General features: G+C 38.3%; 2 protein-coding genes across 4 annotated transcripts; both read right to left on the reverse strand.

Moving 5' to 3' along the window:
* Window positions 1–1,280: 1,280 nt before the first annotated feature.
* On the reverse strand, window positions 1,281–52,035 carry LOC134503705 (cytochrome b5 reductase 4). Of its 3 annotated transcripts, none has more exons than XR_010068574.1 (16): window positions 51,849–52,035; window positions 49,397–49,550; window positions 41,628–41,728; window positions 40,525–40,609; window positions 30,200–30,241; window positions 21,653–21,707; window positions 19,621–19,678; window positions 19,068–19,161; window positions 18,008–18,040; window positions 14,604–14,726; window positions 13,166–13,306; window positions 11,531–11,683; window positions 11,111–11,261; window positions 9,529–9,615; window positions 2,664–2,802; window positions 1,281–1,494 (listed from the first exon to the last, which is right to left on the reverse strand). XR_010068574.1 is itself a non-coding variant. In XM_063312618.1 (16 exons), exons 1-16 carry the CDS (start codon window positions 51,921–51,923, stop codon window positions 1,440–1,442), a joined length of 1,488 nt encoding a protein of 495 aa, XP_063168688.1. In that variant the 5' UTR covers window positions 51,924–52,035; the 3' UTR covers window positions 1,281–1,439. The 3 variants fall into 3 exon arrangements, 2 of the variants coding, with proteins under 2 accessions (XP_063168688.1, XP_063168680.1); XM_063312618.1 differs by having other exon boundaries at window positions 2,664–2,828; window positions 11,111–11,177; XM_063312610.1 differs by having other exon boundaries at window positions 2,664–2,828.
* A 4,312-nt stretch (window positions 52,036–56,347) lies between these two features.
* RIPPLY2 (ripply transcriptional repressor 2) lies at window positions 56,348–61,431 on the reverse strand. The gene is made up of 4 exons (XM_063312551.1): window positions 61,270–61,431; window positions 61,022–61,097; window positions 60,046–60,110; window positions 56,348–56,617 (listed from the first exon to the last, which is right to left on the reverse strand). Exons 1-4 carry the CDS (start codon window positions 61,350–61,352, stop codon window positions 56,452–56,454), a joined length of 390 nt encoding a protein of 129 aa, XP_063168621.1. The 5' UTR covers window positions 61,353–61,431; the 3' UTR covers window positions 56,348–56,451.
* Window positions 61,432–72,089: the final 10,658 nt, after the last annotated feature.

Raw genomic sequence — 72,089 nt, forward strand, 5'->3', positions numbered from 1 at the left:
GTACCCACCCTCTGAAAGAACAAGCTTAATTTTTTAGGTTCCTTTTCATATTAAAAATAATAGATTTTCTCTAAGAATGGAAAAGAAGAGAAAGAACAAATGTTTTAGTATAATCTGAAAGAACTCTGAATTTTCCTCCTGCTTTCAGTCAAGGAAGCTGTAGCAACTTGAAACACATACCAGGTTTCTTCTTATGGACAGGAGGGGAACAATTTGGAGGAAGCGGGACCTCAAGGGGAAGGGAGAACCCTGATATAGAATCCAGTAGGGCCGGTTCCCTGTGAGAAATACAGCCATTGATTCATCTTGTGGTGCAACCATACATTTGCTGATCTTACTGTTCCTAAATTTTATTATTAGCTATTTTCAATATTTTAACTATAGTGTTAAAATTGATATTTTATTGATCCTGTTACACAGTTTTTTTCAATACCTGGATGCAAAATGATCTTAAACATATTTCAGACTATATGGTAATGTAGTCAGGATGCTAAATTAGAACCAAGGGGATCTAGGCTCATGTCCCTGTTCAGTCACGAAGTCATTGGATAACTTTGGCCAACCTAATTTTTGCAGGATTGTTGTGGTTGTGAAAAAGTAGATGAGGAAATATTGCACACATCGCCTTAAGCTCCTAGAGGAAAAGGACGATATAAATCTAACACATAAACAGCAACAGAGTTTCCTGATCAAGATTTTCAAAGCAAGGACTATTTGTGAACTTCAGTATTTTAAAATAAGACTTTCAATTTTTCTCTGGAAGACTGTGCTTAAAGACTACGTATCTTCACAAAGCCTTCCTTCGGGAATATAGGATGTCAAGCAATTCTTAATCTCCTAGAGTCAATACAGAAGACTATGAAATAATACAAATTTTTGCTTTTAACATTTCCTTGTTTTATTAGTCTTATACAAAAATTCATTATATAAAATTGGTAATTCATATATTGTAAATAAGAGCACACACTTAACATTTATAATACTAGAGATTTGTATTAGTATGATTATACTGTAACCAATTTTTTTCCTGAGTTAACCACATTATATGTACCTTTCTAATATATTGCTAATAAGGTATTTTACAGTAATAAATTATAACTTAAGAGAAGGCATCTGCTGCTTATCCAGGCAAAATAATCAGTGCAAAGAAATGCTACTAAACCTTACTCGATAGAGGTTGGAGTTTGTATCTGCTCAGTGCATATAAAATGAGCTAATTTATCTAAAATATTTTAGTTAAGTTTCACATTGTAGCAAAGATAAATATAATTACAAATAAGCAGAATACAAAATTATTTATTCACCAATAATACAGAGTTCAAGTACTTAAATTAAAAAGAAGATATTATTCATGCATAACATTTTCCTGTTGGAATTCAAATGAAAATAATAAATATGATGGTGAAATGCATGAACAGGAGTTCCAATGATCTCTTTTTTTATGCAGTAAAACAATGTATTTCATTATCCGAGAGTCCAAGAGCTTGCAAAAACCTGAAATAAAAGTAATGAATTGAGAATTAACTCCAAACTAGTCTATGTTAAAAAAAAAAAAAGTAACATAAGTTTCTGTTTTTATTTCCTCACAATCCAACTGTAAAACAGAATAGCTTGTTAAAATCTTTTTGAGCTAACCCTACTATTTAATATAAATTTAATTCCAAACTGAAAGATTATTAAAAGTATACTCTGGCAGGCATGTCAATTCTTAAGGTGCAGAATGAAGAACGGAAAATTCATTTGTCATATTTCCTATATTAATTTTGTTTATTTTAAAGTTTTTATTTGACTTTTTCACAATTAAAAAGTCAAAGTTCAATAAGTACTATGAATATTAAAAACACAGTGTAGAACTCTATTCTGATTCATACACTAACTTACTGGTGCAACAGTTATTAAAACTGCTTCCAACTGACTGTTAGCCTTAATTACTGGTTCATACTGATAAAAGAACATATAAATCACAGTTTGGCCAGTCAATCTAAGGGTTTTAACTGGCAAAAGATGGCTTGTGCAATAAGCCATGCCCTAAGCAACAGCAGTAACAAAAATCATGTTAATATGTTTTCTACTACAAATTAAGGTTACTATGGTAACTAATGATTTTGGAAGGGTGAAGAGGTTGAATTTAATTGTCTCCTTTTCACCTGTTAATGGTTGCATTGCCTAAGAGAGAAGAACTTGCCTGGACTTGTTTTAGTTTCAGTTTCCCTTCTGTGTAGGCTTGCAGAGAGTATGCAGCTGAGAGAAATCTCTCCTCTCAGCAAACAGCCTTTAAATATGTTTGTTTTCTGTAAATAAAATTATTTTTATAGAAATGCCTGGTGTGTGACTTTTCTGATCTCTCCTGGGCCAAAGGCTTTCCTAGCAATCTGCTAACAAATCATACACTCATGTGTGCCCTAGTATGGAGGCTACATGCTCAGTGTAATCTGAGTTAAAATACCCACAAAATGCTTACAGTGATTCAAACAGGAGCTTAAGCAAATTGTGGTACTGTAAATTTGTCCAAAATCTAAGTCATGTATTTAATCTATTCTTCCCTACTTATGCTCAAAACAATTCACATGAAGTGTAAAAGTGAATGTTTAAAGGGTTTAACATAAGCAAAGTACAGAATATGCAGGTTACCAGTATTTATCTCCTGCTCCCATTTCACTTACTGTATTCCTTGTTCCATAAATGGTAATGGACCACAGATGCATATGAGCATTTTAGAATCATGTTTACTTCTTTTCACAAATTCAGAAAGCAGAGAAGAAGAGATTTTTCCTTGTTTGCCTGTCCATCCTTTCTTTGGCTCTGAGAGAACAAACTGAATGTCAAACCTGAGAAACAGTAATTAAAGACATCAATGTTTAAAATGCACATTTCAAATGCTTAGAAATCCATATGCATTCCATCATCCTCATGCAAATACTAATTCATGCATAACATACAGATAGTCCTCGTTTAGCAACGGCCTTGTTTAGCCACCATTCGCAGTTATGATGGTGATGAAAAAGTAACTTTATGACCAATCTTCACATTTATGACCTTTGCAGGTCTGTAAAGCAAAGGAAAAGCTGAAGTAAGATCATAAACACTTAGCGACTGCTTCGCTTAATGACCAAGTTGCCAGTCCCAATTGTGGTCACTAAATGAGGCTACCTGTACTTCCTATAAAAAACTGAACCAGAATCCTGATCCTGGATAATTCTGCGTTATAATAATCCAGAGTTGACCTTCTGTCAGCCTAAGGGACTGAGATCCAATAGAGGCAAGTGCTAGAAGACAAATCTTTTTTCCCCCTCACATTGTGACATTGTTCTAGAGAGTCTGTCATCTGAAGTAGATTTTCAGGGACATCAAAAAGACCAATAAACAGGAGAAAATTACATCCTACTTTCTTCCTTGAGCCAATCACAGTAAGTGACTGCTCATGGAAACTCTGAATCCCCAGTGAAAAGTTGATTATCATAATGTGCTAAAACAGCTAGCCATTTATTTGGACTATTAATCATTTTCAGATATTGTGCTTGTTTACTTTTGGAACATACTACAACAGTAATTAACTTTGCTCTCAAGTCTTCCTAGCCTTATGCTCCTAAGAACAGAATTCCTATACAAAATTTAAGAGCGCAACCTTTTATCTTTGCATACAGGAGAGGGTATCATCTGCTCTTATCAGCCTTACCTTCACCCCACAGCTGGCAATTCACCTACATAGCTCAGTATATATATACAATCCCAGAATACCATAGCTATCAGCATACATATTGTATTGTATGTATGCTAATATATATGTGTATCAGCATACATACATACATACATATATTGTATGTTGGAGATTCTCTCCTAATGATTAAATACCATGACCTGGACAATGGAAAGCTAATTTATGTGATGAGGCACATACTCCCTGAGGGTTGTTGCAGAGGATAAAGGATTCTAAAATTTCCTGTCAAAAATCAGTGAATTTTTTTTTCCTATGAAATGTTTCTGTATTTTATAATAAAATTTTGTAGAAAGTTACTTTTCTTTCTACATTTTAAAATGCATATGAAACTATGGAGGTCCCCTCCATAATTAAAACTTTGAATTATTTTGATATCAGCCCAACTCACCTGACAGAGTTGTTGTGGGGAAAATAGGAGGAAGGAGTATGAGGTATGTTCGCCGCCTTGAGTTATTTATAAAAATAATAAAGGCGGGATAGAAAATAAAATAAATAAATATCAAGAAAACAGGATTGTGGTCACAGAGTTCAGAAACAATAAGAAATTATTATTATTATTATGTCTCCATTATTCTAGAGGGCAGGACATGGAATAATGGATTTTGATAATGGAACCAAATACTGAGAGAGGCAGAGTCCTCTCTTCACTGGCTGTATTCAAGGTGGATGGCTGGTGCAGAATGCAGCTGCACAGATAGTAAATAGTGTTGGCTCCTCGGCACATGTAACACCACTGCTACGTGAGCTGCATTGGTTGCCGGTGTGCTTCCGGGTGCAATTCAAGGTGCTGGTTGTCACCTTTAAAGCCCTTCATGGCTTGGGGCCGGGTTACCTAAGGGACTGCCTTCTCCCAGTTGTTTCTGCCTGTCCAATTCAATCTAGTAGGTTGGGTATGCTGCTGGTCCCGTCAGCCAGGGAGTGTCGGCTGGCGGGAACTAGAAGGCGTGCCTTCTCCTCCGTAGCACCTGCCCTCTGGAACATCCTCCCTCCAGAAATTAGGATGTCCCTGACCCTGCTGGCCTTTCGTAAGGCCGTAAAGACCTGGCTTTGTGCCCGGGATTGGGGCCTCGAGTGTGTGGATGGTCCCGTCTCTTGGCTGTATTAATATTTATGCACTGCTTGCTTGGCAGCCATGTATATTTATTTTGTATTTATTTTATATTTTAACTGTTTTAATTATAATTGTTTTAATTGTTTTATGGTTTTATTGTTGTAAGCCACTGTCATGTTCACATTCTAATGTCTCGTTAACATTGTAACATTTCACATGTCATTCTCTGTTCCGTATCCCTTCACCCGGGGTTTTTCCATTCTGTTGCCCTCCCTTGTTTTGAGGGCTTGGAATGCATGTTTGGGTTTGCGCTCCTGTTCAAGGTTACTTTCCCAGGCGCATCTAACGGCGTTCAGCACCTGGGAGGGGGAGCGTCCTGACGGGCGACCGGGCGGGACCTGCCCACAAGCAAGGCTTTTAAGTTTGTATTTGGCGCGCTTTTGCTCATTCTCAGCTTTCTCTGTATTTGCATACTATTCCTTTAATAAATCAGTTATCTTTAAGCCCGAGCTTGTGAGACTGAGTATTTGGGTTTAGGCAATCATTACATAAAGCTGAGAATCATTTTTTCCATTTTCCGCTGGCCCCATCCAATCCTTGGATAAGAGGGAACGCTAGCGATGACAGAACCTCAACTTCGCGTAAGTGAGGGAGGCGAAGAAGAGCGGGAGGTGGTCAAAAGCCGGCCAGCGCTAACCTCGAGAGCGCAAAGAGCAGCACGTCGGGAGTTGCGAGATACCCAATTGGACGAGCTGTTGACATCCATACAGGAGAGTCTCAGGAGTGAACAGAGATCTGTTATGGAAAGAACCACGGGGAGGGGGTCTCCCCAATTGGCCTGGGAGCACGAAGTCCCTCTGTCACCGAAGGTGGTGATAACCAACCAACCCCCGGAGGAGCCGGTCACTCCGGCCCGTATGAGGGCATTGGAAGATAAAATGGATTTAATAGTGACGATCCTCAAGGATCTACCCAGAGAGGATCAGCCCAGAGAGGCAGAGCCCACCCCGGAGGATTGGGAGGAAGAGCCGTCACAGTACCCCAGGCACAGCACCCTGTCCACCCGGGGGAGAAGTAAGACTCGATCAGCCCATCAAAGGGGAGAGCGAGAGGCAAGACCTCCTAGGGATCGGCCACTTGTGGGGGCTCGGCGCACGCTGTCATTCGCGGCACCGCCACAGCCAGCTGAGCCGGCAAGAACCTTCCCACCATTTGGAGTGAAGTTTGATGGGGATCCCGCAACGCTCTCCTTCTTTATTACGAATGCTAAGCATTATATGGAAGATTGGGGTCGGAACTTTCGGTCTGAACACGGCAAGGTCAATTTCATTGCCAACAAGCTGAGAGGAAGGGCAGCGGATTGGTATGTGCAACTATGCCAAGCTGAGGCAACCGAGTTAGAGGACTTCGATGAATTTTTGTGGGCACTTAAAGAGCATTTCGAAGACCCCCTAGCTCAAGAAACGGCTAAAAATGACCTGCGGAAACTTTACCAAGGGTCCCTCTCAGTTGCCAAATATGCGTTGGAGTTTAAAGCTTTGGCAGGAAAAGTGGAAGACTGGTCTGAGCCAACAATCATCGAATTGTTCAAGCAGGGGCTTGAACCCGAAATCCTTCGATGGGCTCTGGGCAGAGATGATCCCAAAACGCTATATGGGTGGATCCAGTTGGCGGGAAGCGCAGAAAATGCCCTACGAACCTATGCCCATACCAAAGAGCTTAGACAAACACGTCTCGCTAGAGGAGCGCGCGCATCTGGACTTGCCAGCCGCCCCAAACCGAAAACCTGGGAAGAAGAGAGGGAGCAACGGTTCTCCAAGGGTCAGTGCCTCCGATGTGGGAAAGAAGGGCATCGAGCCACGTCGTGCCCGAGACGCCGTCCAGAGGAACGACAGACGAAACCCGCGATAAAGACGCCTGCTCCGGCTCCACCGCGAAAACTGAAGGCAGCCCTCGCGGAACTGGACCCCCCCCGACCTACCCTTCGGAGAAGAGGAGGAAGAGTTGCAATTCGAGCAGCCGGCGGGAAAAGCCTACCACCTGCCCTGAAGGGCGCCCTAGGGCAGGTGGAAGAAACCGGGCGTAACCATGATTCGGTGAGTGGAAACTTTCCCACACTGACTGTTAAACTTAAGCTGGGCTCACAAACCAAAACCGTGGAAGTGTGGGCCATGCTAGACTCGGGTTGCTCCCGTTCTCTAATGCACCCTGATGTCGTAGCGGCTCTAGAACTGCCCACGTTCCCTTTGCCAAGACCCATGATTTTCACCCAGTTGGATGGAACTATGGCGGGAGGGAAAGCAGTTAATCTTTCCACGGGACTGGTCGCCTTGCAGATGGGCTCCCATCAGGAAAAGCTGCCATTTGTGGTAGCTCCAGTGGGGGGTCCTCTGGTGATTTTGGGGATGCCTTGGTTTGTGCAACAAAACCCTTTCATCAACTGGCTGCATAGAACTGTGACGTTTGCGGACGGATTTTACAAAGTACCCGAAAAGGACCTATTGGAGGACATGGAGGGGGGAGGGGTAGCGTATACCACTGTACAAACGCTTCAACCTCTTGAGGGGCTACCCAATCAGTACCAAGATTTTGCTGAAGTATTTGGGGAAAAGGAAGCAGATCGCTTGCCACCCCACCGAAAAACGGACTGTGCCATTGAGTTTTTACCAAATGTAAAATTGCCTCACCCAAAAATATACCCCATGTCTCCCAAAGAGCTTACCACGCTAAGGGAGTTCATTGACAAAAATCTGGCTAGGGGTTTCATTGAGCCTGCTAATTCCCCGGTAGGAGCGCCTGTCCTATTCAGGCCAAAAAAGGATGGGTCATTAAGGCTTTGTACCGATTTCCGCGGGCTCAATGCGGTCTCAATATTAAATAAATATCCTTTGCCCCTGATCAAAGATATGTTATCACATCTGGCCAGAGGTAAAATCTTCTCAAAACTGGATTTGAGAGAAGCTTACTTTCGCATTCGCATAAGAGAGGGGGATGAGTGGAAAACAGCGTTCAACTGTCCTCTTGGGGCTTTCCAATATAAAGTTTTACCATTCGGTTTATCTGGGGCACCCGGGGTTTTTATGCAGTTAATCAATGAGGTCTTGCATGACCACCTATTTAAGGGGGTATTAGTCTATTTGGATGATGTATTGATTTATACAGAAACCATGTCGGAACATATCCACTTGGTGCGTCAGGTACTGGCTAAATTGGAAAAAGCAGAGTTGTACGCAAAACTGTCAAAATGTGCGTTTCATCAGTCGCAAATTGATTACCTAGGCTACCGAATTTCAGCTCAGGGCATTGAAATGGACCCTGCAAAAGTAGAAGCTATACCTCAGAGCTTTTGTTAACTACCAGCAAGACAACTGGGTCGATCTACTCCCATTTGCTGAGGTCGCTTACAACAATTCCATTCATCAAACCACTGGTCAAGTTCCTTTTAAAACAGTTTTTGGACGCGAATTTGTTCCCATTCCTGAACTTCCTCATCCTCAACCGCTCCCAGCCACCCTCGCTGGCTGGGCGGACTCTCTCAAAGACTCATGGTCTCATATTCTACTTGCCCTCCAACATGCCCAAGCTGCCTATAAACGCCATGCTGATGCAAAGCGTTCCCCAGAACCATCCTTTGCAGTCGGGGACAAAGTCTACTTATCAACTAAGTTTATCAAGTCCCCACAACCCTCTAAGAAACTTGGTCCTAAATTTGTCGGTCCTTTTCCAATTGTTGCTCAGCTCAACCCTGTTACGTTTAAACTCGATTTACCTCACAACCTTAAACGTTTACATCCTGTTTTCCATTGCAGCTTACTCAAACCCTGCCTGTCATCGGACCGTTGGCACCCACAACCCACTCCTCCACCTCCCCTCATGATCGACAACCAGCAACACTTCGAGGTGGCATCTATTCTCGATTCCAGACGCCAGCGCTCTACTCTACAATACCTCGTCCGCTGGAAACATTTCCCTCATCCTGAATGGGTTGCTGCTCCAGACGTGCATTCTCCTCGTCTCGTCGCCCAATTTCACTCTGCCTATCCTGACAAACCGGCTCCCTAATTTCTTTTGGGGGGGCAATATGTCATGTTCACATTCTAATGTCTCGTTAACATTGTAACATTTCACATGTCATTCTCTGTTCCGTATCCCTTCACCCGGGGTTTTTCCATTCTGTTGCCCTCCCTTGTTTTGAGGGCTTGGAATGCATGTTTGGGTTTGCGCTCCTGTTCAAGGTTACTTTCCCAGGCGCATCTAACGGCGTTCAGCACCTGGGAGGGGGAGCGTCCTGACGGGCGACCGGGCGGGACCTGCCCACAAGCAAGGCTTTTAAGTTTGTATTTGGCGCGCTTTTGCTCATTCTCAGCTTTCTCTGTATTTGCATACTATTCCTTTAATAAATCAGTTATCTTTAAGCCCGAGCTTGTGAGACTGAGTATTTGGGTTTAGGCAATCATTACAGCCACCCAGAGTCACTTGCTGAGATGGGCGGCTACAGAAATCAAATCAAATCAAATCAAATAAATAAATATTTATCATGAATGCTTTAATTTTGATTCCTGCATGGAGCAGGAGCCTGGATTTGGCAGCCTAAATGGTTCCTCTCCAACTCCATTGGTTCTTCCCCAAAAGAAGTCACCGCTTAAATTATAGAACCTTATATCACATCCTTATATTGTGAAGAGCAGACAGTGCTTCAGTGTATCAGGATAAAAGAAATACAAATTCACTGTAGACTAGAATTTCTGGAAAACAGTACCTCATGTCATTAAGGGCTAACTGTTCCAGCTGACTTTTCCAAAGTATATCATCTTCTGTTTTGTTGAAGAACATCATTTTTACTGCCCTTAAAAGGATATTTCAATATTTAATTTTCAGCTTTTAAAAATACTGTGAACAAACAATATTCTTTGAAAAACACAACACTCAACATCTCAGTAAGAATTCCCAGACTGCTTTTAGCTATTCCACAGTTATTCAACACTAGTGACAGATCTAAAAGAAATCACTGAAACACAAAAGAGAATAGTAAGATGTGATGTTTTCAGCTTCCCATTTGCCCCTTCTCTTTGCTCATATCCCTTCTGTGCATTTGAGCAATGCAGCACCCTATACAGATGGTAGTTTGGGGAAACAACTGTGTACCTTATAAGCTTACTGAGAAAAGGAGTGCCCCCACCTGTCTGTGTTGTTTCGAACAATCCTTCCCATCCCACTTTGTTCTCCTTCTTGAATGGAAAGAGGACAAATTAATTGTTCTCAACTGTTTTCTCATTTCATGGGGTCTGTGCCTACATACAGTAGACTTTTAAAAACAGAAATTGACTACCATCTTCCAGTATACCTCCGGTACTCCTGAGTATGGAAAAAGCCCATATTTGGCAGAGTGCCCAGTTACAAGGAGTCAACAAAGGCAACGAAATTAATTAGACTTAAATCATTTCATGTTTTCAGTTCAGCAACTTGATTGCCATAAAGATCATGAAACTCGCTGCATCTGAGCCAAAGGGTAACATGCTTGTATGAAGTTTATGATGTGGTTTTCAGCTATGCCAGGGAAGCTACTATTCTAGCCAAACAACATTAGAGATGGTTTAAATAAGAGAATAATTTCTCTAGACTACAACCACTGTATCACTAGGAGGGAGGGAGGGAGGGAGGGAGGGTTTTCCCCAGACACCCTCAAGAGGGCACTGTTGGGAAAACAAAATTGCTATATCCATTAGTGATTCCCAAGAAAGGGGGGGTGAAAGTCAGTGCGATCAGCACAAACAAGCAATGCTCCCTGTGACAGATAACAGGTATATATGCTGTGTTCTGCCATGGCACGTCTGTGCCAAGGGGCTGGTTTGTAAAATTTTATAATCATAAAACAAGCTGTGTGAGAAACTAAGCTATCAGTAATGCCTTTCCTGCTAACTCCTCAGTACTTCTGCACCTGGCATTACCCCCATGTGCATTCCCAGGTACAGTCTGTGCCGTGCTGTGCATCTTACTGTTTTTTAATACCAAAGTTCATAGAGCAGTTAAGCATGGAGTTAGCTTGGTTCAGGTATACAAATAGTAAAATAAAACAGAACAGGATGTAAGAGGGTAAAGTTAGACACATCTACCTAACTAATAGCCACTGACAGCTATACAAGAGTTGTCCTCTATAAATTTATCAAATTTACTTTATAATAATAATTGCCAGTTTGAATATATTTAAAGAAGTTGGTTACTCATCAGTTAGCTGAGTGGTTTGAACTAACAAAGTATAGTTTATTTGAAGCAATACAAAGAAAAGGCACTGAATGAACCAAATGAGCAGGAAACATCTAGGTATAAGAACAGAAAGGCACCTCAGAGTAGCGCCATTCGTCAAAGCATAGCTGAGCAGTTTAACCATTGGTGTGAATCCGGTGCCGCCTGCCAATAAAAACAAATCTTGTACGTCTTCGATTTGTGATTTTCTAAAATTACCTTCAGGGTTACTCAAAGAAATACCGTCTCCTGTTAAAAAAACAAAGTAGTACAGAAATAGTACAATAAATGTTAAAAGATCTATTCCGCATGATAGATACTAGTTAGGATTGATCTCATAAAACTCTAAGCATTCTGCAGGAAATAATGGAACAAATGAAATTACGGGCAATTTGCAGCCTATACGATACTATTTCAAAAAACAATGTACAATATATTTTGAAAATATTTTAAACATTCAAAAGAGGAAGTACACATTTTAAGATGCTCTGAGAGAAGAAGAAAAATGTCCTTCTTACCTATTTGTAAAGTGTCAAGCACTGGTGTAAAAAGTCCTCCAGGATAAATTTTAATCATAAAAAATATTTGTGCCTTATCATTGGAAGCGGGGATTTTGAATGGTGACACCAGGCAAGACGATACTGGTGTGTAAGGCTTGACTATTTCAGTACCTAAAGAAAGGAAGAGCCCAGAAAGCCTAACAATAAGTATTAAATACTAGAAATAGCTTTAGTGCAGAAAGATATAAAATACTAAGAATAAAAATACTGTATTAACATCTGGGTGAATAATTAAAAACTTGTACTACGTATGGCATTTATGAGCAATTTATTCCTAGGTAAACCAAAGACCTCAATGCATGATCATATTAGACAGGAACTAGCTTTTAAATATTATTTTGTTAAAAAAAACCTAGGGGATTTGAATATATTTTAAAATATTTGGTTTAATTAGAATATTTTATCACATTTACTGCACAACCTGTCTTTTATATATTCTCTTTCACTTTTCAAGACTGGAGAACTATGTGCCCAAGTTTCTCCACTATCCTTCAAGAGCAGTTAATTTAAATAACTACAAAAGATGAGTTAGAAATTAAAAGACATTGGAAAATGCCAGTTTGACCCATTTTGAAAATGCCAGTTTGACATTAAATAAATGTCTTATTTAATAGAATTATAAATGGTAAACAATTCATGGAAAGAGTCCTGATTAATTGCCTTAACTAAATCTAATAAAGACATAGATCTTATGGAGTCATATGGATCAACAGCATTAATTAACCAAGACTTTTACAAGCATATTATATATTACATAGTTATGACAGTGCTGAACAAAGGGACTTACAACCAGTCCCCAAAGTTACGGCTGTTGCAGTGCCCCTGTGGTCACATGATCGTGATCTGGGTGCTTGGCAACCTGTTTGCACTTACGACCGGTTGCCAAGAGCCCTTCAATCACATGATCACCATTTGCAATCTTCCCTGCTGGCCGGGAAGGTCGCAAGTCACTGGGGTAAGTCTCCCCCACCGGGGCGCCCTCCCCAGCCCCTCTGCACTTATGCCATGCCGGCCACTTGCACACCCCTGTGCATCCTTCCCAACCCGTGCCACATTCCCATGCACCCTTCACAACCCATGCTGCACCCCCATGTGCCCTTCCCAACCCTCACGGCACCTCGTGTACCCCTGCACATCCTTCCTGACCTGTGCTCCACCCCTGCACGCCCTTCCTAACCTGTGCAACGCCTCTCATGCACTCCCTTGCACTGTCCCCTCACCCCCTCACTCCCTCCCACACCTGGCTTGAGCCACTTACCTGCCTGCCAGCCTGGAACTTGCAAGTTCCTGCTGGCTTCCCCACTGACTTTGGTTGTGGGAAGCCAACAGGAAGTTGCTTACCTAACTATAGTGAGATTCACTTAACGATGGCAACCAGGACCGCAGGGATTGCCATCGCCAAGTGATGTAGTCGCGCTCTATGACCGCATCACTTAGCAATGGAAATTCCAGTCCCAATTGCCGTCTTAAGTTGAAGACCACCTGTAATGTGTTTTTCCCTCAGTAAAAGAATCAACTCCTTTGTACATGCCTTGAAAATCAGAATTAGGACCAACAAATTCTAGAAGCAGGGTAAAATTTTTACCACATTACCTGTAATTGTTTGTTTGAGGTAAAGATGGTGTCCCACCGGTACCCGGAGATGTGTTCCTGGTGGTAACCCTACACAGAACAGTCTAGTATCATGACTGACATTTGTCTTTGACAGCAGCTTGCATTTCCTATAATACAAACCTTAGAAATACAGAAACGGAAGAATTAATTGAAGTCACATTGCTCAGGTATTAACACTGATAAACATTTAGCTTTTAAATATATTAAAAATCTTCATTCTGCTCATGGAAGAAATTTTTCAGTGACCTGAACTCTCTTTAGAGAAACAGAACAAAACTTCTGAATCCAAATCATTGAAACTTTGTGCCTCTTGCAAGTTATGTCAGACGAGTGTATTATTCTCTTGCACCACTGTTTTTAAAATATTAAATTAATATTTTAATATCAAAATATTAACATTTATATTTATTGGTGTATTAATGATATTAATATATTTAATTCCTGAGATATAGATTCAGAGACGAACATGTCTAGCCAAAAGTCTGGTCCACACATTCAAGCCCTACAGTATGAAACAAATCAATTACAGACACAGTAATGCAAAGGTGCATCATTACAAACTGCTCCTATGCCAATATAGCAGATAAAAGCCACCTTTTCTCACAGAGTGGCAAACAAAACTGTCACAGTGAGCCATACAATCTTCTAGTCATCATTTATGCTGCTTTTTCATCCAGACTCTCCAGAAAACTTATTTGGAAATAAGTGTGTCAAGCCACTGATGATCAACCAATGCGTCAGCAGAAGCAAAGGTAGCCAGAAATTCAAGAGCAATCAGGAGACTATTCGTATCCATCTTGTTTTGGAGGCAGTTCTTTACATTCTCAGAGGTTAGCAGCTATCATAAGCCTAAACCTCATCAATATAAAAGACACACTCTCTTCCATAACTCTATCACTCTGGCCAAAGCAAAATCCCAAGTTAGAAGGACATCCTGCTGTATTAATGGGATCTGTTATCATCTGAAGCAGTCCAAAGCTGCTTGGAGGCACTGAAGTTCTGAACTACAAAGCCAACACATTTATGCATAATTCCACAGAGGAGCTTCTCCTAAAACTGGTATATCTTTGTAGGTATTCACTCAGATGCTAACAGCCTGTCAAGATAGGCTAGGTCAAAACCCAAGCATAGCAGGAGTTCAAGGGATGCTCTTTACCATAGTAAGGAAGAATAACAGAATCTGAAAAGCCTATCCAAATTTCTTTCTGTCCCATCTTACACTAAACACAATTAAGGTGAGGTTATTTTGAGTTTCTTTCTCAGAACTTCTGCAAGTCCCCCCTTAATGGCTTGCTCAAGGTCAGCTCTATATTCCTTTACAGATGAATAGAATGGGAACAGGAATTTCATGTTATCTCCTAAAATTAGGAGGAGGTGTGCAGAAATCAACTTTGAGTAAAACAGTAAAATTTATTACCTCTATCTGAACATTTGACAAAAGAATTATGACTCTCTAGAGGCTGCCCAAGTTTTTTCCAGGATAAATTTTCTTTCTTCTTCAAGACAAATTCCACCTTTCCTACTTTTTCAGAAACCTGTACTAAAAATATACATAGTATTGTTCTATAGCAATACATGCACAACATTTTGCACAGGTAATGTAATTTTAGAAATAACAATCCATCAGTGTTGCTGGAGGGCAATTTCATTCAATTTCTTAAAATGTGACATGTAGTATTACTGAAGGAAACTCTTTTTTTATACATACCCACAAAAACTTCCAAAATATGTGTATGCCATAGTCTGAAAGCACATTTTTTATAGTTAAGCAGGGTTTAGATCTGATCCCCTTGCATGGGTAACAGAATACAAATGTATACAATAAAAAAAATTAAAATATAAAGCAAGAATCTGATGTGTGTGTGTGTGTGCACGCACATGCGTGCCTTTGAGTCAGTGTTGACTCCTGGTGACTGCCTGGACTAGTCCCTGCAGTTTTCTTGGCAAGGGTTTTCAAAAGTTCACCTGTGCTAACTTAGGGCTTCCTGCTTCCTAGGGCTGAGAGAGAGTGACTGGCCCGAGGTCACCCAGCTGGCTTTGTACCTCAGGTGGGACTAGAACTCACGGTCTCCCGGTTTCTATCTGGTGCCTTAACCACTACACCAAACTGGCTCATCTGATTAATACGATGCTTAAATTTTTCCATTTTTATTTTTTTTAAAATAGATGGATTTGCTGCCAAACAAGACATCTGTGACTTTAGATCTGTTTTTCTTGAAAAGCAGCTCTTATGTAGCATGCCAAAAATATCTTCTTAAAAGACACAAAAATCTATAGTTTATGTAATTCAATTAATTGTTTACTGGTACTGAAGCAAGCCTTTGAAACTATAGAAGGTAGCCTGGTTTATCCAACATGCTAAGCCAGAATATGGCCTGTTTAGTTTTGGCTTAGCATGGCTGTGAACATAGGCATTACGGTTTCTAAACCATAATTTATGGCATAAAACTTACATTTTTGGGAGCTAATGGATTATAATCTGATCTCCAAACCTGCATCTGTGAATGACTTGCTTGACATCTGTAAGATCCCCTGTACTATTCAGAGATTTTTCGTTTCTGTTTGTTTTAACTGGAAGTGGCTGGACACATTGCAAAGTAACATACAAGCTGCCAGCCATTTTATTTCGGCAGGCTGTAGAAACCCTTTAAGGTGTCTGAAGACCATCTTGACTACAACATGCTAACATGAGAAGCCCTCTGGAAATGTTCAATTTATTATCAAAAGAGCTAAAAAAAAATGACATAATGCACTCATTCCAGAATTTCAGCAGATACCAATGCATTACAAGGAATCAAATATTAAGGAATAAAAGTTTAAGTTTGGAAATGAAAGCTTTTTTTTTTTTTGCCAAAGTTTAACTTGATGCTGCAGTAATAATTTTTACTCCATAACTGTATCTTTCACATTACACATACCTGTTTTCATCTAGGACTGAATAAAAGTATAGTGTGCTGTGCAGAATATACCAAGATAGCAGTGTGATTTTAAAAAGTGACCCAAATAAATGCTTAGGCTTGGACATAGCAATTACTTGATCAGCACAACAAAGCAAATGATTTTATCTCAATAGATATTCCAGAAAAAACATTTAATATTTCAGACAATCCATTGTAGGAAATCTGGTAACTGACAATCTGAATATCTAGCAGGTCAACATAAAAAATACCAGGTTTCTTTCAACATACAGTTTTAAAACACTAGATTTTATCTGCCTGAAATTCTTGTTAATTTGTCTGATAAAAATTCTTAATAATTGGCTGTTTTTGTCAAAATTACCTCATTCTAAAGTCACTTTAGAACTGTAAATCAATTATTATGTCATGATAATTTTAAGGATTTTTTTCAACTTCAAACCAAATTTGCTTTTCCTAGTTTAGAACAGCAGCAGTATCTTCAACTTAAATATGTTTTAATGGCGCAATATGGGCCAGATGCTTTGGCTACTTCAAAGGTACCAGAAATGTTTTTTTATTTGATGGAATCTATGGCAGAAATTAAATCCACAACATATCTTAACAAAAGTTCAAGAACATTCTTAAAGTGGATATTCTGGGATATATTAAACATGGACTAAGGAACTGGAATTTCTGATGCTACATTAATGGCTGCAGGTCCTTAAATTTTTTTAAATGGTATTAATGGACTTGAAATTAAAATTCACTCATCAAAAAATGTACAGGTAGTCCTCCCTTAGTGACCACTCATTTAGTGACCATTCAACCATGGTCACGTGATCATGATTTGGGTGCTTGGCAACCAGTACGCAATTACAACAGTTGCAGCGCCCCACAGTTACATGATTGCCATTTGCAACCTTCTCTGCCAGCTTCTAACAAGCAAAATCAATGGAGAAGCCAGCAGGAAGTCACAAGCCGCAGTCACGTGACGTTGTGCTTAATGACCATGCGCAATTCACTTCACAACCACAACTGGAACTGCCATTGTAAGTCAGCAAGGTGATGTGAGTTTTCACTTTATGGACGCGTTGTTTAGCAACAGAGTTGCCAGTCCCAATTACGGTCATTAACTGAGGACTCCCCAAAGTCTGTATTTAGAGTGTATTGGACTCCCCAGAGAAGGTACTTGAAAGGTTGGACATCATATTTTCTTTGTTGGAAATACAAAAAAAATGAGAGTTTATTGACCTATATGATATGGTCCTGTGACCTTTTGATACTCTTTCGGAATAGTATTTCAATGCACATGAGTAGTTTCATAGGGAAAATCCTAAATGGGAATTTTAATGTGATGTGGCATAGATTTTAGGATATTTTACAGTAATACAATGGTATAATTAGGTATTTTTTATTTTGTATTTGCTTGTAATAGTGTATTGTCAGGTATTTTTTAAGAGGTTTAAAGGGGACGGGTCTTTTTTCTTGGTCTAACTTAATTTTAATATTGGTATTCTTGTGTATTCTCGTACTGTTTATTTTTGTGATCTTTTAAAGTAAGGAAGAAAGATTGAAAAAAAACCCCCTCTGATCTGATTCTAATATTAGTTCTTGAAGTGCTGAACTGTTGTACAATTATATCTGCTCCACTCTAATATAACTTGTAAGAATAATAGTGATTTTTTTTATTTAATGTTTTATAAATTCCTTAGTTTTATATTCTGAAAACTTTCAGTGTATTTTCTTTGTTCCTGCTTTCCTTCTATTATTTTTTTCTCTTTCCACTAAGTATCTTAAAATATTTTTTTTAAATACCAGAAAAAAAATTGAAACAGAATATTCATGATACATCAGCTCCTAAGTATACTAATAAAATGAAGCAAAAAAAATTATGTTTAAACCACAAAACAGTATACTTACTTACCTATCATATCTTCATAAACTGCATAACTCAGTTCTAAAACAGAGGGATGTAATTTGGTTAAATAAAGTCTTTAATTTACTTAAGATTATTAGCAATAAAGTCTGTTAAGCACTAAGGTAAGAAAAAAATGTGAAATGGTTTAAGCATGGATCATGGTGTAATTCAGTTTATGAAAGTCTGTACAATGAAAACTTACACAATGAGCTATTTGGCACAATTCCATTACTACATGAATGAGCCTTAGATTTGTGGACTTTTCCTCTCTTCTCATGGAATGTAATAGTTCCAAAACTGTTTTTTGCATGTAAAACAGGCTTGCACTAACCTGGAAGAAACAAATTTGGAGCAGCCACTCATGTGTAATAAAGAGCTTTGATAAAATATATGCAAACCAAAGGTTTTCATGTGGCATCAAATCACTGAACCTGAGCAAGATGTGAGCATATTTTGGAACTCTAATTTCACTGGGGAAAGGAGTGGATAGCCCAGTGGTAGATCATATACACTGTATCTCTAGTTAAATCCACAGCTTCTTTAAGTTGGACTTGGAAACACTCCAACATAAAACTTAGAAGAATTGCTGCTTCTTGTAGAAGGCAATTCTGACCTACTCCAAACAATGACTTTGTGTTTTGATGCTTCCTGTATTTCTACACATTATATGTGCCTAATACAAAAAACACAGACATGCATTTTTCATTTGTTCCCAGTTACTGAAATTCAGTATTGAAGAATCTGAAACTTGGTAATAGTAGCTGAAATCTCACACTTTTCACTTGGTTTTGCTGCTTTTCAAACATCTTGTCCAAGAACAGGAACAAGTGAAAAGAAAAAAAAGCTCCAAGAATAAACACTTTTTCTTCTACCACACACAGCATAGCACATTTTACATAATTGGATTCTTGCTTTATGATATAAATGCAGCCTTCACAAATATACAAAAGCTAACAAATGCACATTAGATTAGCATCAGCTGAACTTGTTTGATGTTAAGGCAGTCATAATACATTTATTTATTTATTTAATATGAACTAAATTAATATGCCAATAAAGAGCTTACCAACATGTACAAGGTACGAGTACTCTTTCACAATTATTTCTCCTCTTAGTTTACATTCTTGAACATCTGCTATCACCAATTCAGAATTCATATCCTTTTAGAGGGAAGGAAAATGGAGATGGGGGGTACAGACAGCTGTTACAACTGATTATTCCATATAATAATTATAGAATTATAATTATTCTATAATAATTACTAGCACAATCAATGCAGATGGCATCGTACAAAATAACATGAAGCATTAAGAAGAAAATGATGAGGAAAATAGGTGAAGAATGTACATCTGGTTCAATTGCGGTTTAGTTTCAGTAGGAGATTTAAAAATTAGGGCAGAGTAAAGGCTTCATAGTAGAGGTGAATTTAAGTGGGAAAGGCATCATACTAGTATTCTAAGAAGTAAACTTTAGACATGTGGGCAGTAAAAAGATGTTCTCTAGAAAGGAAGATACATTTAAACATCTGATAATAATGGAGCTGGAAAAGAAGCGAAGGCGAAGACTATACTGAAAAAAGACAAGACTGGAAATCTTTACTAGCAAATGAAGTTATTTACCTTTTGTTTGGTGTATACTACCACAGTGACTGAATCTTGTGTCTGGAACCAGTCATAACTGAAATAAATTGAGAAAACTGTAAATTTTAGTTTTAAAAAATACATGCCTCCACAGGGATTTTTCTTCATGTGTAATTTATTAAATATTATTTAATTATGAAGCTGTGAAAACATTCTCACAGGAGAATGTCATAGGAATAATCTTAGGTTTCCTTAAACCGAAGGAAATCATCACAAGAATTCTGATAAACAAATGGGATATTGTGACTGCTATTACATCTTACCATCCATTTAGGGAATTTAACATACAATCCTTCCATCCATTTAGGGAACTAAATGTAAATAAACTGATACTAAAAATCATTTAAACTTAAAACTTCTAGTCTCATACACTATTTTGAATTGCACTAGATAATACACTGTAACATTAGTTATCACATATGAATTGTTTATGGAAATTTTTCAAGTCAGCTATTTAAGTACTGCCAACTCTTACTGAAGTTGTGAAAACAATTCTGTTTGATTTTCTGGAGATCTAGGATAAACAAAAGGTAGATCAAAATGAAAAAAATATAAAAAACATGTTAGCTGATTTGCTGAAGTAACTTATTTTTAAAAGAACAAGGGAAAAAAGCATAATGGCTTTATTCCTTTAATTGTTTCATTGTTCCTCAGCTGTAAAACAGGAGTATTAATTGGTTTGTTTTAGTAAGTTGTTACTTTGCTGGCCAGTCTGAGGTGGTATGCTAAAATCTCCAATTACTGGTATTCTAAGGTTACATGCATGTGGATGTATAAAACACATGCTTTGCATGCTGAACTTTTCAAGTTCAATCCTGGTATCTCCAGATACAACTCCAGTTAGGTTGAAACCATGGAGAGCTTTCTAAAGTGTTGACAATACTAACAGTGTACGAATCGTCTGAGGTTACGTATCAAGTTAAGCTATAATGCATTTATTTTTCACCTTAACTATAAACCAGTTTGATACTTAGGCAATTATGGCTTATCAAACCACTATTTATATAAACAATGCTTAATTCAAGGTATGAACCCTGACCATATGAAGTAGCTTTCCAGGTTCCTGTATCCCACTATGTTCCATGGATACAGTGGATAATACATTCTGCCCCAAATCAACATTACGTGACTTGTTCTGATAGGTAGACCTGTCTTGGTGACTCTGAAAAGTCCTCAGAGAGCAAGCCAGTAGAATTCATTAACACTTTTTGTCAGTGAACCAAACTCAAGAATGTCACTTGCATCAGAGCCAACCTACAACTCTGAGATCTTCAACCCCAGGTCTGGACAATGGCTTGAAACTATTCATATAAAGTTCATTGTCTGAAAACAGCTAAGTGCTGGAAGTAGTATCTGTAGTCACTTAGGATCTATGACCAACAAACCTTGAACATGCAACCATATTATAATTTTTTTGCAGCACCTGAAACAATGGACATTGCTCAACTTTCATCTTAGACTCTTTGCTGATTAACTTTTTGTCTGACACATTGGCTGTGGCCAGAACTCTAGTTAAAAACCCTGGGCAGAAGGACCAAGTTTTTATCTATTCATTTTTCTGAGGCCTACCCAAGGACAGGAGAACACTTCTGTATTCTAGCAAAGAATAACAGATTTTTGCCATCCTGTGCTACTTACTCCAGCATGAGAGTCCACAAATCTATTTAAAAAAAATTAATGATCCTAGAGACTTCATGGAGATATACATGTAGCTTTCTTGACAACAGTGCAAAGTGGTTTGCTGTTGCCTTGTTTTCTTCTGACCTCCCAATCTATTCCATAGCCCTGACAGTCTCCCATCCATGCACTAGCAGACCAGACCCAACTCAGCTTCTGAGCCAAAGTTGGCCATCTACTGATTACAAAGCTATGTTAAAATGGGGAAAAATTAATCTCTACAATGATTTGTTCCAATCAGTAAATAAAGCATATAATATACTACTAATACATTTACATTCAGTCCTTCCTTAAACTAAATAGAATCCCACTTAATGCTGAAATATGACAGTACCTTGGAATTATTTCTTTGAAACAGTCATCCAAAGCTTTATTTTTCAGATATATACCTATAAAAAATAAGAAGTACAGTAACATACAGTGGTTAATATTATTCTCGCATTAAGGATTTATCAACCTAATCTACTCCTCAGGACAGCTGGAAAGATAATGGGGAGAAAATTTATCAACTACTATAGGTATTTTTTTTCAGCATAGCATGACCTGCTTTAATCTTCATAGAAACTGAGGAATTCAGTGTTCTTTTATTTCTGAAAGACCCATTTTCCCCGCTGCCATTGGTGGAACGCTGCCACAGCAGTATCTTGTCGGATTCTTCCTCAGCAGATGTCCACTCAAGTGAAGGCAATCACACTTCACCACAATACAAAGGAAAGTGTCATCAATAACTTCAAATAATGAAGTTCTGACAAGAAACAATCAAGTTTTTCTAAGGGAAGAGAGTATTTTTGCATATAAGCTACAAACGTTAGCTTTATTGATTAAAGTTTACGTTATCTTGCGCATGTACAAAAAGTATGTAATTTCATTTAAAAGTCTGGCATTCATTCAACTTATTACAATAACCTTTCCAGTTGCTATTTTTAAAATTTACATGGCTTTCAATCATTATTTCTCTTTTCTTTTATGTAAGTGTACCATTATAGGGACGCGGTGGCGCTGCGGGTTAAACCGCTGAGCTGTTGATCGGAAGGTCGGCGGTTCGAAACCGCGCAGCGGGGTGAGCTCCCGTTGTTAATCCCAGCTCCTGCCCACCTAGCAGTTCGAAAACATGCAAATGTGAGTAGATCAATAGGTACCGCTTCGGCGGGAAGGTAACAGCGTTCCGAGTCGTCATGCTGGCCACATGACCCGGAAGTGTCTATGACAACGCCAGCTCCAAGGCTTAGAAACGGAGATGAGCACCGCCCCCTAGAGTCGGACTCGACTGGACTTTACGTCAAGGGAAACCTTTACCTTTTACCATTATAGAGTTTCAGTCTGAAACCTGAGTCACAAAAGCCAAACTTCAAAAATATCGACACTAAAAATTCACAAGGATCTGACTTCAATTTCAAACTGCTCCAGTGACAATCATACTCACAAATGCATAGGAAAAATGGGATTATGATGGAAAGCTTATTGAAAATGTTAATTCCTTAGTGTAATACAGAAAAAAATATGAAATTATTAGAACTTTGGAAAAATCTGTAAGTATATATGTATTTATTGCATTTTATAATAATTGTTATGTGTTTGGTTTTATGAGATTTTAACGTTTAGGATTATAGTTGGATTTTATTGTAAACCGCCCAGAGTCCCTCTTTGAATAATTGGAATAATAGATAAATAATAAATAAATAAATAAAATATCATCTTATATCATTTGTAGTGCTATTCAAGGTAATCATAGCTCAAACATCTTTGATGTCATCTTAGCTCAATCAGCTGAATATAAATGACACTTTCACTCCATGATAGTTCTCTCTTGTGGGTAAGAATTAAACCAGAAATCTCTAACTAATCTCTAATTTCACCAAAATCAAGAAATTATAATTCTCAGCTTTGGAACGTATCAGAATTCTATAATAAATATGAAGTTGATTTAGGAACTGATTTATTCTGAAGCTACTAACCAATTTCCACTATCTATACAGTGCAGAGACTTCTGTACTTTCTGTGCTGTGTTGGAAGAAAGGAAAGAAAGCTGTATATGAACAAAAGACCTTTTTTCAAAATTTTAATTTTGATTTGACTAATTCTGGGATTGTGCTTTACTGTGTTTTCTGAGGTTTTGCAAAAGAATAGAAACATTCAGAGCAAAAGGTCATCTGGTGATTTTAGCCACACTAGTAAAAACTAAACTAACATGTTTAGAAATAAATTCAGTTATTTGACTATCTCTGGAAACAGACTGGATATTTACAATATTATTGTATCAGATTAAAAGTTAGCATTTCTGCCTGTCTGTATAAACTACTGTAATACTAAAAGTATAAGATGCTTTATGCTAATAGTTATGCTGAACTATCAATTCACTGCCAAGCTAAAAATGCCAATATATCTCAGAGCTATTCCATCCACAAGACAGCCCCTTGGTCTAATGGGGTATGGACAGATTATACATGGCCTCTTAAAGGGGTACCCTCTCTTTACATTACAATTAATGAAACAGCCTTTGACATCTAACACCTTTCTGAATACACAGAGGATGTGATCATAACAATTTCTTTAAAACTTCTCTGATGAAACACACAAAATATGTAAGTGGCATGCTTCCTTTGGAAAGTTTTCACTTTTGTGCAAACAGCATGCATACATTCTATAAGTAATTACATTTATGTATATAGGTTAAGTTAACTAGATCATTAACTTTATCTCGATAAAATAGTTAAGAGCAGAGACATCACACTGACAACAAAGGTCCGCATAGTTAAAGCAATGGTGTTCCCTGTAGTAACATATGGCTGTGAGAGCTGGACCATAAGGAAGGCTGAGAGAAGGAAGATCGATGCTTTGGAACTGTGGTGTTGGAGGAAAATTCTGAGAGTGCCTTGGACTGCAAGAAGATCCAACCAGTCCATCCTCCAGGAAATAAAGCCAGACTGCTCACTTGAGGGAATGATATTAAAGGCAAAACTGAAATACTTTGGCCACATAATGAGAAGACAGGACACCCTGGAGAAGATGCTGATGCTAGGGAGAGTGGAGGGCAAAAGGAAGAGGGGCCGACCAAGGGCAAGATGGATGGATGATATTCTAGAGGTGACGGACTCGTCCCTGGGGGAGCTGGGGGTGTTGACGACCGACAGGAAGCTCTGGCGTGGGCTGGTCCATGAAGTCACGAAGAGTCGGAAGCGACTGAACGAATAAACAACAATTCTTACAATGCTAGGAGAAAAGCAAATGGATTTCAGTCTTCCCCACTTAGGAAAATTTGTAGCATCAGATCCTTTAAGCTGTAAATTTGGATCTTGTCCTAACAACCAGGAAACACACTGAGACAATGAACTGGTCTCTAATATTTATTGCTAGTACTTAACAGGAATCCTAACAAACTGAAGAAGCGTGGGAAAAACCCAGACATATAACCCCCAAGGGTTAAGGCGGTCCCGATCTGTGTCTCTTTGAATGGCTGAACAATTCCTCAGTGCTACGCATGCGCTTGACAGTCTGGATGGGAGCCCCCTGCTCGCCATCCTTACTCATGACAGATCTCCTGGATATTACTACTTCTTGCTTTACTGTCATTTTAATTTTTTACTTTCTTACTACTTCAGGGAAGGAAACTATACAAATCTAATGCAAAATCTAATGTGATATCACTAGATAATACTGTCTGTTGTAGTTTCTGCAGCATATCAGCTCTGGCATTAGTATTATAATTCTCATATTACTCCATTTTGTGATTTTTTTCTAGCATACATATTATAGTATTCACAAGCAGCATATTATACAGGTAGCCCTCAGTTACTGTGGAGTCCTTGGTACTCTCTGAGCCTGGTTGTTTTCTTGCACACGTTTAATGTCATGGTCAGATCACGCCCTGGTTACCGTGAGATTCTCCTGTGCCACCCTCTCCGCAGGGAGGCAGGACCTATTTGATTGGTCCGCCCCCAGCAACTGATGGACCCAATGTGGTTTCAGAGGGAGCTGGGGGTTATACCTGAGGACCTGCTGCACAGTCTGGTGGAGTCCCTGGCTGCAGCCTGGAATAGGGAGGCAGCCGGGGCCCTGGATAGGATCGCCCCTGTGCGGCCTCTCTTGCTTCATTCAACCTGACACTCCCCTTGGTTTACGGAGGAGTTGAAGGTTTTGAAGAAGCTTAGGAGATGTCTAGAGTGCCGCTGGAGGAAGAAAAAGACTGAACCCGACCAAACAGGAGCTAGAGCCGCAATTAAGGCCTACCTTGTGGCGGTAAGGGCAGCGAAACGTCAGTATTTCTCCGCTCTTATTGCATCTGCAGAATGCTGCCCAGCAGCCCTGTTTAGGATCACATGATCCCTGTTAGGGAAAGGGGTCCCGGAAAATCATCTACAGGGCCGTGCCGAGGAGTTTTCAGAGCATCTGCAGGATAAAATCGCTCGGATTCGCTCTCAGTTGGACTCCAAGCATGAAACAGGGTCTGGGGAGATGCCCAGGGAACATACTTACCCAGTTATCTGGGAACGGTTTGATCCTGTTGGACCTGTGGAAGTGGACAAGATCCTCTGGACTGTAAATGCCACCACCTGTCAATTAGATCCATGCCTCTCCTGGCTGGTGAAGACAGCACGGGAGGTGACGTGTGGTTGGGTCCAGTTGATGGTAAAATACATCCTTGCGGGAGGGGGTGTTTCTGATGGCCTTTAAGGAGGCGCTGGTGCGCCCCCTCCTCAAGAAACCATCACTGGATCCTACCATGCTGGATAATTTTCATCCAGTCTCCCACCTCCTTTTTATGGGGAAGGTGGTTGAGAAGGTGGTGGCACTGCAGCTCCAGAGGATCCTGGAGGAAGTGGATTATCTAGACCCCTTTCAGTCAGGTTTCAGGCCCGGATATGGGACAGAAACAGCATTGGTGGCATTTATGGATGATCTCTGGCAGGAGCAGGATGGAGGCAGTGCATCTATCCTTGCTCTCCTTGACCTCTCAGTGGCTTTTGATACCATCGACCATGGTATCCTTTTGGGGCGGCTCAGGGAGTTGGGGGTGGGCGGCATAGTGTTGTGCTGGTTTACCTCCTTCCTCCAGGGCCAGTCCCAGTCAGTGTTAATGGGGAGAAGAGATCGGCCCAACGGCCCCTCCTTTGTGGGGTGCCGCAGGGATCGGTACTCTCCCCTCTCCTTTTTAACATCTACATGAAACCGCTGGGTGAGATCATCCGTTTCCATGGGATGAGGTATCATCAATATGCTGATGATACTCAACTATACATCTCCATCCTGGAGGAAGTAAGTGATGCTGTGACTGCCCTTTCCAGGTGCCTGCGGGCTGTTGGGTCTGGATGGGGAACAACAGGCTTCAGCTGAACCCTGGTAAGATGGAGTGGCTGTGGGTTAATGGACCCTCGGCTCCTAGGAATTTGCCATCTTTGATTCTGGATGGGGTTGCACTGCACCAGACAGACCCGGTGAGTAACTTGGGATCCTCTTGGACTCACAACTCCTGCTCGAAGAGCAGGTGGCAGTCGTGGCCAGGAGGGCCTTTGTGCAATTTTGTGTTGTGCGCCAGTTATGGCCCTTCCTGGAGCGAGAGGCCCTTCGAACGGTCACTCACACCCTGGTCATCTGCCATATAGACTACTACAATGCGCTCTACATGGGGCTACCCTTGAAGAGTATCCAGAAGCTACAGCTGGTCCAAAATGCAGCCGCACGGGCAGTTTTTGGTGCCTCAAAATCACACGTTACTCCCTTTCAAGGCGTTAGTTATCACCTTTAAAGCCCTACATGGCATGGGTCCAGGTTACCTAAGGGACCGTCTCATCCTCGTTACATCAACCCGTCCCACCCGGTCATGCAGAGAGGGCATGCTACGGACCCCGTCTGCAAGAGAATTCCATCTGGTGGGGTCCAGGAGGCGGGCCTTCTCTGCAGCAGCTCCCGCCCTTTGGAACATCCTTCCCCTGGAAGTGAGGTTGGCCTCCTCTCTTCTGGACTTCAGGAAACGGCTGAAGACCTAGTTTTGTCACCATGCCTGGAGTGGGGAGAGGAAGAGCCACTCTTGGGGCTGGTTGGTTTCCTAGTCCTGCCAGGACCGGTTCCAGTCCCCTTTGGGTGGAATTAGATCTGCCATCACTTGGATTTTATTATATTTTATAAGTATATTAATTTATACTATTCTGATTTTACTGTATTTTATACTGTTTTATTGTGAACCGCCCAGGGTCCCCCGAGTGGGGGAGATGGGCGGTAATAAAAATATGACAAATAAATAAAATAAATAATTGCCTGACTAGGCAACATCTTCAGTGCGAAGAGGGAATGGGCCTTGCTCTCTGTTTATATATAGTGGTTTGCCCTACTTGTGTTGGTGAGGGTGTTCTCTCTTTGGTAGTTCCTTGATTAGGCTGTTGTCTGCTGCTTGTTTGCTTGACTGAGTTAATAGTTCCTTGATTAGGGTATTGTGTACTGCTTGCTTGTTCTCTGGTGTTAATCTTTGCATATCTGAGTGTTGATTGCTGGCGAGGAGGTGTTCTGGTCTTTTAGCTTTCTTATTGTCTCTTTTGAATGGTATGTAAATGTTGTTTACCTCTATGTGTCTGCTGATGGCTGCTTAACGTAAAAGATATTCAAAATACCTATGTAAAACAACTGGATGGTCTATAGTAGACCAACATAAATAAATAAGTAAATAAATTACAGTTATAACACATTTAATCAACATTAAAAAACTTATTTGGGATCACTTATTTCTTGTCCCACTACAAATGTTGATGCCTTACTAATCAAATTTTGAATTTCTATTGATATGTGTATTTAGATAAAAGATCTTTCTCTTGGGAAAGAATGAGTTTCTTGTAAAAAAAACCCCTCAATGTTAGGTTTTAAATTACCTAATTTAGAGAACATCTGTTTCCTCTTAGAAGGACATATAAGACTTTTTCCATTCCAGAAAATGATTAAGATATGTCAAAAAATGCACATTAAGCAGCCATAATAGTCATAGGTCAAGTGGAAAAATAATTTCCATAACTGGGATAAACTTTTAAAATAATTTAAAATGAAGTACGAACACTCACAAAGGAAAAAAGTAAAAAGTAAAAGAAGACTTAAAAAGAACCAAAGGAAAAATACAATGAAAAAAGGAAACTGAAGAAAACAAAAAACAAAAACTGTACTCCAGGGATTCACTCCTCATCTATCCCAAGCCAAGGTGGCCCATCTCCCTCTAGAAAAATGTAAAAAGAAAAAAAATAAATATTTCAACACTACCTCTTCTTTTCTTCAGATGAGTCTACTACAATAAAGTTCTGTCCAGCCATTGGATCAAAAAACTTCACAAAGGACTCCAGGGATAATTTTTTTTAAAATTATTGGAAAAAGAAAATGAATTAATCAATTTTTGTTTTGTTGCTAAATGAACTTTACTGAATAACTTCTGCTTCTAAACCATCTGTGTGGGCAGATTTTTTTTATATTTCATTCCAAAGATCCCACTTGCTGAGATAAGATCCCACTTACCAAGATAAATGCAGGATATGAAGCTGTACTATAGATTCCAAGAATCTCACAAAATAGGATTGGGGGTTTATACTGAATAGAATCAGATGTCTGTACAATAAGCAGTTTCAATACAACCTGGCTTGTATTCCAGCTTCAGTTTTAAAAAAACTGACATTTATTTCTCTATAAATGCAGTTACAGACTGATTCTGCTCAGCATTATAAGGAATATTTAAAAATCATAAATTCCTAAGAACTAGGCCCTGTAACTGGGTAATATCCTCTTGAATGCCTATATTTTTAAAACTATTTCTAGTTCCATTATATATTTCAAGCTGAGTCACCCTTGTTTTGTGTGAATCAATACAGTTTTTAATGCCACTATTTTCTGATCTAATATATCGGATACCTACTTCATCTCTGAAAAGCACTGTTTCACATCATGCACTGCAATCCTTTTAAGTTCAGTTCTTCTAGAAGGCAGTAACTGATGGGCTTCTGAAGTGAAGCAATTCCACAGAACTTTCTCAGTTACCTTTTCTAGTCAGGAATAACTTCAGTCAAAGCTAAAGCTTTCTGCTGTTCTTCAGTTTGCTCAAGAAACTGCCTTCCCTCAGAAGGGGGGTGATCCTTGTTTTCCCATAATTTATCACCACAAAGCAGTATTATAAATGAAGAAAAACAGAAGTTTTCTGCTTACCAGATAAACTCTGAATCTGGGAAAGATCTAGTATCAGTTTATCACCAAGCTAATCAGAAGTCCAAAGAAAGCCCAAACTAGAAGGTTCTTCTACAGTGATGCAACACTTTGCCAAACAGAATCAATCACACTGATACATTTGTATATAAGCCTATTTCTATGTATTAGTTTTCCCCATTTTTGCATGGGAGAGGTGGAGGAGAAGAAAGCTTTAAAAAAGCTCTACTATAAGATATTCAAGAAAGGTGGTATAAGAGTAGGAAGTAAAAAAAAGTGGAAATCAAGAACAGTGTCACTGGAACAGACTTTCTGTAAAAAGGCCAAAAAAGAATTTAGAACAGTATTCTCATTCTCTCGCTTTTAACAATGCTATTATTTTTAGAACATGACACAGAACAGTAAGAGATGGGGGGTAAAAACCTGACTACCAAAGCAAAGCATATTTTACTTCCTATAAAGCATGAGGGGACTTCCTGTCTTTCTCAAGTTATCTGATGTTTTAATTGTAGTTCAGATACCTTTTTGTTATTCATCTCTTTTCCTATGGAATATTGCAGTCCAGTTGGTGGAAAGGATTAAGATGGTGGATTGGAGACAGATGGTATGGCATTTCATTAGGAAATCTAGTATAAGATTTGGCTGCTCCCATAGATGAATGTATACCTCCTTTTCTGTATTGTATGAAAAAAATAAAGTAGGATGTTATCATACTTACCATTCAAGGTCCTGTTTTCTTCAGTTACAGGGGGACAAGGTTCTGTAAAGTATGCAAAAAAATACTGTAGTGATCACAATAGAGAAAACCTCCCCCATTACGATACTATGTACAAACATTCTGGGGAAAAAACCCTCAAAAAACAAAAAACAAAAAGCCAAAAGCTTTACTCAAGAAAAAATAACCAAGAGTTGAATATTAGCCACACAAAATATTAGCCCTAAGAAATGTGAGCACTAAACTGAAGAGAAAGCTATTTCCAACTATATGTACTTCCTTGACAAATGCAATCATTTTAAATACATGAAGTGTGAGTAGTGTTCATGCCCATAAAAAGTATACTAGTATTCTGCTCTAAAATGTAGGATACTATTTAGCTAATGACAAACATACTTGACATCTATTGGAGAATGCAAAAATCAGGATAGCCAAACTGAACTGCATTAACATCTTATGTCTCAGTAAGGGAAAAGTCTTAATGATTTCCTTGGTGCCTCTAGAAGGTATCTGTGATGGTGCAGAGATACTGTCTAGTGGCTAAGATGAAGCAGTATTCATAGACAGTTTGTTGCACTGCAGCAACCATCACAAAAAGTATCAACAGGACAGGGGGTCAAAAATATACATTTCATGAACCACACGCACGCTGTTGTCACAGCACCCTTTTTGGAGCTCCTAAGAGCCCCTTTCAGGGTAGATGAAGCCAAAATATATGGACTTTTCATCATTTGGGGGTCGGATGGCTCTGAGGAGCAGTGCCACCTTACAAAGCCTTCCGCCATTTGAACTATCCTCAAACAAATCAAAACTTCCCAAGGCTGAAGACACCAATTCCTCTCTTTAATATCGCCCCCCAACATACGCAAAAACAGGAACACAATGTTCAACCACATCTACTCAGATGACTTCCTTTTTCAGAGAGTTCTTCCGTCTCTTGAAGAAAACACAGGGCAGTCTTTTTTATCAATAGAGGAAGCTGTAACACTGGAAAAAAGTGTCTCAGTGTCATAGCACCCTCTAAAGATTTTTTTTAAAGCTGCAGCATTTTGTATTTTCTATTACCAATAAGAAAATAAAGAAAAATACTATTAAAAAAATAAAGAAAAGAAAAACTAAAAAGCAGTCTGCCAAATTTGGGTTGAGTACACAACATGCAAACCCACGTATAGCCCATGAGTGTCAGAAGTTAGGCACACTTGCCCTGGGATCTGCTATGCTTCATGAATGCTTCAAAAGCTGCAAAACTTTTAGAATCAAAGGATTAAACGATGTTTCCATCTAATTTCAGACAAAAATAACAGCATGTTTCTCTCTCTCCTTTACTATTTAATATTTAAAAAATATAATAAAGCAAAAGGAGGACATATTCTGGACCATGTCCAGAAGAGCCATTTATATGAAACTGAAATTGACTTACACACTTGAATCAAAGGGTCTTGAGTCTGCTAATTGCCTTTTTCTAGGCTATGAATAGAAGCAGCATAATCCTGTTGGCAGTTCTTGATTGCTCAGTGTCATTTTGATATTAAGAGTCATGGCATCTTATATAAAATCTCAGCAAAAAAAACACCTTTAAAGTACTGGTAATTTTTGAGAACACTAGTGTGTGGTTGTGGAATGCACTATAATTCCTCCTAACAGATAATACGGCATCCAAAGACACAGATTTATGTAATTTGTTTATTTTTTTGAAAGCTACTGCACCATGCATATAATCCTGAATATTTCTTCTCAGATTTAGGGATGGAATAGCCAAATGAGAAAACCCGATTTTCAGGTATGAAAAATAATTCAATATGCAGTTTTGTTTTGTTTTTTAAAAGTTAAGTGTATCAGCTGTCATTTCACAAAACATCGTTACTAATCCAAGCGCACGTGCGCGTGCTCTCTATATAGTATATATATATATATATATATATTAAACTGCACATGCTACTACTTTGAAGATATAAATCAAGACACTTTCATTAGTCAATCTAGAAGCTTGGAATGACATTACAAGCAGTATAAATTGAGAAGAAAATGAAAATGATCACACTTTCAAACATCCTACAGTAGTCAGCTAGAAGGCACAAAAGTAAGATTGCACAGAACTGCTTTGGAGGAAGGACCAGATGCAGAGCAAAACGATTAAAGGGAGAAGCAGCCAACATCTAGAAAAGAAACCTATAATCACTCACAACCTGAGAATTGTCTAGGAAACCTAGTCCCTGAATGTTATTTTAATCATGTAAAAGTTGGGCAAAGCTGGTTTGTTGTAAGCTGTTTGTGTTGTTCTTAAAGTTCACTAAGTCATGATCATGGCTCTGATGCTACTAGATTTTGCTAGGTTACATATAGATCCTGCACTATCCAAAGAGCATAAGCTACATAGCAACAATAAAATTCAGTCTTCCAGAGGTTTCCCTAAGTTGATTAGACAATCAAATTTAAAGAAGAGGACAAAGATGTTGACAGTATGAACATTTACCACAGGATAAGAAATATGAACTTTATACACATTCTTTTCTGATTACTACTGTATTAAGAGTTTGGGACAAAAAAACCTCATAATTTCACATCACCAAAATACTGTATAATTGTGAAACAACAAAATGAAATATCTCTAAGCCAGCAAAAACCCTCCTCTGCGGTATTCAAATGCTGCAAGTTAAACAGTTGTTCATACGCATATGCAAGAAGCATTTCAGAACCATTCACTCTGCAACAAAATCTAGGACTCATGCAATTAATTTGAAGTGAACTGTTATGAATAATAAGACATGGAATTGGCAGCAATACACATGAATTTACGCTTCAGCTATATGAGACTGTATGGGATTACTCAGAATGATGATTTTGATGCAGAGAACACTTGTACCCATGCACCCATGCTTATGTGCACTGTGGAATTTGTCCTTATTTTTGCTTTGCTGAGCCAGAGCAACCAACTGAGGCAGTGTAGACACAACTCAGTTCTTTGCTGGTTTAAGGCAGAGTGATGCACTTCTGCAAAGATCACTTCACAGCTGCTGCACGAAAGAGTCACAGACATGGAGATTTTTTGGCTTTCCACATTCTCCCTAGGAATCAACAAGTCATGGCTTCTCAGTATATGCATAATAAGTCCATGCATAATATGCTAATTGTGTAAAGATAAATCATCACTGAAGAAACTCACACTTTTCCAAAAGTTATAGTAATCTGAAGAACTTCATCCCTAACAATATTCGTCATCCTTCTCCATTCTAAACAGCAAAAAATTTTTTACCTTTTAAAAGCTTTGACCTGATTAACTGCAATTTTATTGTTGTTTTGCTGTTTTATAATACATGTTAGTTTATCCATTATTATTTAGTCATGGTTTATTGTAAAAAAATGAAAATCTCCCAGTGCAATGCAAAATTAGCATACACTAGGTTAATCCATTATCGGAAATAAATCAGACTGCAAATGTGAAATAATCTGATTAGTATTCATAGGAAAAATATTAAAATATAAAATACAGCAAAATAGTAATTAACTGCAGAAATTGAGGTTAATGTATACAAAGTTCTCTAGCAGCAGTATTTTTCTCAATGAAGCATGTTATGTTTCACCTCTGGAAAATTTCTGCCAATTACTCAATTACCTTGTAGCAGCAATACCTTGAACACAAATCACCATATATTCCTGGCCAACATTTTAAAAAATCCACTATAGAGTGGAAAACTGCATGCCTTCTCAATAACATCTTGAAGAGTTTATATATTGTTGATCCTTATTCAATTCAATTCAGTTGATTTTATTACGGTCACTGACCAGTACAAGATACAATTCTATAAAAATATGCACATTAGCTATTAGCCATAAAATATGAGCCATCTAAATTAAAATAATTTTAAATTTGAGTTTACAAGTTCCAATTAAGTGTTAAAATCACACTTTGGATCACAATGTAAGTGAGCCCCTTAATCAAGTTTAAAAACAATCTTATTAATTTGCATTATCATGACTAATATTCTATCAGGTAAAAGCATCTATAAAAATATATGTAAAATATTAAAAGGAGTGATAAAAAGAGTAAAATATCATATATAAAATGTGATATATAGACCACAAAGTTATTACAAGGGATATATTACTACATTTTTCCAATCATAATCTGATGTATCTTCATAGCAGCTGCGCAGAATCTGGCTACTTGCGCCGTGACTGTTTGATATTAATCTATAAGTAACATTTGCATACAATCTATATCTTTCCATCTAGGGCATTTACTAATCAAAGGTAATATTAGTTTACTCCTGAGCTCTTTATAAAAAGGACAACGGAGAAGCATGTGGTCTGTAGTTTCTATCTCTCCATTGTTACAAGGGCACCGCCTTGCAGCTATTGGGATTTTTTTGTATCTACCTTCCAAGACTGCAGAAGGGAGTGCATCGCTATGAGCTAGGGAGAAAGCTTTCCACTGGCTAGGAATTTCAAGTTGAGAAAGGTAGTTAGCAGTATTGACAATATATTTAATATGCTCTGAAGATAGGAAATGAGGGGCCTTCTGTAAGTCCATTTGTCTCTCTATATCCTTTATCCTTTGCTTCAGGGTCAATTTTGCCTGTTCGTAATCCATCCTAAGAATTGAATGTGTAGAAAATCCTAGCTTTGCGAAGCTAAATTCAATATTCTTTAACCAAGAGGATTGGAAGTAATCTTGAAAAATGAGTGGTGCTAAACCTTGGGGATAATGCTTGAGTTTTAGCCAAAGGTTCAAGGAGGCTAGACGCACTCTTGCCTTGACTTTTATCATGCCAACTTCCAATCGAAGTTGAGCGTTTGTCACACATTTGGGCATTTGGAGTACTGCTCTAATAAATTTGGACTGCACTCTTTCCAGAGGTGTAACGCCTGAAGTCGGAGCACCAACGCAGGACCCGTAAAGGAGCTGGGCTAATGACTTTGCCTGGAAGAGCTTAAGAGCTGCTGGAATATAGTGCCCGCCTTTGCTTCGGAAAACCTTTAGAATGGCATTGGCTAATTTTTGTCCAGAATCAGCTGCATAATCAAAGTGAGGTTTCCTAGATCCAGTGGCATGCACAACTACCCCTAGGTATTTGAAGCTTGTCACTTGCTCTATTCTGTTCCCATTTATATGCCAGGAGCGAAGTTTTGGCCTTTTAGCGAAGGTCATTATCTTTGTTTTCTGATAATTTATTTCTAACTGATTATTAATACAATATTGGGCCAAGGATGTCAAAGCTCTCTTGAGACCTATAGGAGTCCTAGAGAGTATGACCGCATCGTCTGCATACAGCAGCAGGGCAATACTTTGGTCCCCTAATTTAGGAGGATGAAAGTCTGGGTGACTTAGGCATCTTACCATATCATTAATGTAAAAGTTAAAAAGTAAGGGAGCCAAAATGCAGCCCTGTTTCACCCCCTTTTGTACTTTCATTGGCTTGGACAGTGACCCAGATCTATTGCACCTGACCTTCAAGGCCATATCAGAATGTAGGGCACGTATTAGGTAGAGAGGCCTGCTATCTATTGAGGTGGCTTCCAACTTCTCCCACAGCTTAGGCCTAGATATAGAATCAAAAGCTGCCTTTATGTCTATGTAAGCAGCATACAATGATGTTATCTTGTTGGTACAATATTTTTCAATCAAATGTTGAAGAATCAGACATTGTTCAATAGTTCCTCTGCCCTCTCGAAAGCCAGCCTGTTCGTCCGCTATAAGATTTCTCTGGTCCAGCCAGTCTTTGAGTTTTCCTTGCAAATGTCTAGCATATAGCTTGCTAATTATATTCAGTAGACTAATAGGTTGGTAATTGGCAGGATCATTTGTCTTCCCTTTTTTAAAAATCAGGACTATGATAGCCAGGCCCCAATCCTCTGGGATTCTCCCCGAATTATCAATATAGGTAAAAAGTGATGCTAAAATTGGGGACCACCATTCAACATTATTCCTTAATACTTCCGCTGAAATAAAATCCATTCCCGGAGTCTTCCCTTTTCTAAGTTGTCCAATAAGAAATTTGATTTCAGCCACCGAGACTGGGGGCCACTCGGTTCGACCTTTGTTCATTTGTGTCAACATTGCATTGTTAGTGTCATGAGTACTGATGGCGAGCAGGAGGGGGCCTCTATCCAAGGGGGAAAACGCATGCGTAGTACTGAGGAATTAAGCAGCCATTCAAAGAGACACAGATCAGACCCGCCTTAACTTTTGGGGTTTATCTGTCTGGGTTTTCCCACGCTTCTTCAGTTTGTTAGGATTCCGTCTTATGTAGCAGTAATAAACACTAGAGACCTACTCCTTGTCTCAGCGTGATTCCTGGCTGTTAGGACAGTTAGGATCCTCATACATTTTCTGGAAATGGTATTCCCACATCTCTGGTGAAATGTGAGAGTCTAGAATAGTAGATGATCTGACAGTCTGATTGGATAATAGTTGCCAAAAAAGAGAGGCATGTTGGCAGAGTGCTAGAAAGCATTTGGCCCAGGAGAGATCAGAAAAGTCACACACCAGGCATTTCTATAAAAATAATTTTATTTACAGAAAACAAACATATTTAAAGGCTGTTTGCTGAGAGGAGAGATTTCTCTCAGCTGTATATTCTCTGCAAGCCTACACAGAAGGGAAACTGAAACTAAAACAAGTTCAGGCAAGTTCCTCCCTTAGGCAATGCAACCATTAACACGTGAAAAGGGGACAATTAAATTCAACCTCTTCACCTGGCCAAAATGATTAGTTACCATAGTAACCTTAATCTGTAGTAGAAAACATACTAACAAGGCATTCTTCAGTTTGGCAGCTTCAATAAGATGTTTCCACATGGTTTTCATGTCCTGCTTCTTATCAGCCAGTTTCTTATACTGTTTTTTGCTAGCAAGGAGGCGTTCATGAGATTTTGTATTTGCGTTGTTAATAGACTCTGTCTCGGATTTATATAAGTGATAAGCTGCAGTGAGGGCTTTCTTAGCTTCAACACATTCTTTGTCGAACCATGTCTTAGAGAAAGTCACAACCCTTTTGCTGTCAGGGTTAGTAATGCGAGTCAATACTGGTTGTAATTTTTGTATTAAATTTTTATACAAAATCAATGGGTCTTGTGAGGTATTGGGAGACATAAACGATGATCGAATTATTTGTAAATCATCCTCTGCCAATGTCTTCCTCACCCTTTGATCAAGTTGTAAGGTCCATCTGGCATGACAACTTACTTGTTCTGCTGGTACAATGACATGGGTAAAATATGTCTCCGGCCGCATCTGACTAGTAGGTATCTTCAAATGTAGACATAAAGGAAGATGGTCATTTTCTAGATGAGGAAGCACCTTAAAGGACTCCACTGAATGTAATGGGTTAATAGAGACTAGCATATAATCAATAGTACTTTTCCTAGTTCCAGCCATAAATGTATATTCTCCTGGGTGATCACTTTTCATGGAGCCATTTAGTATGTATAGATTAAACTTGTTTGCAAACTTGGCCAGACAAATCCCAGCATAGTTAGATCTTTTATCTTTGAAGAGGCGTACAAGAGTGGCATCAGGTAAGTTAGGAGCATGGGTTGGCAGATACTGCTGAAATTTAGAGAACAGTGTTTGGTCATCAGGACCTAGCCTGGCGTTAAAATCCCCCCCGAGTAGTACCGAGGCACTAGGATATTCCAAAAGGAGGTTATCCACGTACTGCTCTAGATCTGACCACGTTGCCTCTATTTCGGCTCTTCTTTGTTTTGGCGGTAAATACACATTAATAAGGAAATATTTCCCAGATCTAAGAGTAAAGCCATAGTTATTTGATTAAGTGGCTGAATGGATTTATGGCCTACTCTCAGAGTGGTAGAAATAAGAATTCCCAGTCTACCTTTCATCCGCCCTGGCCCTCTGCCAGCGGTTGCCTCCAACTTGTATGAATAATAGCCATTGAATACAAGATCATCAGCTGTCCAAGTTTCCTGAAGCAAAAGGATATCCGTATCTAACAAATGATTTAAATGGTTAAGGCCTTTGTTACGATACCATCTGGCTAAATTCCACGAAATAATTTTCAGGGGATTTATCTTACACTGGTCTACGTAACATCAGGCCATATGCGTTAATATCCTTGATCTAGACAAACCCTCTTTATGACCCAAGTGGGTCCCATCCATATCCCCATCTTCTAAAGAGCCAAGGTTGGAAATTTCTAAGGGTTGCTCGTGAACTTGGGCCACTATAATAATTTTTGCTTTAGTTGTTTCCACTTGCTTCTGTGTGATATTAATACTTGTAGTGAGAGCAAAAGACTCCTCTATCTCAGATATTACATCTGGATTTTGTAGTTCTTGGTTCTCATTGACAGCTTTCTGCCTACAGGTAGTTTGCTCTCTCTTTTCAGTGCATTCAAATTGTTGTCCCAAGTGAGGACTTCCTTCTTGCATTGTTTGAAGTGTTAAATTTAATAGAGGGTTCACTGTGTGGCAAGTTGCCATTAAAGCTCCTTTTAAGTCATTTAATTTCTTAAGTGTATCAACTTGTCTATTATCTGGTAGAACACTGGATAAGTTAATTAAGTTCCGTTCTAAAGGAACAGGAGGCAACTGAGTTGTTATCGGATGGAGAAAATGTTTACTATTATTGTTCCTTGGCATAGTCTCCATTAATGAGGCGTCCTTGGATTTATCTGCAGGAGTATTTCTACTATGAGTTAAATTTCTAACACTCTCTTGACTATGCTGAATTATAAGGGGACTAACTTCCTCTGAATGAAAAACTTGAATTGGGAATATTGAGAAAGTATTCAGAAAAGGTTTCATTTTTAGAAGCATACTTGGTATCACAGAAAGACCAGAAGTCAAGAGAATCCATCTAAAGCTGCCCCTGGCTGGTAGCCAGTCTATCTTTTGTAAATCCACAAATCGTTTCTCACATCTTAGTAACTGACTTAATGATTGCAGTATAGCTCTTTTCGACTCCCATTTGCCTCCATTAATTCTATTAGTTTGTATTTGAAGGGCTATCTTATTGGGTTGTAAGTAACATTTACCTAATACAGGTTTTTTACCCTTTTCATCCATTTCTATACAGATGTTAGTCATTTTCTTATCTTCCCTTTTAGCTCCTAATATAGGGTTAACTTCAGAGGCTGAAACTTCCCTTCCTCCGCAGCCTGACTGAGAGGAGTGATGCAGGTGTAAGCCCTTAGCTTTATCAGAGGCCTCAGTTTGATTTGCAGGACTCCTGCCAAATTCAGCCAGGGAGTCTCTTAAAGAATCAACTTGAGTTTTGATCGTAGTCAGTAAATCAAAGATTGAGAGAACTGTCTGTGCCGTCAATAGACTGTGTCTGGTTATAAATTCCAACGTGTTTTGGACTTCCAAGCTTTTATGATCAAGGAGTCCTTCCTTATTTAATTGTTCAGCAGCTGTGCAGACAGCAACAGCCTCTGGGGAAGACGCATTTTCTAGCAATGATGAAGAAAACTCCAACAATTGCTGACTCTCTATCTCAGCCTGTAAGTCCCACTCCAAAGAATCCTTTCTATTCAGTAAGTAAGTTGGGGAATCATAGTTTACTGACAAGGTTCGCTTACTTGTAACAAATCTGTCCACCTTCTGTTGTTTCAGCGGTTTAGAAGAGGGTTGCATTGCCAAGGGAGTCCTTTGTCTTTTCTTCCTTTTCCCATATCAAGAGATAAGTGGTATAAGTAAAACATAAATAAGCAAGGGAGGCTCCGTAGTAGGATAAAAAAACTATCTGAAGTTGAATGGTGAGTTTAAAATGTGGTAAAATAGAAATAAAAGGAACTTGTTGGAGGAGCTCATTACAAGACGTTGCAAGTGGGAGGCATTCAGCCGGAAGTCCAAGCTGCTTTCCAAGTAATCAAACTCAAGCTATTCTGTAGTTTTCAGTTTTGAAATGTAACACAGGAAGAAACTTTGCTCAGGGATTCTCTGATTGGCAACTCCTATTGTTGATCCTCATATTTAAACTTAACATCATTTAATCTTCATCAGAGACAAGCAACCTGCTCTCCTCTATATATTTTAAACTAAAATGTAAAAGCATCTTCAAGTTCACCTCTTAATAAGACATACCAATACAGATTTCCTGGCAACAGCACAGAAGTAGGCTTGCTGCTATCTTCTTCCAGAATATAGTTTCCATTTCCCAATCTATTCTATATATCTGAAACTCCCTAGTGGACAACCTAGCTTAGTTTCTAAACCCAGACTAGGTCAGCCAGAAGCTACTGCTGTTGAGACGTATTACATGACCACTCCCATAATTCTTGTCTCAGGCCACCGAAATTGAACACATGTGATGGAATGAAGTTACGATGTACCGGCAACATTGGAATGGTGAACATGACAGTGTACCTTTTAGAGAAGCTGCAGGTTTCACTGCTATTCTTCCAACCAAGCATTCTTTCAGCATTGATTCATAATTGACCCAGCGATGAACCTGCAAGGAAAAAAGTAAGCTTAAAGGCAGTCCTCGCTTAATGACCACATTTGGGACTTGAATTTCAGTTGCTAAGCGAAGCAGTCATTAAACAAATCCAACCCGATTTTACAATCTTTTGTGGTGGTTGTTGAGTGAATCACTGTGGGTGTTATGTGAACCATATGGTTGTTAAGCAGTTCCCCATTGATTTTGCTTGCCAGAAGCTGGCTAGGAAGGTAAAAATGGCAATCACGTGACCACAGGGCACTGCAACAGTCATAAAGGTGAACTGGTTGCAAAGCACTCAAATCATGATCATGTGACCATAGGGATGCTGTGACAGTGGTATGTGTGACGACCAGTCGCAAGTCGGTTTTTCAGCACTGTCGTAAGTCCAAACCATCACTAAAGAAATGGTAGTTAAGCGAGGACTACCTGTATGTTTGACAGTTATTCACTAAGGTTAACATACTTCTAAACAACCATAAAAATATACTAAATCCCATAAATTAAGCAACACCAATACACTAAGTTGCTAAATGAACAAAAACAAAGGTAGTTCCTGAACTACAGTAGTACATTGCCTATTCTACACACTATTTCAAAGCAGGGATAGCAAGTAAAGAAATAATGCATTTCCTCCTCAGGTAAACTCTAAATCCACTATTTCAAAACTAACTGTATGCTAACTGTGTTGTACATTTTATTTTTTAATGTTTAAAAAAAAAAAAAGAAGTTCAGGTCACAAAATTCACTTTTATCTGAGGTGAACATCTCCATAGATAGGTATGTGCATCTATGTGTCTGTGTCTGGGTGAAGAGAGAGAGGGAGAAAGAGAGAGAAAGATTGTGGACCACACTGGTTTTCTACTTCCTTTGGAGTACTTTTAGTTTATATTATAAACTAATCATTATCTCTTATAATATGTTTTAACAAGATACACTGCAAAATAGCAGTTTCTTCTTCAGGGAACAGAACACTTTATCAAAATATTTTGCTGCACACTACAGTGAACACCAACTCCGCTGTTGCTACCTGATCAAATAAATCTGTGCCATCAGTTCCTGCAGCTTTCATTAACTCAACTTCTCCACCAGGGTGATATTCCATATACGGTGTTACATTATAAACAAGCCCTAGAAAGCAAAAAACAGACTGATTAAAAATCCCATTTAAATGTGCAGAGTTTACTGAAACTAAAGGTTGCTTAAATGGCATGTTTATTATCACTCATTCTAAAAGTAGTTGTCAAAACATTTCATCCATGGCAATGGACATCAATAACCATAACCCTATTGTAGGACAAGCTGGGGGAGAAAGTAACAAGCCATTATTTCTTAAAACCTAGTGGTCTGAATTGAAACTGTGTCAATTTACGATTTATGTCTTTTTAAAAATTATAAGCCATGTTTCATTTCCAAGTGATCTCAGGGCTCTGCGCACAGCCCACGTAAAATGGAACACTGTAATCTAATGCACAAAAGAAAATAAAGTCAGCAGCAATTAGAATGACCTCCTAATGAAATAACTAAGTCAGGAAACCAACAGTAGAAGATAAATTGGCAAAATATACCTGTTTCCCAGCCTGACATAAATGTAATAGATTGGTTATACAGTATTTGAAAAACTTTGTTATACATACTAGGAATGCCATCTAGTGTAAAATACTGATATTGTGTATAAAAAGGCTTACATAAACATTATACATTATCTCTATGGTCAGCTTAATTTACTTTTCGGTGCTCTGTGAGAGGACGTGTTTTGGTCTTTTGTTTCCTTCCTAGCGTTTTTATTGTCTCTCTCCAGCAGCCAATACCCAGAAAAGCAGAGATTAACACCAGGAAAACAATCAAGCAGAAAACAATACCCTAATCAAGGAACTACCGGGGGGGGGGGTTCTGGTGAAGGAATATGGCGGCTGGTCGAGCCTTGTAACAGCTCGGAAAAATTGATATCTACCACGCGGAGGTTGAGAGTTCTGCGGAGTTGGAGAGAGACGGGCAGACCTCGTAGGCAGCGCGAGAAAAGGAGCGCTGCTGACGAAAGACTCCAGCGGCTTCGGGGCGGCAGGCAAAAGCTTTGCTTTCTATTTCAATACTTCACTTTCGCCGCAACAACAAAGCAGCCAGGAAGCCTGGAGGCACATCGGTAGAACCCGTTTGAGTAGCCTAGTCATCTAGGCAATTCTGCAGCCCCCTTCATCTCTAGTAAAAGAAACAACAACTTTTGACTACAAAAGTGAAAAAGAAGAAACTTTCTAAGCGGAGGAGGAAAAAAAAACTTTTCTATACTTTGGAGACAAAAAAAACTTTACTGCCAGTCCACACTTAAAAGGAACAGAATTAATTAATTAATTTCTACCACCATATTGGACTATATTGCAGATGTTTATAAGATTATCTTGAATTGTATGCTCTGTATGTGTCATGAGTAAGGACAGTATGTTTTGATATAAATATTATACACTGCTTTATATAGATAAATATAACATTAGGTGTAGTGATTAAGATAGGTAAATAAAGTTTTTATAAGGACAAAATGAACACAAGGAGACAGAACAGGAGAGGCTCAGAAACTGGGGAAGGAGAATGGTTGAAAGCTATGTTTGAAGATTTTATGCAAAAAACAATTCAAAATATTACTCAAAATTTAACGCAACTATTAGAGGAGAAAATAGATGGCTTTGAAAAAAGGTTAGATCATAAGTTAGAGACAATGGACAAAAGAATAAAAGCAGATATTCAAGAGGTAAGAGAAAGAGTGGAGAAATTAGAAGTAGAAAATGATATAGAATTAGACCGATTAACTGTGTTAGAGTTAAAAGAAAAAGAACATTGTGTTAGACTTAGAGGTGTACCTGAAAAAAAAGAGGCAGAAATAAGAGAAATAGTGGTTCAAATGCTTGCAAGTTTAATTGAATGGGAGGAAGAAAGGCTAGAAGAAGATATAGAAAAAATATTTAGAGTTAATTCGAAATATGCAAAAATTAATCGGAAACCAAGAGATATAATAATTGAATTTGCGAGGAAGAAGACCAAAGATTTGATAATACAGGCCTCCTGGGGGAAAAAAATTAATATTGAAGGAGAGGAGATTATGATATTGAAAGACATACCACTGAGAATATTAAAAAAAAGAAGAGATTATTTCTTTCTTACCGAAGTCCTTAAACGAAATAAAATCCCCTTTAGGTGGGAAGTACTGGAAGGAGTGAATGTCACATTCCAACAACAAAGATATAAATTGAATACTATTTTTAAGGCTCAGGAATTTCTCAGAAAATATAAGAAAGATTTAGAATCAGAAACAGATAGAAGGGAAAGGCCAAAAAGTAAAGAAAGTAAAGTGAAACGTTTAAATACAGAGGAACAAAGTGCAGAGGAACTAGCTTCAAGTTCTAAAGAATTTGCAATACTCCTTTCCAATGAGTGAATTAAAATGCCTTTCCTGGAATATAAATGGAGCTAACACCCTAGCTAAAAGGAAAAAAGTCTTTCACTATTTATACAAATTAAAACAAGATATAATATGTCTTCAAGAAACTCATATTGCAAAAAAAGATAGTAACTATTTGGTAAATAACAAATTAGGAAATGAATTTATAGCAGCAAATGAAAAAAAAAAAAAATGGAATTGCAATATATGTAAAACCCCATCTAAATCCTAAATTAATAAGTGTTGATAAAAATGGGAGATATTTAATAATAGAATTAGAATTACAAAACTCCAAAGCAATACTGGTTGGAGTATATGCCCCTAATGATAATCAGAATAAATTCTATCAAAATTTATTAAATGAACTTTCCGAATTATCTTATAACAATTGGATTATGATGGGAGATTGGAATGGAGTTACCTTACCAATTATTGTCAGAAAACCTGAACAACAAATTAAAAAAAATCAAGGAAAATTGCCCCAATCTTTTTTTGATATGTCAGAAAATTTGGCTATTGTAGATTGTAGATGCCTGGAGATATAAAAACGGTACGGCTAGAGATTATACATTTTATTCAGACAGATTCAAATTGTTCTCCAGGATCTATATGGTATGGGTATCTAAAAATTTGGCAAATAAAATTCTAAATGTATCAATTCTTCCCTGATCCTTCTCAGACCATAATCCAGTTCAATTGGCTATAAAACTCCACCCAAAAAGTTATAGGTGGAGATTAAATGAAACTTTGTTGAGAAATAAAGAATTTGTAGAAGATTGCCAAAAGAAATTGAAAGAATTATTTGAATGGAATTTAAATAATGAAGTGAGCATTGGGACAGTATGGGATACTAGCAAGGCATATATGAGAGGATATTTTATGTATTTAAATAGTTGCTTAAAGAGGAAAACACAACAAAAAATTCAAACAGTTCTTGACCAAATTGAGATAAAAGAAAAAAATCTTCAAATAAGTCCATCAGATGAAGGTATAAACCATCAAATAAAAATTTTACAGCAGCAATTAAAAATACTTACAACAGATGAAATTGAAAGAAAATTGAGATATATTAAGCAAAGAAATTTTGAATATGCTAATAAAGCTGGAAAATGGCTAGCATATAAATTAAGAAAAGGAAAAAAAATATTACTAAAATTCGAGAAAATGGGAAAGAATTAGTTGACAATGAAAAAATTAAAAAGGCATTTCATAATTTCTTTACAAATTTATATAAGAAACAAGAAATTTCAATTGATAAAATTGAGAACTATTTATTAAAACAAAATTTAAAGAAATTAACTAAAGACCAAAAAGCATTAATTAATAATCCCATCACAACCCAGGAAATTATAGAGGCAATTAGAAAATTGAAAATAGGCAAAGTTCCAGGTCCAGACGGATTTTCAGCAAGTTATTATAAATATTTTCAAGATCAAACTTTGTTACCACTTAAAGATTTATTGAATGCGATTCTGTTAGGAAATCCAATACCAAAATCTTGGTCAGAGGCAAATATCATACTAATCCCAAAAGAAAAACAAGACCCGTCACTATGCAAAAATTATAGACCTATTGCGTTATTAAACAATGATTATAAAATATTTACTTTAATTTTAACTGAAAGACTAAAAACAATTCTTCAAGAAATAATTAATTATGACCAAAATGGTTTTTTACCCCAAAGATACATAAAAAACAATATAAGGACGGTCTTAAATATAATAGAATATGCTCAATTTCATAATGAAAAACAGATTATGTTGTTATTTTTAGATGCTGAAAAAGCTTTTGACAATCTAAATTGGAATTTTATGTTTAAGACTTTAGAATTGATGGATTTTGGCGATATATTTATAAAAGCAATAAAATCAATTTATACATTTCAAAAAGCCAGAATTGTGATCAATGAAGAGATAACACAAGAATGTCAAATAGAAAAAGGAACAAGGCAAGGCTGTCCGCTATCTCCTTTATTATTTATATTGGTATTGGAGGTTCTAACAGAAGCTATTAGAAAGGATCATCGAATTGAAGGGATAAAGATTAAACAAGAAACATATAAATTAAGAGCTTTTGCGGATGACTTAGTTATCATTTTACAAAACCCGTTAATATCAATTGATTACTTATTAAAGACACTACAAGAATATGGAGAATTAGCTGGTTTTAAAATAAATAATCAAAAAACGAAGATGATAAATTTAAATATGCCACAAAATAATCAGAATAAATTAGAAATTAAATCAGGATTTAATAATGTCAAAAAAGTTAGATATCTAGGGATAGAGATTTCAACCAATACTAGTGATTTATTCCAAAATAATTATGTTAAAATATGGAAGGAAATTAAACAAGATTTATTGAGGTGGGAAAAATTAAATTTATCACTTATGGGATGAATCTCTGCAATTAAGATGAATATTCTGTCGAAGATGCTATTTTTATTTCAAACTATTCCAATATTTATAACTGATAAAAGTTTTAATTTATGGCAAAAAGATCTTTTAAAATTTATTTGGCAAGGGAAAAGACCAAGAATTAAATTTAAATTACTACAAGAAGACAAGGAAAGAGGAGGCTTGGGTCTTCCCGATTTCAGGCTATATTATGAGGCATGTGGTCTATTATGGTTAAAAGAATGGATCACCCTACAAGATCATAAATTACTAAATTTAGAAGGGCATGATTTAAAATTTGGATGGCACGGCTTCTTACGGTATAACAAATTGAAAGTAAATAAAACATTTAACAATCATTGTATTAGACTGTCTATTCTTAAAATTTGGGAAAAATATAAATCTACTCTAACATCGACAATACCACTATGGATTTCCCCACAATAAGCTTTTGTAAGGCGAGAAACAATAGGAAACTTAAAATATTTGGATTTAATAAAATTTGAAGGGACTAAATTTACAATGAAAACAAGAGAAGAATTGGAAAATGAAGGATATTTATGTCATTGGTTTACATATATTCAATTAAAAGAACAATTTAAAATAGATGCTAAAAGTTACAAATTTACAAAAAACCTATCTTGGTGGGATGAACAAATCTATGCTAATAATGACCACATGATCTCTAAAATATATAAAATGTTATTACAAATGAGAATACTAAATGTACAAATTAAGCAATGTATGAATAAATGGGAGAAAAATTTTGGATACAATATTGAATACGATGTTTGGGAAAGAATGTGGATTAAGGGATTAAAATTTACATCAAATTATAATTTAAAAGAAAATTTTATAAAATGATGTACATGTGGTATACCACCCCTGAAAAAGTATCGAAAATGTTTCGAAATATGTCAAATGTCTGTTGGAAATGTAAAAAAGAAATTGGAACTTTATACCATATGTGGTGGACCTGTAAAAAAGCGAAAAAAATTTGGTCATCTATACATAATATAATTTGTAAAATGCTGGCAGTTAATATTGATAAATTACCAGAACTCTATTTATTGGGCTTTATGAACAAAGATTTGGAAAAAAACTATGGAAAACTTCTACTGTATTTGATTACTTCGGCCCGAATTCTCTACGCTGCAAAGTGGAAAGAAGAATTAATCCCATCTGTGGAGGAATGTATACTTAAATCCCTAAATTTGGCACAAATGGCAAAACTGACAGACCAACTAAATGATAAAAATATGGAAGTTTTTCAAAAGGACTGGACACCTTTTTTCAAATATGTGGAATGGACTCAAAAAGTTAATATGAATATATAGTATATAAATAGCAAATTACTTAATTGTTTAATTTCTTATTAGAATTATTGAAGGCAATTTAGAGAATTAAGGAAAAAATAATAATAACACGCTAGGATACTAAGCTGTACCGTCTAGAAAGTTGGAAACCCTAATCTTTCTATTTATTTATTTATTTATTTTTCATCTTATCCTCCTTTTTTTTATTTTTTTTTTCCCTCTCTCCTCTCCTCTTTTTTCTTTTTCTTCTCTCTTCTTTTCTTTTTTGTATTGTAAGATATTATTGTTTGTATGTAATTCTATGTTTATTAAATAAATTAATAAAGATTTCAAAAAAAACAACAGCCTAATCAAGGAACTACCAAGGAGAAAACCACACCCCCACCAGCACTGGCAGGGCAAGCTACTGTATATAAACAGGGAGCAAAACCCACACTCACTCGCACTGATGAGGTTACCTAGTTGGGTAATGAAGCATCTGCTAACAAACAACCAAGCTCAGAGAGCGCCAAGGACTTCATGGAGAATATTCTAACCACTTAAATAATTGTTTGAAGAATTCAGGAAAAGCCAAGGAATTTCCATTGTATGCTGATACTTATCTAGGATACAGTACTTCAACATCATAGTTTCATCAACAGGTTCTTCATCATGGCAATAATCTACAGAAGGTGCAGCCAGCTCTGTATTCGTATCTTAATTAATTATACTGTTACAGGTGCTGTAATTAATTCTGTAATTCAGAGATTATTTGGTTGCATACTCCTCACAGAAGCTCCCTGGTGACTCTGAACCCAACCTATCTCACAGAGTTATTATGGGGAAATAGGAGAAGGGAGCACTGTGCCATCTACTGCTTCTGAATGAAAGGCAGATCTAAATCTAATATGGTAAATAAATAAATAATATCTGTCCTTCCTTCATCCAAAACACATTTGTTAGGGATATTACAATCTCTTCTGTCACTTTTGTTTTATATTTTATAGGGCATTAAATGACATATGTTCTAAGCCAGCCAGGCAAACATGTAAGAACTCCAGCAACGAAAACAACAATACCTATGCTAGACTCAGTTTCTCAGACAGGGAATTCAAAAGAAACAGAAATAATATGGTTAGTAGAAAACAGGATGTCTGTGAATTGCTTCAGACCACACGCAAGTGCAGCATGTCTCTTTTTTCATTAAAGCAGCTTGACTTTTTTCAAGTTTCTGCAAGAGCTTGAGAAAAATGTTCCTTTAAAGAGTCAACTTACTTAAAGTTACTACAGTTCTTAAACCAACATTGTCTGTTTTTACAGGCTAGTGCAGACCTGCCCCCAAATTCAGGCTATTTGGGGCTCTGTATTCACAAAGGACTGAATCACTTCTGAATGATTTTCAAAGTGTGCACACCTCTACAAAAACAGACCTTGTGAATATTTATAAACACAGAAATAAGTCTTCCAAATCTAGTAGAATTGTGCAGCAAATGGTAAGAAAAGTTGTTTTATCAGCTATCCATAAAATGCAAGATATCTACCTGCTTAAAAAGTTGCTATTCCTCATATTCTTCTTTCAAATTCCTTGCCCCTGAGATTTACTATCTTATCTCAGTGATTAAGATATAGTGGAGAACAAACTATACAAACTATAAGAATTGGCAACAGAACAACCCACCTCTAATACATATCCAACAGTCATCCTTTTTATTATGTTTCATAAGCTCTTCTTCAGTAACTTCTAATAATCTTCCTTTTAGACCAGTTAGATCTTTTCCACTTTTGGTTAACCGTATCCAGTCCATAAGACTTCGACCTGATTTCAAAGGTACCTAAAAAGAGAAAAGAGAAGAGAAAAAAGATCATTAGCAAAGTAAATAAAATAGTCTTGTTATCCTATATAGCAGGTTTGGACAACATGTGGCCCAGGGGCCGCATGTGGCCCACTAAGCAGCCTTGTGCAGCCCGCAGATATTTTTTTGAAAAATAATCCACTGCCACTAAATGTCACCACAAGGATCTGCTGCTAGCTGTTCACAGCCACTTGCTGCCAAGCGCCTCCAATAACACACCACCTCCAATGCTGCCACCATTCCACTAGCCGCTGAACAGCTGATTCACGCACCAGGTATTCTTTTGTGATCCACAATTATTTTTATGGTATCAGTCTGGCCCTTTCCCCTCTACAAGTTATATAGGACCACTATACAGTAAATACAATTTCTCCTTAGTTTGCCACAATAAAAGCTACCACAATCTATGCAAAGCTATACACAATAGCACAGAGTAAGTTTCAGCAGGATATGACTATGGTGAAAAGATCAAGTAGTTATTTATTAAGTGTATATTCCACATGTGCATTTATTTACATATTGTAATGTACAGTTTTTCCAAAAGAAATTGGAAATTACTGAATCCAAACAGAGGGAGTACTACATACGCCACCTTCATCTCCTATACAAAAGCTAATAATAAATCTAATCAATCAATGAAACACACGGCTTTCCAGAAGCTGTTGAACTACAGCATCCAACACAACTAACTGCGGTAGCTGGAGCTACTGTTCAGCTACATATGGAAAGTCAATAACTCTCCATCACTGGGAAAGACAGTGAAGTAACGAATAAGGTACAATTTAGGTAAATGAGGAAACAGGGTTGGTCAAAAAGTGCTGTTTTCAGAATATATAAGGGTCACCTTTTTTTTTTTAATCCGTTCAATTATGTCTGATTCTCAGAGACTGCTTGTTCAAGTCCCTGCAGTTTCTTGGCAAGGTTTTTCAAAAGTAGTTTGCCATTGTCTGCTTCCTAGGGCTGAGAGAAAGTGACTGGCCCAAGGTCACCCATCTGGCTTTGTGCCCAAGGCAGAACTAGAACTTGCAGTCTCCCGGTTTCTAGCCTGGTGCCTTAACCACTACATGAAACCGGCTCTCTAAGGGTCACCTACATACAAGTAATTGCCTTAAAAAGTCTGTTAGTCTGTTTTTCTCAGTGTATGAATTTCAGTTCCTCTTATATGAAGCAACTCTGAAATTACAACAATGTTCCTGAAGCTTACATCACAGATATTTATTCATCAAACAACTGACACACAAAGCTAAATACTACATCAATTCAACTTTTCAGGGTAAGCAATATTATGCACAGGGCAGAAAGTAAGAAATAGTAAGCCAAAGATATTAAGAACATGATGTAAAAAAACCAAAGGAAATAGTGATTTGATCTTGTACTGTTCACTCCATTTCCCCAAAAGGGGCTTCCCACATTTCCTGATCTTGCAATGTGTGGTCATAGATGTGGGCTTGCTCTATCACAACTGCACTCTGACTAAGTGCCCCATGAGTTCCTCCATAAGTCTCTGGAGAATAGAAGCAGCTGACCAGTTGGTACAGTTGTCAAGCAACTTACAAAGACCTCATGTGCTCTATTCCACTTTCAAGACTTTTATGTACAGATCAGATCAATGACTTGGCTTTACAGTTTCATAATCACAGCAAATAGTTAAGTCCATATCAATAAAGAGCATATTTAAAGCTCATCTTCTCACATACAAAAACCAATTTGATGGGACATAATCTTAGTGCTTCTCCACCACTTCCAAGATGTTTTTCATCTTCCCCAATCTCACTGTAATTTGATCCAAGAATATAAAATCTCAGTCCTAAACATGTGAAAGAATTAATTAGAAGCGTTTAGGAAAGACAACCAGATATATAGGCTGTGTTCCAAAACAAGTTTAAATACCGGAACTTCCTTCTGTTTTACAAATGACTGATTAAGCAATTGTGAATACTGTATCTCTCTGTTACGACAAAACGCAGACACCATTAAGAAGCCAACATAACTACAAAAACCTCTCTGCTTCATTCGCTAACACAATTTTTCCGTCGGACGATTTCTCCACGACAGGCAGAAATTAAACAGGTGTAACGTCTCCCGCTGGAAATCGCGCCACCTGGTGATTTACGATGCAAGAGCCCCCCTAAGCAGCCGAAGAAGCGTCCTTCCTCACTTCATCTCTACAAGCGCTGCTACGCAAAACCACCCGACACCCCCAGCCTCTCGTGGGACCGTGAGGCACAGCAGCCTCACCACCTAGAGGGACTCCAAAGCAACTTCGCAGCCCCGCACCTTGCTGCGTCCCGCCAGGGCCACCCGCTGCTGTGAGTCGGGGGCAGGAAAAGACTGAGAAGGCGCGTTCAGCATCCTGCCGCCGCAGTCAGACGCTCCGACGGGAGACCAACAATCCTCCCCTTCCCTGAATAGAAGCGGAGCCGGAGAGACGCTCAACCGCTTCCGGGTTCGACCTGCCGTCAAACCAGCCCGGGAGGAGAAGCGGGAAAGGGAGGGAGGAGAGTGCGCAGGCGCGCGTCAGGAGCACGCGCGAGCTGTTTCTTGCGGCAGACGCTCTTGCGCCTCGATTGGGCGCGCGCTTGAATCTGGTCATTGATTGACGTGGGGAAGGAGCGTCGGCGGCGTTCGCGGCTGCGAAGAAAAGTCGCCCTCCGTTTATTTGACGTTCTTGCCCGTCCTTGTTGGTTGATCCGCGCGTTGCACAGGCTTCAAGTGTGCTGCGGAGGGCTTTGAACGGCATGGTAGAATACCTTTACAATAAGATGAAATCAATTTTTAAGCTCTGTAACTGTATATATGTCAGTCTTTTGAGATCCGGGTCGGATTCCTTAATGTAGAGCCCGTCCTGAATATTGGCACGGAAGGAAATCTTAGTAAATTCACTAAGGTTTAGAGTATAATCGTTGCATACTCATTTCAAAGCAGCAACAACCAAGAGTATTGAAGCAACGCTCCCAAACATATTTGGTCTATTAATGAATTAGTCATCCCAGGAAGTGGTAAACTGAGAAGGGTCTCTTAGTCCTGTGGCAACAGATCAATGGGTAAAGTCAGAGCTACCGGTGTTTGCAGTGGCGGGGGCGAGGGGGGGGGCAACTTAACACCTACAGGATGATATGCTCATGCAAATACTGTGACCCAGTTCCATCAGTAACGGCACAAGTATGTAATTGTATTTTGGGGTGTGTAGCCATTTAGGCATCACGGTTTGCTTTGGGTAACAGTTACCTCTGATAACTAATAAGAGAGCCAGTTTGGTGTAATGGTTAAGGTACTGGTCTAGAAACTGAGGTGAGTTCTAGGCCTCCAGTGTGTGTATATAAAGGTGGGATAAAAATCTAATAATCATTTCATGGGCACGTCAATGTAGTTTTCTTGGCAACAATATGAAGTGTTATTTCATTGCCTTTTTCAAGGATGATTTACACTCTGACCTACAGTCCTGCGGGTGTTGATGGTCTCCTCTGTGATCTGACCCAGCTTAACATTTGAAGATCAGCTAAGATCTTGTGCTGCCACCAACCTACCATAAAACTGAGTGTGTGTGTGTGCGTAATATAAAAAGCCTGAGATGTCCTTTAAAGAGGAGACATACCTGTTAAATTGGGCAGCATCAAACCTGATCCTGCTGTTTTAGAAGAAATTCCTTTGCTTTCACAGAAAAAGGAACCATCTAGAAGTTGGGAAGCTCATGGTCAAGTATATATTACTGGAAATTCAAAATCTGCTGAAGGTGTAGTAATTTTAATTAACGCATGCTCAAAAGTGGTGGTGGAACAAGAAATAAGTAACTTGGAAGGATTTTTTTTTAATATTGGAGTTTAAGTGTTTAATAAACATACTCCATTTATTAATGATCATAGTCTCACTAAGAATATTTGGGTGATTTTAAATCTATAGTATATATTTTTAATACTGTGATGAAAATTATGGTAAATATTAGTTGTTTTCAAGAACTCTGGAATACTTTATATTAACAAATCAATGGTTAAGGTTTTAAAGAATATGAAGTATACTTATTGTGATCTTGAGATTAATTCAGAGAAAGATTGGCTTTTAAGTTCATCGGTTACCTCAGAGACTGTTTCAAAACAGCATAGTATGAATCTTACATTGGAAGTATAAAATGGGTGAGGGACACTTACTCGTATGATACCTGTACTGGTTTAATATCTATAATTTTGTTAATATGGTGTTACGCAGAACAATACCATTTAAAAATGTGAATATACATTTGCAGAAAAATTGAGTATCACTATATGAACAACAGTAGATTTATCAAGCAAAAGAATAGAGTCGCTCTTTGAGTGAGATGAGTGGTGACTACATTTGACATATAAATAAAAATAAATAAATAAACAAATAATATTTGATATTGGAAAGACAAGGTGAGCCCGGTATGTCATTCCTGGATCAATTATATGTACACTATTCGCTTCTGTCTGTGAACTGGCTTCCTATAGGTGCAGCGGAAAGACTGATCACTACTACTCTGCATGATCACAGCCGGATGATACATTAAAACCGGACTGATTGATTTCTCTGTGTGCAATATGTTTTTATCGTTTTCTTTTTCTGTATATTAAAGGATAAAAATAATTGGTATCTTGGAATAGTGACATTTACTTCCAGGTAGACATGCATTCGATTGTCCTATTAATCTCACAAAGCAGAAGGAAACAATGCCGTATTTTGCAGCACTTCAGATTTGAAGGCAGAACACATGTTCTGGAGGATGTGGGTGTATATATAGCACTTGCCCGCAGCACCTTAAAATGAATACAGTATGTCTCTTCCAGGGTCATGCTTCTGCTGTGGAGGGCAGCCACATGATCGTGGGAAAAGATGCATCTGCTCTAAGGAATTGCAGACAGGTGCTCAGTTCATGACCTCGCACACTCCAAAACACTATTTTCCCTTTGTCTCTGAAACACTGCCCAGCCCTTATATTGGAGAGGGCTGTACGTATATTTATGCAGGCCTACACAGGGGAAATATCCAGTCGATCCAATATGCTTTCTCTGAAATGTCATCACATGGAACTAATACTGTATGTAGATTAACAAAGACAACATAATTTAAAAACTGCCCGTGGCACTGAGGAAAACTCAGCATCCTGTCGTTGATATTAGAAGTTACTAACCTGGTCTAAAATCCTATGCCTGTTTGAGTTGTAGTGGATTTAGGAGCCTGCAGGCTAGATAGTTACTCTAAAATATTTTATAAATACTTAGTGAGAGGCCGGGGAGCGGGCTAGAAGACAGAGCTGGAAGTTCCTTGTTCCCCATTCTATTCTGGGTGCAGCTTCTGATGTAGGAAGAACTAAGTGTAAATTTCCTGACTGGGGAGCAGAGTAATGTTGGCAGGGAAGGTACAGACAGAAATGTCAGGGGTCATTTATTTGCTTAGCTCAACTGCATAGCTTTACCTTTGCTCACATTTTCTATCTATTTGAATGCTCGCTGATGAATGATTTCTGCATGGAGCTGGAGGGGGGAGGGCTTCTGACTGGAGGAAAAGGCAAACCCGAATAAATAAATAAATAAATTTCTCATGGAGGATTATTTTTCAACCAGAACAAGTTTTAAAAGAAATCAGTTAACTGCATTTAGCATTATGCTCTTTTTCCAATATATTTTAAGTAAGTTTTGGGTTGTTTCCACGTTTCTCTAATAGAACGTAAGAACCGTTATTAAGTTCAAGACATAAGACTGCAAAGACATGCATTTTACTGCATTAGCTCATAAAGTAATGGCATTCCCCACAAAGACCTCTCAGCCTCACCCTATTATGTAGGGAAGCTCTAAAAACATGGGCTTCTTAGTAGGCCCTAAAGCAGGGTGATTTGTGACCCTGCACTGAGCGTGGGTGTTGGTGCGTAAATCAGCAACACGATGGAGGTGGCATCATAGTCACTGTCTTGGGGATTTTGACCTTCCTGCAAGTACTGCTATATTTATATTTTTCCTTCCTCAATATGCAACTTTAATATACAGTATATTTTTTTGTTTTCATCATTTACTGTATTGTACATCACTTTTGTGAGTCACTTCAGCTTATTTCAGCAAGGCAGCTCACAGTAATAAAATCATACCCGTGAACAATAAAAGTTAAAAAAATAAAGAGCCATATATTTAGTACTTATTCAGTCTGAATGGATTTAATCTCTAGGAAGTTTCAGTTATGTGCAATGTACCCTTAATGTGTACTGATTCAGAAATAAGTCATATTGCCTTCACTGGGACTCACTCCAATAGAAATATGTATTGGATTGCAACATTAATTTTACTAGATTGGAAATAAGGCAACTTGAAAGGCAGTTTGTAGGATGAGAATACATTTTACTGGGTGTAAAAAATTGGAAATGTATGTTCCTTCCTTTCACACATGTTGTTACTGTAACTCTGAAAACCACAAGGTTGAGGTCCTGAGAAGTTTTGCATGTGGTTCACTTCCAGTGATAGCACTTTAGATATGTTTTATATATGTTTAGTTACATGTATAAGAAATCAAAAATTACTGTTCTTTCTGAGGAAAAAAAAAGTTTTGAATCCTGATATGGAACCTCTCAACCCATCTTTTCTAACATCTCACCCCTATTTAATCTGGCCACTCCTGTAGTTTTAGATCTTTTCATTTTATGAATTAGTATATTAGCATAATATTAGCATAACTAAATTACTGATTTCAGAAGGACAAGGGAGGAGACATTATGCAAAAGACATAAAAACCTCACATACTAGTATTATAAAAAAAATAAAACTTCGAGTTTTTAATTTCACAATAACTTACATATAAATTAGCTTAAAATATTATGATTACATACTGATATCAAAATTAAATAAAGGAATATAAACAGGGTCATTTGGAGACAGCGCAGTTAATTATCCACTTCTGCTCCAGACTCATGCTCCATCCCATCGCTATCTTCCTCACTCTCTGATTCGTCATAAAAAAAAATTGTGGCTTGGACAGGAAAGTTCCTCAGAAGTGCTTCAGCTTCATGATACAGGTAGTCAAAACACCTTGATTTGGGCCAGAATAACCTAAAACAAATAGACATGTTTGTAATTTAATATTTAAAGAATGATTAAAGATTGCTTCACCCTGGGCTTCATCTCAATCTAGTTAATATACCATTAGCTTGAAATAAATCATCACTTCTTTAATATTAGTGGTATTTAACAGCAAAATGGAACTATACACAACTAGGGATATCCTTTTCTTTTTATACCAAATATATGCCGCTGAATTAATTAATACATAGGTTTGTTAAAAGATTGCCTTTATACTCTCAGGGGAGCTAAATGCTTTTCAATTTGTTAAAGCACAGAAATCAGATTTGCATTAACATTCTACCTCAGAATCTGTCATAAATCTTCTACAAAATATACTGTGATTTGATAGGAGAAATTTATTTTCTAAATTTATTTTTAAATATATATCTGCTGTTCTGTTGTGGATAAGAACTTGCTAATGCTGAGATTTTACATCCAAACCTTTCAAACAAATGGTAAAGTCAATTATCTAGGCAGAACAATTAACACTGGAGATTCAAAGCACCTTCTGACATTGAAACTATTCATTTATAACTGCCACTTTATTGAGCACATTCAAGATGATTCAACAGGACTAACATTCTAACTTTTCTCAAAAGGAGCTTAAGATCAAAAACTGCTTTTTAAAACTGGAAGGATTTTAAAATAACCATAAGAAGTGTACACAGGCAAGAAGACATAGTAAGTTCATTTAAGACCACACAATACTTAATTACAGCAAGCATGACCCCATACACACATCTGCAGAAGTACTACAAATAACCAGGAATGCTTGTAGGAAAAATCCCAGATTGAAGGGGAATCTTTAATTTTCCCAATCGATATCCCCACTTCTATTCCTGTTACAAGGCAAGAAAGTTAGGAAACTGATACTTCACTTTACTAGACCAATAATATTAAAGCACAAAATAAATGTTTAACGGGAAATTCAAATTTTATTCAACACATAAGTCATTTCACATCTAAGGCTTCCCTTGTATTCAGAAAAGAGTATTTTTAGAACACATCATTCTAATGTGGTTCAGCTAATTCACTACTGTAATGCAAGTACACGTAGAAATAATAAACTCAGAACCTGATCGTGCACTAAATATCTAGTAAGTCCATTCATTCTCAAAGTGTAGCCTTAAAAAAAATCATACCTCTTGCCCAAAATACTTAAATAATCACCCTTCATAATCAAATAAGCATATATGGGAAAAAATGCAACTTCTCTGGCACAATTCAAGCACATTGTGTCTTATCCGCAGATTAAATGGAGTTCAGAGGTATCAGGCGGGGAATTTGTGGCTGCAGTTTTTAATAATTTGGGGCACTTAATGATTCCATGGAAGTTATTAATATTCATGTCCAATGAAGGACATTTAGCACTGCTCCAAAAGTTCTACTTCGTTGCTTACTACAAGTGTATCTATACAGGACAATTTTCCATTATCTGTGGGGAAAAACCAGGGGAATTTTTTGAGTAAAAATATGCAGCATGGCAAGGCTCTAATTCATCCTATGCAGACTATGCTGTTCTCAGAGAGGGTGACTAAGTCTGTAAAGGAGGAGGGAAGCCATACTGAAATGCTATGGGTGGCCTTGGATCTTGAGGTGCTCAGCTTGCATCTGGTAAGGACCCACAGTGTAACCAGTGTGCAGCTGTAGGAATGACAGAAACATTGACTGTGGTGGTTTAGACACATCTGCCACATGGATCCATGCTGACTTTCTTATCAATTGCTTTGAAAATCATGCCCCATGGTTTGGAAAGTACAGTGATCAGCTCCAAAGAAAACTTGGCTGAAATTTGTGGCCTTGGATCAGTCAGCAAAATTCAACCAAATAGCTGCTCTAGGGTTCCTGTTCTTGACTGTGGTGCATAAACATGAGAAAGGCAGGATATGTATTTCATACAAATAAATAATAAAAATATTGAGATAGATGCTACAACGTGGCCACCAGGAGGAGCAGAAGAACAGTACTATGCAGGTGACAACTTTAGAGTCAGACTTAAGGTCTTTTCCCATTGCTGAGTTGAAGTGCTTAACATTCAACCTTGAGTCCACAAAAACTGTTGCGCAGTCCCTACCTGGTCTCTGTTGCTTCAATTGCCAGTTACTGTGATCCCCTCATTTCCCTCCAAGGTCATGGTGACAATACCTACCAGATTTTATACACCTTCAGGCAGAGGCCTCTGCAGGATCCAACGTTTTCATTGAAATGATAAAAGCTGTACAGCATTGTCACATCACCAGCTCTGCCCGTTCATATGTGCATGAAAAGGGGCAGAGTCTGTGGCATTATCAGGTGACATTGCTTTCATCATTTGATGCCTCTTCATTGAGAATGAGACTGTCCTTGGAGGGAGTCAGACTAAATGCTATCTTAATGCCAGTACAGCTAAAGAAGAGGTCAGGTGCTCTCACTTACAGGCTGGGGTGGAGATGAAGGCAACATCAGAGGAACATGGCAGAAAAACATATTACCAGGGCAGGTTTGTGACAAGGTGGAACCATGGCCTAAGACATTTAGGTGTGCAGAAAATAGTATCCCTCCCAGTCAAGATGCAGAATCCCAACAGCAGCTCCAACTCTTCTAGCATCTGAGACAGAAAATCTTTCAAGTGTATCTTGAAATAAGGATAGCATTTATTTCAAAAATAAATGCATTTTCATTGCCTCTTCTGTTCCCAGGCAATAAAAATACAAAAATAACAAGGAAGTAATATTTTGCTGCCTTCTAATTAGCTCAAAAGGCACTCTGCCAACTGATATGGCCGGCTTCAGACCAGATGAAAAGTCATCTGTTGTAACTGCCATTGCACATGCTAAAAAGAATAAAGACATAAGAAAACATCACTAAAGCAACAAAATTAAAACACTGTAAACCAAGGAAGCACTGGGAGAAAATTTTCTGAAGGCTTTGGAATAACTTTGGAGAGGCCTGAAATATTGGGAAATCAGGTTGAGAAGCCTTTATTGTGTATGTATGCATGTTATATTTTGGATTAGCTTGTTCTATTTATGTTCTGCCTTTCATACATAAGCTCAGGATATCCTACACAGTGCTCCCTATCTTTCCACACAACTACCCTGTAAAATGGATTGGGGGGAGAGAGGGGGGAGGGAGAGATGGTAACTGGCCCAAAGCCACTCAGGGGGCTTCTAGCTACTAGTTGAAAACCTGGAAAGTTTTGTGTGATACAATTCCAAATAAATATCTTATATACAAACCTATCACTTTTCTTGGCACCTTTCTGTATGATTAACTACTACCTGAAAATATACAATTCACAGCTTCACCTAAAGGAGTTTTTCCCAGTAGCCAGCAGTTAAGGGCACAGGAACCCTGCTGGGAAAAATGGAAAAGATAATCCTGAGAGTCTCACTGATACTATGTTTTAGGAAAAAATAGAAATGGTTTTGTCTTACCTGACTGGGTGGGTATATTGTGCAAGCTTTGCACAGTCTTCTGTAGCCTCAGAAGGGCTGTGCAACTGGAGCAAGAAATAAAGGTCAACACAGAATGGTTTAAAATTAGGATATTCTCAAAAGGAAGGCATCTGAAATGGGTAATGGAAGTTATTTATTTATTTTTTTCAAATTTATATAGCCGCCCATCTCAGGGACATGACTCTGGGTGGCACACAATAAAACAATAAAGTAAAACAATAAAAGTAATATTATTATATATTTATATTTGTATGTTAGGTTTATATCCTGCCTTTGTTCAGGAAGTGTACCTAGCACTTCCTCCTCCAGTTTTTTTTTTCTTCAACAGCAACCCTATGAGGTAGGCTGGGCTGAAGGAGAGTGACTGGCCTAAAGTCCCCCAGTCATCTCAAAGGAAATACTGGATTTCCTTTTAGCCAGTGCATAAAACCTTTTAGCACCTGAAGCACTCTAATGCAAGGTGTGTGGTTATTTTGCCAAAAAATCCCACCAATGCATCTCTCCTGCTTGTAAAATTATAATCACCATAAATCTTAAAATACTAATTAATAAACTGCTGCCTTTCATGGTGCCCAACCTAAGTTGATATATCACATTGTCAAAAGACATAACCAATTTAGGAATTACATTTCAATTACAGGAGCAACACATGCAATATGAATTATATAAAACCACTTTGGTCTCCTCCATAAATCAACCTCCCAGCTTTTTTTTTAAAAGGGTCCTTCGTGGAATGCAGTGTGATCTTTATTATTGTTAATGTGCCAGTATCTCACATACTACTTTAGAAGTGGTAGTAACTGTAAATGTCAGACATTTCCTTCCTTTTTAGGTTTCCCCACTCACTGTACGCCAAATTGAACAACACTGAATTAGTTAACTAAGGAAGACCGGCTCGTGCAGCACAATCCCACGTGGAAGGGCTGTCATAATTTTCAATACTGGACACACTCACCGCCTCATCATTTTGCACACACCATCTTTCGGCATCTTTTGGGGTGGGGATCCAAGGTCTCCAGAATCCTTCGGACCTGCAAATAAATTAGACACGCTGCGTTAGCCGGGCTGGCTCCATTTTTCCCGCGCGATCAAGAAGCGGGAAAGGAGGGAACAAAACCACCCCAAGCGCTTGCTAACCAAGCGCAGGTTGGCTGTTACAGGCCCTCGTGGTGATTGCGCTCGACTGGAGCAGAGCTCGGCTACCCTGAAGCGTCTTTGGAGTAGATGCGGGGGTTTACGGTTCCAAGCGGAGGAGAATTGTGGAGGCAGAGCTGCGAATCCTCCATGCTCTGACCAGCGCTCTGCCCAGGCAACGCGCTGGTAAAATGTTGCAGCTTATTTCCTCGTCGTCTCCCTGGACTGGGTTGTGGATCAGCTGTCTCCCGAGGGGTTTTTATAACGATTGCTTAGTAGCCTCCCAGCCACCTTATCTCATTTGCCGGAGAGGTAAACAAAAAGGCTGCGCGTGAAAGCCGCAGCGGGGTAAACAAGGAGCGTGGACGCGTGCAAGTTCCAAATGGCCCAGGGCGAGATTTGGCAAGTGAGTGTTAATCACACTTGAGCAGACACATGGCTGTTGTCATTAAGAGGGGACGCTCAGTCACGCTTGGGATCTCGTTGGCCGTGTCCAGTGTGAGAAAGCCAGGGAACGTCCAGTTTGTGCTGGAAAGAACAGCGCTTCCCGTGTTACTATTCCACACGCTATTGCAATATTACTATCCCTTCATTTATTGATATATTTATACTTTGCTCTTCCAGATATGGAAACCCAAATAGTCTGAGCAATCGGATAATAGAATTAAGCAATAGAAGTACAGTAGTACTTAATAATTTAAATTGTTCCAGCAAGAAGAGAAAGGAGGCAAGGCAGAACAGTTAAAATGATAAGCAACATAGTGCCTTCCAGATACGTTGGAGAGCCACTTCTCTAATCTCTTGTCGTTGGCCATGCCAGCTAGATGAGACCAGGGATCGAAGTCTTAAAAGATCTGTAGGGCATCCACTTGCCTGACATTTCCCACCAGAGGCTGGTACAGTCCACAACAGAAAAAGTTTTGTCTTAGGCCTTTACAAGAGTAATATTTGCTGATCGGAATATAGATCTTTGAAACTACCTAGGCCTGAGGCATTTATATATATATATATTTTAAGACCAATACCATCATGAACAACATTTCAGAATATATCTGCAGCCAATGAAAATACTACTGTATTTTACATTGTAACGCTGAGCTGTCGATCGGAAGGTCGGCGGTTCGAAACCGCGCGGCGGGGTGAGCTCCCGTTGCTCGTCCCAGCTTCTGCACACCAAGCAGTTCGAAAACATGCAAATGTGAGTAGATTAATTGGTACCGCTTCGGCGGGAAGGTAACGGCGTTCCGTGAGTCATACTGGCCACATGACCCGGAAGTGTCCTATGGACAACGCCGGCTCCAAGGCTTTGAAACGGAGATGAGCACCGCCCCCTAGAGTCGGACACGACTGGACTTTACGTCAAGGGAAACCTTTACCTTTACCTTTACCTCCATTCCTAAGTCTGTCCTTAAGTTGAATCTGTATGTAAGTCAGAACAGTTATTTAGCATCAGTCAAATGTTTGTCTTAGTATATAGTATATATTTTACCTTTCTATGCATATAAAACATTTTAGAAACACTTCCAAATACACTATCTTAAACATAATACACAAAGTAGTATTCTTAATTTAACCCAAAACATTGTACTTAAATTTTTAATATAATAGTCTTTAAGGCAGTCTGTTCTTAACTAGGAGTTGTCTGTAAACTGGGACATTCTTAAACAGGGGGCCTGCTCTATAGAATGCTTTCATTTGGAGATGACTTGATCAACAGATTTACAATCGTCTTTGGAACAAAGGAAATTTCCAGGAAGTCTTTAAAGTAGCTATACAGAGTCCAGTCCATTCCATATATAGGAATTCCATTTTGTAATATTTTTGACAGAGCTCAGTAAAAATAATATTACATTCTAATTAGATCCTTATTAGATTCTGAAATGTTTCTAATGAATAAATACAGCTTTTTCTCTGTTACAGTAATTTAATTTTCATGTGACTAGAGCTTGTGTATCCTGTAAAGTCATTCCTGTCCAAGAAGAATTGCAGTCCACCTACCAAATTTGATAAAAGGCACTTTAAGTCATAGAATCCATATGGGTTCCCTGAGTAAGAGCTGGTTCTAAAATTACTATTGAAACTTCAAACCCGTCTTTTCAGAGAAGGGTATAATAAAATTATTAGTGTCAGACTAAGACTGGGGAGATCCCTGAAACGAGTTTCTGACTTTGCAGAAATAATGGAATGAAAAAGGAAGGGAGAGAATCTTGAAACAGAATAGGATGAATACTACTTCTGTCTTACCTGAATTAAGTTTTACTAGATTATTCCAGAGTACTATAGATCCCAGACACTGTTTCAGCATGTACACTGAACCATCTGGCTAAGATAGCAAGAAGGAATAGATCTGATAATACTTAACCCCAATTCCCTGAATTACTTTAATTAGTGGTTTTATATATGTTAAAAAATTACGCACAAATGCCAAGGATCGAAGCTAAATATTGTGTAATATTGACCTATGAATCACCAAAGCTTTATGCTGCCAACCCAAAAAAGTGCCCCACGTAGATACCATCTGTGATTGAAAGTAGGAATGTGAAAAACATTCCATGCACAAAGAGTTCCATGCATGGAACAGCTGGTTTCCGATGGTCTGTTTCCAAACCCAAGCGCACCTGTTTTGGGTGCTTTGGTTCATGCACAAAACAAAACAGATTTCTTTTGCTCCATGCCTGGAATTAAAAGAACAGTTTAGTTCCAGGGAAAGTAGTTGGAAAATCAGTGTAGCTGTCTTCAGAATATGCGAGAATCAAATTTTCCACCATCCAGACAAATCGCACTGGATGATCTTTGGTAGACTGAATTATTGAAAGAAAGTAATTACATGTAAAACTAGCCCAAGAACCAAGGAAGAATGCTTAATTTGACACTGCAGCATTCATGGCTCCTGGAACAGATTTGTTGGAGTTAAACACACGGCTACAGTCGAGAGCTTACATATCTGCCAGCAAATTGCAGAGGAATCACTAGAAATATGTCATGCTTTAGGAAAGTTGTTCATGCTGTCTTTGAAATGAACTTGCTGATTCATTTCCAGAGGATCTTATGAGCTAACTACACCTTGAAATAATATACCACCCAATGCAAGGAGCAAGGTCCACATGAGTAAAGTAGTAAGGGTCGTTACACCTATTTACCTGTTCTCAAATAATGTACAAAAATCAGCATTTTAAGAGGATTACTCCATTAAAAAATAATGGTATTAGAGTGATACAGTAGTCATTGCTATAGTTGAAACTGAGGACTGAGCATATGAAAGAATTGTATGAGAAAGTAAGATTGCACAATGAAAAGTTGTGTATCTTTGCATTACCAAAGACCATTCTCTCCATTTTTACATAGGAGTCATCATTATGACTTGTTGGACCAAAGGGCCTTGTTAGTATATCCACTGGCTAAGCTTCCACCAGCAGAAACTTCATGGTACAATGCCACTGACATTCTGCAAATAGTTAAGCCTTTCAGACTTGGTTGTTCTCCCAGGCCTTGGGTTGAGATGGATGGGACCCCTACTGAGTGTGTCTTTGTTGTTTTTGTCTGTATACATTGACCAGATCCCATCTTGTTTTTTACAGCATTATATTGGAGCTGCCCAGAGTTGGTTGGAGCTGGGCAATGCCTAAACTGAATTAAATAAATAAAAGTTAATGAAAGGTAGAATCTCCTTCTTGCTAACACCTATGCAATTTTCTTGACAACAGTAGGAACATGGTTTGCCTGGGATGTTTTTTGACTTCCCAATTTAGCCTGCAGCCCCGTAATTTCCCATCCAAGTAGTAACCAGTCCCAGCTTTTTTTAATTTCTTGGCCCAGCCAGGTGCTGCTGCCTGCTGAGGCTCTATGAGTAGATAATTGCACAAATGTCCGTAACGTGTAAACACGCTACCACCCTAATGAGATTCTTACTCGTGAAAGCTAGGCCAGTGAATTTCAGACTTATTAAATGAGGGCCTCTGTGTAAATTCCATTCCTTAAGAGACATAAAAGCAGTGTTTCATTTCTCCCTTTTAAAAAAATAGATTACTTACTTGATATGATGCAAGAAAACTTTCAGAGGAATTCCTAATTTAAAGTGGTGTTAGGCAAAGCTGTGTAATCTCTTCCCTGCTGTTCAGTGTCATAGCTGATGCTATAATGAGGAAAGGAAAGGCAGGCAAGGGGTACAGTATGATGAAACCCACTACAAAACTGACCTCATGTTCACCAATGACAATGCCATAGCTGCAGACAGTGACACAGAAGCCATTGATGGTATCATGAATACTGCCCATTCATATGGCACAACAAAGGTTAATGCCGACAGAACAAAGGTGTCACAGTCTGCTGTCTTCTTCAACAGAGTCCAGATAGAGCAGCTTAACCAGTTTAAATACCTTGAGTCACTGGTAGAAGAACAGAAAACAGCATCAAAAGCAGAATTACTCTCCAGGATTGGCCAGGCCACTGCTATCTTGGATCATTAAACTGGTGCTTGTGGAGAACACGAAATGTGTCAGTGAAATCAAAGTGCAAATCTTCTGGGCACTAGGCCTGCCAGTCTTGCTATATGGATCTGAGATGTGGACACTGTTAAAAACAGACCTAAATAAACTTGATTTTTAAAAAAAGTAATAGGGAATATACAGGGAATATCCCTGCAAGACCATCTCAAGAATGAGACCATCAGTTTGAGATGCAGTGAACAACCTGCAGCTGAGGATCAAATACAAAAGTGCAAACTAAGAAGATTTAGACATGGATGCAGAATGCAGACCATTGCTTTTCTTAGACTGCTGTGGAGAAAGTGGCCCGCACAATGGGAAGTCCAGTGAAGAGCACCAAAGAAAACATGGGCGAAGAAGTTTGAAGATGATCTGAAAAACCAAAGGCTCAATTTGAGGGATGTGAAACAAGCATCCCTCAAAAGGAAACCACTGAAACATATTATAAGGAACATCCATAGTCCAGCGACACCCAAAGCAACATACTGGCTCTGAAGTCAACCCCATCCAGACACTTGCTAAAGGAACAAAGGAAGAGGAGGAGCTAGAATGTCAAACTATGCATAGAAGCAGCCCCATGGGCTTGCTTTGTCACAAACAAAGCAGCTACCAAGTTACAGTATCCAATGCAAAATCAACAAGGCAAATGCGCCTTAACTTCCATTCTTGGTAAGTTTCCTGCCTCCAAATAACTGTATTTCATCGTCATTGTCATTATTTGCAAGGCCAAAATACCTGGGAAAGCAGGGAAACACAAATTAGAGATGGAAAACCCATCAAAGAAGAAAGAATTAAGTTTTTTTCCTATGATACTCACCTATTGAAGCTTGCTGTATGTTTTTTTAAAAGATGCAGTTGAGTCAAAGTACAAAGGGCCATAGTTAGCTAGCCACTATCCATTATCAAAAGGGCCAAAATGATGGCTATTGTGCAGGCCTATGAGCCTTGCCTGCATATTGCATTCTAAATGAGCCTGAGCATTTAATGTCAGACTAGTTAAAAGGCTAAGCCTCCCTGTTGTAGCATTATCTACTGCAATGCTTTCCATTTTTTCCTCATTTCCACAAAGGGGAGAAACAAGGATAACCTTGCTATTGGTAGGTGGTAGGTGATAACTTTGGGTTTTTGACCCTCCTGGATCCAGAGAGGTGTCATCTTTGACTCTCAGTGGGGTAGCACTCCCCCAGACAGGGATGGTGAGTAGTTTGGTGGGCCTCCTGGGCTCATGGCTCCTGCTGTGGCTGAGGAGCACATGGCAGCTGTGGCTAGGGGGGCCTTTGCACAAATTCATCTTTTGCAACAATTTCACATGTTCCTGGACCAGGAGGCCTCGCTCACAAGTCACTCATGTCTTGGTCACTTCCCGGTTGGATCACTGCAATGTGCTCTACATGGAGATGCCCTTGAAGACCATCTGGAAGTTGCAACTGGTCCAAACTGCAGCGGTATGCACAATTTTGGGTGCTCCATGGCTTCCCCATATTTCACCCAAACCCACATTGCTGCATGAGCGCTGCTGGCTTCCAGTTCCTTTCCAGGTGCAATTGAAAGTGCTGGTTATCATCTTTAAAGCCCTGCATGGCACAGGGCCAAACTCTCTGTGGGACTGCCTCTCACTGAGGGTACTGCCCAGACCACCAGGTCAGATAGGGTGGGCACAACTCCAACTCCCTTTTCTTAAATGCTGTAATCTAGCAGGATGTAGGAAGCATGCCTTCTCAGTGGCAGTCCCTGCCCTGTGGAACACCCTTCCCCTGAGATCAGCAAGCCCCCACTCTTTTAGCCTTCTAGGAGGCCTTAAAAAGCTGGCTTTTCCTTTAGGGATTGGGATAGGGTGAGGATGGAGCCTAGCGATTGTGATTGTGTATAGGTGTGCCTTTTCTACCATAGCACCTGCCCCATGGAACATTCTCCCTCCAGAGATTAGGATGGCCCCGACCCTGCTGGCCTTTCATTCTGTGCCCGGACCTGGGGCCCCAAGTGTGTGAAAGCACCCATCTCCTGGCTGTATTAGCACTGTTGACTGTGTTGTTTTCCTCTATGGATTTAAATTTTTGTATTTATGATTGTACAGTAATTGTCATGAGTAATGACAGTGAGCAGGAGGGGGCCTCTATCCAGGGGGGAAAACGCATGCGTAGTACTGAGGAATTAAGCAGCCATTCAAAGAGACACAGATCAGGCCCGCCTTAGCTTTTGGGGTTTATATGTCTGGGTTTTTCCCACGCTTATTCAGTTTGTTAGGATTCTGTTTGTGTAGCAGTAATAAACACTAGAGAACTACTCCTCGTCTCAGTGTGTGTCTCACTGTTAGGACAGTAATTGTGTTTATTTTATTTAACATGTTTGTGACCCAGAGTCACTTGTTGAGATGGTTGGCTATACATATTGAATGAATGAATGAATATTGGGGAGTTGTCATGAGTGAGGATGGCGAGCAGGGGGCTCCCATCCAGGCTGTAAAGCGCATGCGTAGTACTGAGGAATTAGGTGGCCATTCAAAGAGACACAGATCAGGCCCGCCTTAGTCTTTGGGGTTTATATGTCTGGGTTTTTCCCACGCTTCTTCAGTTTGTTAGGATTTTCTGTTATGTAGCAGTAATAAAACACTAGAGACCTATTCCTTGTCACAGCGTGGTTCCTGGCTGTTAGGACAGGAGTGTTGCTATAGGGTGCTTGGAGTTGTTTTTTGGATGTTAGTTTTCATTGTTTCTTTTATGTTCTTATTGCTGTTGGTGTGAATTGCCCAGAGTTATGCCACATATGATAGGCGGCCATGTAAGCCTATTAAAATTTAAATAAATAAATAGAGAGTTTTGGCTGATGGAGAAAATTTTCTCCTTGCTTTGCCAACCCCAGCTTCATCTGCCCTACTCTGAATTCTGAATCTTAATAATATTACTATATGACAAATCTGTTATTGTTGTTTTTAAAAAAGTGTTATAGTTTTACAATAGTACAATCAATATCTGTACTGCACTGTCATATAGAAATTACCATATTAAAAATGGCTAGTAAGCATTAATTTGTTCTGCTAGTTTAAATTTACTAAGATTGTTCATTTTGCTCTAATAATTACTGTTCTTAATTAATTAGAAGTAGTTGCATGGATACATTGGGGTGAAAGTAAATTCCAATGGATTATTGTGAAAAAAATCCATTTTCATAATACATCCTAATTATATTTGAACTTTATATAATTTAACTAGATATCATGGGGAACTGGTTATTTTTATATGGAGAGAAAAGCAGCAGCATTTTTAGTTACGGATGGAAGCGTGAGGAGTATCTTTTACTTCAGTTTTCCACTGAAATAACTGGTAGCATGCCATCCATATTGTGCTCTGAAGGCCATTCTAATAGAGACATCAGTATTCTATGTCTGTATTGTACAGATAGATAGATAAAGCACAGATCGAGAAAGAAATGTTGGCAAGATCTCCCAAAAATGCCATGGGGTTTTAATTAACAACTTAGCTTCTTAATTAGATTCAGAATTAGGTTCAGACTGCAGTCTAATATCATCTGGGAATAAGTCCAATTAACAGTGAAGGATTTATCTCTTTAGTAAGCATGCAGGAGACAACAACGCACAGACCAATTTCTTACCAATAAAGTAACTGCTCTTTTTCTGATTCAGGCATTACTAGTGGAAGAAATATGTAAAATGTAATATATGATTCCTGCAGAAGTGCCTACCATCAAGCAGCTTCTAAATAGATGAGAGAACTAGATATTACATTTTATTTTCTATAAATAAGAGAACTGTTAAGGCACGCATTGGAAAAAATGAGAATTTTGAAGACCACCGGGAAAGCTGATATTTCCATATTTTATAGAAATAGCTCTGTGTATGCTTGCCCAAACTTTGATGAATTTGAGTTCAATTATATCAATGCTATTAATTTGAAATGCATTGTATAAATATCCAAAGATATATCCTCATTTTTCAAATTCATTCATTCATTCATTCAGTTTGTATAGCTGCCCATCTTAAACGTCTATTATGTGTTTGCTTTGTTGTTGTTATTATTCGTTGGATTTATATCTTGCCTTTCCTTCAGAAACATATTTTTCACCTGCCAAATAACCAAAGTTCTCTGAGCAGATGACGTTATTTAAAAAAATAAAAATAATAAAATCAAGATGAATAATTTTTAAAAGTATATTAATAAATATCAGAAGGAAAACTAAATTATAATAAAATATATAATAGACACTGTTCTGTTTTAATATGGGCTATTAAAAAAACCCTAGAAACTATAAAAATAGCTAGAAGACAGAAAAGGAAGAGCAGCAACAGAAACAGCAGCAGTGCCTGGTGCCAAAGAAATACCAGTATTTCTCCACTTTTTGAACCATTGCTTTTAAGTGATTCAGCGCTCACCAGTATATCTCTTATATTTCAAGCATTCAGAAAAGGGATTTATCTTTTTGGAGTTATGCAGTCTGGGAGATGGAGAAGGCGGAAGGATTATAATTCAAGTAACTATGAATTGGAATTGAATTTGTTTAGATAAATGTTTTATGTGTCCACATTTCCCTTGTGATGCTATGCCATTTAATAAAAACACACAAGAGCATACAGTGAGGGCCTGGTAGATTGGAGTGTGTTATTCTAAACCAGGAGTGTGCTCACAGATGGCTCAGGGTGAGATTTAGCATGATGGTGCTAATGGCACTTTTACATGGGAATATCTAAATGGAAAACATTCCATACTCTTAATATCTACTTCTGTGTGAACGTGGTTTGGACACTGTTCTTTCTGGAAAGCATCAGGTACTTTCAGTTGTATATAACAAATAGAATTCTGTGCCCATGACCATATATAATGTAAGGCTGGGTGTGTCAACACTTCCTCCTTGTTCAGCCAGACCTCTGCTTTGCTTCACTAGGGATGGGAGAAAAACATCCAAGGTAATTAGTTTGTCACCTCTTTATCACTGATGACTCTCTGTGGTTGAGAACCTTTTATTACCGAAGATTCCACGGTCTGGATGACTGGTGGTTTTCAGCTCAGGACTCAAAGCCGTCTTCTCTCACTCATTCACACTGTTCAGATGGAAAGTCAGCTGAACCTACAGTGTATGCATTAGTGTATTGATAGTGTATTGGATTTCTGCATCTTTAGAACCTGATGAGTTAAGATCAGGATATTTATTCAGACCACTTACAAGGGCGACAAAAAAAAGAACTAGTATAAAAACCTTTTCTCTGTAAAAAAAAAAATAGCATCAGTGTGTGAATTTAACATGTAAGTGTTATTGTATAAAGCAATTCACTGGAAGCAAAAATGCTGCTGGAATTATGAGGTTTGCTTTAGGAGCAACTATGGTCAGAGGTCCATTTTGCTGTAGTAATAGGAATTGCATATCTCTGAATTATATGCTGATCATTTATAATTAGTTGCATCTGTGAAATGATTTATCACAAGTGACCTGAAAAACAGAGATGCTGTTACTGTCTGCCCATTCTCTACAAATGGAATTCTGTCCCTGTCACAATAATTTTGCTGCAAAAAATAAATAACCTACATTGCAGTTTCTGTTCCTTACATCTGAGATATTGTTCATCATAAAATAGGTATTTAAAAAAATCAATTCAACAATCCTCAATTTAGGAATGATCTCAAAATAGTTTTGTACCATTATTTTTTATGCATCATTCAACTGCTAATACTGTATATCAGATCTAAACTGCAATTATCATACATCCAATTATCTAGAAGAAACTCCCTTAGATGTTAATCAGGTTTTTTTTCTGGATTAACCTGCACAGAATTGCGTGTTTCTCTTTACTCTTGAGACTGAATGCCATTAAAATGAACTGAATGATTTGATTTTTTTTAATGCATAAATTGTTGAGATCAGAATTTTAATCATTCTGAATGACATGAAGGTTGTTGGGGGGAAAATGAAAAACATACTTTTCACCAAACATCGTTTAAGAGGAAATGCTTAATTGAAAAAGGAGTTTCACTGAATTTTTGTTCCACTGAAAATCTTAAAACTTGCTTAGGAAGCGACCCTCATGCATCTGAGTTAAGCTTGGTTGAATGCAGGGCAAACCTTTTCTGTGATGGTGTCCAGACATTGGAACTTTCGGGTAGTGGACAAGCCTGTGCTATATCACCTTGCTCTTTCTTGGGCACCACTTAGTCCTTGAATAGAGGTATGTATTTCCCAACAGACATTTGGTCCTTATTTTAATCTTGATTTGTTATTTGAAGTGTTTTATCTGCTACCTTTTTTTCTCTGTTATTATCTCATTTTTAACCTCATAATAATAGTTTTGTACCAACTTGGTAAGATTTTAAGCTACCTTGGACTGTATTTTAATGAATAAGAATATTTATCATGGAAGGATGGATGCACAGATTACCCAGTGAGTGCAGTGGGACAATA

This window comes from Candoia aspera, chromosome 1 (genome assembly GCF_035149785.1).
Source record: "Candoia aspera isolate rCanAsp1 chromosome 1, rCanAsp1.hap2, whole genome shotgun sequence".
Lineage (NCBI taxonomy): Eukaryota > Metazoa > Chordata > Lepidosauria > Squamata > Boidae > Candoia > Candoia aspera.

Excerpts from the sequence above, each read along its gene's own strand:
- LOC134503705 (XM_063312610.1), bottom strand. The coding sequence starts at position 51,923 with ATGCTGAACGCGCCTTCTCAGTCTTTTCCTGCCCCCGACTCACAGCAG. Across the intron at positions 30,242-40,524 it reads ACCTGCAGCTTCTCTAAAAG|AACCTTGTCCCCCTGTAACT; the intron begins GTACACTGTCAT and ends CATACTTTACAG. Across the intron at positions 1,495-2,663 it reads TTTATGGAACAAGGAATACA|GTTTTTGCAAGCTCTTGGAC; the intron begins GTAAGTGAAATG and ends CTTTTATTTCAG.
- RIPPLY2 (XM_063312551.1), bottom strand. The coding sequence starts at position 61,352 with ATGGAGGATTCGCAGCTCTGCCTCCACAATTCTCCTCCGCTTGGAACC. Across the intron at positions 61,098-61,269 it reads TACTCCAAAGACGCTTCAGG|GTCCGAAGGATTCTGGAGAC; the intron begins GTAGCCGAGCTC and ends ATTTATTTGCAG. Across the intron at positions 56,618-60,045 it reads CAATATACCCACCCAGTCAG|GTTATTCTGGCCCAAATCAA; the intron begins GTAAGACAAAAC and ends TATTTGTTTTAG.